Raw genomic sequence first — 72,089 nt, 5'->3', positions numbered from 1 at the left:
GTATGAATAAACAATGCATATTTGAAGTTGAAATTAAGATGTTGGCTCTTGAAAGAATGGTGAAAAAGGAAAAGTATTATTAGTAATCTAAAAAATCTCAAAAATTGATTTTTGAAGCAAGACAAATCATGTTGCAATAAAAGAAAAATATATATGCATGCGAAAAAAATGGCGAAAAAAATAGAAAAAGAGAAAAAACAGAAAAAGTCAATAGCTCTTAAAACCAAAAGGCAAGAGCAAAAAGTCAATAACCCTTTAAACCAAAAGGCAAGGGTAAAAGGATCCAAAGATCCTAAGAGTGTGCTTAAGAAATCTAGACACCTCTATCTAGGAATTCTAGCAAAGCTAAATCATAATCTAAAAGGGTTCACCCAGTTAAAGTGTCTGTGACATTTATGTATCCGGTGGTAATACTGGAAAACAAAGTGCTTAAGGTCATGGCCAAGACTCTAAAAGCTGTGTTCAAGAAGAAAAAAGAACTAAAATAGGAGAGTTAATAACATCATTTGGATTCTAAGTTCCTAAAGAGACCAACACTTCAGAGTTTCAATAGATAGTGAGATGCTAAAACTATTCAGAAGCAAAAAGCTACTAAGTCCTACTCATCTAATTGAAACTGAGCTTCACTGAAAACCTAGAGATTTATTGTATCTTACTCTTCTTTCTATCCTACTTTGTTTTTGGTTGCTTGGGAACAAGCAACAGTTTAAGTTTGGTGTTCTGATGAGCGGATATTTTATACGCTTTTTAATTGGCATCATTTTCATATGGTTTTTAGTATGTTTTGTTTAAGTTTTATTAAGTTTTCATAGGTTTTAGTGTAAAATTCATATTTTTGAAATCTACTTTGAGTTTTTGTATTTTTATGCAATTTCAAGTATTTTCTGTCTGAAATTGAGGAGTTGGAGCAAAAGTCTGATTCAAAGGCAGAGAAAACACTGTAGATGTTGTCCGGATCTGACCTCCTTACACTCAAAAGAGCTTTTCTAGAGCGACATAAGTCCAAATGGAGCGTTCTTAACGTCTATAGAAAGCTAATATCCAGAGCTTTCCTACAACATATAATAGTTCATACTTTGCTTCAAAATTCAAGGCCCAAAGCTTGCATTCAACGACAGTTATCTGTCCTGTTCTGGCATCCAACCACCACAAGGGAGTAGCCAGTGCTCCAATGCCCAAGAAGGACCCATTAGCCAGTGTTCAATGCCCAAGAGTCCTCCTAGCACGTGGATCTCAATCAAACTCAGCCCAACCACTCACCAAGTGGGCCCCAGAAGTGGATTTTAGCACTAAAAGACTGTTTTATCCTTCTTATGTAATCCTTAGTCATTAGTCTAGCATTTATTTGAGAACTTTTACACTTTTCAAGAGGATACCTCTAGCATATTTTTGAATGCCACATTTTATTTTCTATGAGTATGAGTTTTTAAACCTTCTAGGTTGAGGGGAGGAGCTCTGCTGAGTTTTATGGATTAATAAAAGTACTATTGTTCTATTTTAATCCGTGTTTGATTCTCTATTCTAAGATGTATCTTCATTCTTCATCAATATGAATGCGTTGAACTAGTACAAGGTTATCTCATTCTACATGAGTTCAGAGTGAGTCTTTCATCGAACAATGATGAACCACTAGCTTGATTATACATCTCTTAGACGGCTAATCCACGACTTCGTTGGGGACATTTCGAGACACTAATTCAGCCGAGGTACGGGGAGATTAGAGTCTCTGTGGTAAAGGCTAGAACCAAAGGCTTAGCATCCTCTGATCTGAAAGATTCGACCTTGTCTGTGGCGTTTTGAGTAGGATCATCAAGGAGAATGAACTGTAGGAGCTTCACTTTCAGTGAGACCGGAACCGCACTAACCCTGTGGTTCAAATCTGGAGGAGTATTAGCGATCTCTTAAAAAAGACGTTAATCATATACAACCTGTCATAGAAGAAATCATTCACAGTTGAAGAAGACAGTAAGACCGGAATTAATCCAGAAGAATAAAGCATCTCTAAGCCTTAACCATCTTCTTATCATTAGTTATAATCAAACATAGTAATTCCATCTTATTCCAACTTTATGCGTTTAAACAAATCCAACAACTCTTCTATCCGCCTGACTAAGATCTACAAGATAACCATAGCTTACTTCAAATCACAATACTCATGGGATCGACCCTGACTCGCTCAGGTATTACTTAGACGACCCAGTGCACTTGCTGGTTCAGTTGTACGAAGTGTGAGAATTCGTGCACCACCTCTCTTTCTTTCCTTTTACCTCTCAAAAAAAATACAGAAAGATATACATTGAAACTGAAATACAAAATCATAAAACATGAAGGAGATGATGAATAACAACATTAACACTATGAACAGAACCCAACAACAAAACTTAGGACTTTGTTCTTCATTTTGGCAGAGTGCTCCCTTTAGTGTAGGTGTAATTCTTCCAAGACTTCAAACTCAGTAGTGAGGTTTCACACACAGCTCTCTATTCAGGTTCTCTTTCCTTGTCTTCTAACCAGAATCATGCATTTTTCCTTTTGTACCTTATTTTGGGCCACAGCTTGAGTTCCTTCAGAGTCAAGTTCTTGGATTTTGAGATTTCAGAGATCATTCCTTCTCTTTCTTTAATCAACCCCAAAAATTAGAAATTTTGAAATTGATCTTATCACCGTAGCAGACACAGCAGTATCACCAATCAAATTTTTCATTGAGCTTATCAAAATCCAAACCATCTGATTTATGCTTTAGCCCATATACAGCAAGAATGTTCAGCCACCATTTTCTTTAATTTTTTCAAAATGGTATTGTAGGGAGTATGAGAAAAAGTGAAGAAATCAACTTGCATGCAAAAAAACATTATTTACCTTTAACCTCTGACTTAACTTAACATGCGTTAGATTAGTGTATTTGACAACGCTTTCTTAGTTAATATTTCTCTTTCTTTTTTCTCTGATGTATGAATCAGAAAAAGAAGCTTTCTCTCTCTATCTCTTGCATTTGTCCGAATAGAAATAATGCTTGGACTTAGCATTGGGGTTACCTTTCTCTTGAGATACATTGGACTTGGTTGGTGGATCACAATTCATTTAGCCCACTAGATTTCTTTGTTTCCTTTCTTTGGGCTTTGTTTGTGGATCAACTAATCTTCAAGAGCTTTTATTGTTATTTTGTTGTTTCAATTTGTTGGGCTGCTGTAATCTTTATTTTTAAGCATGCATCACTAATTAAATTAATCAAAACTAATTGGGTGTTTAGCCTAACTAATCAATGTTTGTCACCATCATTAGATTAATTTTGTTCTAAACTCAACATAACGTTTAACTATAACATTACATACTCGTATTATTATACTAGTATGATTAATTAAATATTCAATTTAAAAAATAACAATTTAAATTTTTAAATTAAAAATTAACAATTTAATTTTGTTAAATTAAAAAACGATAGGTGCAAAACCTCTTGATATGTCGATATAATGATATACATAGGTATAAAAAGATTTAATTCCAAAATATAAAAAAAGTTATATGGTATAATTTGTTAGAATTTAAATAGTATTTATTTAAATTTTTTTATTAATTTAATTAAATTTTATTCAAGGATATCAATTTAAATTTATTTTTAAATATTTAAATTATTGTGATTGGATTGAATCTATTTAAATTTAAAATTTATGAAAAAGAGAAAATGACAACAAAGCTTGCAGTTATTCAAATGAGCTGTTATTTTTTTAAATAATTCAAATAACTACAAGTTTCGTTACTATTTTTTTTTCATAAATTTTAAATTTAAATAGATTCAATCTAATCACAATAATTTAAATTAAACCGAATTTAAAATTAAATTTAAATTGATATCTTTAAATAAAATTTAATTAAATTGATAAATAAAATTAAATAAATACTATTTAAATCGTAACAAATTATACCATAAATATCTGTTTTTTATTTTGGAATTAAATTTTTATATATACGAATACCATTATATCGATGTATCAAGAGGTTTTGTATATATCAATTTTTAATTTAAAAAAATTTAAATTGTTATTTTTTAATTTAAAAAATTTAAATCCTTTTTTTTCAAATTGAATATTTAATTAAGGTTAAATACGATTTTTGTCCGTAAAGTATAGGTCGAAAATTTTTTTCGTCCTCAATTTTTTTTATATACAAAATTGTCTCTAAGGCTAAAACTAAGTTTTAAAATCGTCCTTTTTACTTAAATCTTAAAATTTTAAACCAAATTATCCATAACAAAGAAATTATAAAATAAAAACATAATAAGAGAATGAGAGTATTTATGGTCTTGCAAATAGGGAAGGGAAGAAGAAGAAGCTATCCACGATCCATTTCTGTCTCCGCTTTCGCCGCCAAAAATTTAAAACCAAGTTAAATCTTAAGGACGATTTTAAAATAATCAAGTTAAACCTTAGGGACCATTTTGTACGTAAAAAAAGGTGAATGCTATCCTACCCTCTCTAAAGTGCCATGTAATTTACCCTCTTTGATGTGTCATATTCTAATTGGGTGTTTATTTTAACCTAAGTTACCTTATCCACTCTTTCATCGTCGTTGCGCCTCCCAAGCATCACCGTCTCATTGGTGTTTCGTTTTCTCTTCCCAAATCATTCTTCTAGAAAATGTACTCCAACTCTCTCTCTAATTGCATTTACTCATCTCCACTCTTTCATCGTCGTCATTATGGCTCCCAAGCATCACCGTCTTATTTTTTCTTCCCAAATCATTCTAAAAGGGCCTCCTAAGCATCACCGTCTCATTGGGTGTTTCGTTTTCTCTTCCTAAATCATTCTTCTAGAAAAGGTACTACAACTCTCTCTAATTGCATTTACCCCTCCCCATTGCACCCTTTCGTAGTCGTCGTTACGCCTCCCAAACATCACCGTCTTCTTGGGTATTCTCAAATCATTCTTTCAGAAAAGGTACTCTAACTCCTCCCCACTCTTTTGTCATCGTCGTTGTCACTACAAAAAAAATGGCCTATGGTCACGGTAAAAAACCGTGACCATAGCTAGTGAAAAGGGTGACCATAGATCTATGGTCACAGTTTTGGACCTAGGGTCACGGTTTTTTACCGTGGCCTATTCCGCCATGGCCATATGTCTATGGTCACGATTTTTTTACCTATGGTCACGGTTACAATTTTCAAATTTTGACACTTTAGGCCACGGTTTTTAACCGTGACCATAGGACAATCTATGGTCACGCATAAAAACCGTGACCATAGCCATATCTATGGTCACGGTTTTGGCCGTGACGATAGCCTCTATGGTCACCCTTCCTTAAAACTGTGACCATAGCCTTATTAATGGTCATGGTTTTGGCCGTAACCATAGCTTCTATGGTCACCCCTCCTCAAAACTGTGACCATAGCCTTATCTATGGTCACGGTGTCACGGTTTTGGCCGTGACCATAAAGCCTATGGTCACTGGTGCAGAATTCATAACACACAAACTAACCGGCAAGTGCACCAGGTCATACCAAGTAATACCTCAGGTGAGTGAGAGTCGATCCTACGAGGATTGATGGATTAAGCAACAATGGTTAAGTGATTTACTTAGTTAGACAAGCAGAAAATAGTGTTTGAGTGTTCAAAAGCATTAAACAGTAATTCAGAGAATCAGAAAGCAAGTAGTAAATTGAGGTGAAATATATATAGAGAAAACAGTTAAGGCTTCAGAGTTATCTATCTTCCGGATTTACTTTTCTTACTAACTATTTTAATCATGCAAGATTTAATTCATGACAAACTATAAGTGGCTAAACCCTAATTCATTAGACCTTTTTAGCCTCTAAAATTTATCAACCACCAATTCCTTGGTCACTTAATTCCAATTAGAGGGTGAAGTTCAATTCTAGTTTATATGCCACAGAAATCCTAATTAGCCAAATATAAGAGGATTATATGTCATGTATCCCGTTAAGTCCATATAATTAGAAATTTAGGAGAATATGTTTTCAAGCTGTTGTTCAAGTAAAGAGTTTTTCCAAGTTATACAAGAACACAATTAGAACAAGGGTCATACTTCCGTTCCACCCAAATTCATAAAATAAAGAACGAAAACAATTCTTGAATTATAAATCAGTACATGAATTAAAATAGAAAGGTAATAGTATCAATCCATACAATAGACAAAGATCCTAACCATAATAGTGGAGGTTTAGTTGCTCATGGTTCAGAGAGAAAACTAGGATTCTGGTAAACTGTAAAGTGCAAAATGAGGTCTAAGAGGGGAGAAGAGATGTTCCCTTTTATATCTAATCCTAATTAATGTAAAATATATTTTCTAAAACTAAATAATATCTTTTCCTATTTTTAATTAAAATAAAAGATTTGATCAAAAAATAAATAATATCTTCGCTGCTATCATAAATTTGGACGCGGGACCATTTCTTTCCTTAATAATCCACGCCTAACTTGGGAAATCTCAAGTTAGGCGCAGCCTTGGCCAAATTGATGGAGAAGAAGTATAAACTATTATATATCGTTGGAAAGCTCTGGAAGTTAGCTTTCCAACGCCACTAGAATCATGTCAATTGGACCTCTGTAGTTTGAGTTATTTAAGTTTGAGTGTAGAGAGGTTAGGGTTGACAGCATCATTTGCCTTCTTCTCTTTTTCTGTGGAAACTCCATCAAATCCATCTGAATGCTACCTAAAATAAACAGAATTGCACATGACTCAAGGTAGCATCCATAGTGGCTAAAAGATAATTAATTCTTGATTAAACTCAACAAATTGAATGCAAATTCACTAGAAAAAGATAGAAAAGATGCTCACGCATCACAACACCAAACTTGAATTGTTGCCTGTCCTCAAGCAACCAAAATTAGTACATGACTAAGATGTGAATTTGCATGAGAGGTGAGATTTTAGTAATGCTCATGTCTCTTCTTAAAGTGGGGTTTATCTATTATAATTCTGAACAGTTTTGGCATCTCACTCTCCTTTGAATCAGAGAAATGTCACTGTCATTCGGAATTAGAATCTGGATCATATTATGAATTCTCTGCTCTTTGTACTCTAGTTTAATCCTTGAACACAACATACATCCTTTACTTCTCAATGAATCGGTGCTTTACACCTTGAGTCTAGCCGTGACTTTAAATGTTTTGTCTCAAACTTCACTTGACACAAAAACACCACAAGAACTTAACTGGGGAACTCTCTTTAAGTTCTGGGTTTTTTTTTCGGTTACTCCCAGACAATGGTGCTCAAAGCCTTTGGCATACTCTGTTAAATTCATTTGATCTCAACTTTTAGTGTTCTATCTCAAGGATTACTTGACACAATCACACCACAAGCATATGACCAGGGAAACAACTCTTTGAGCTTTTAATCATGTTTGACCTCCCTAGTCATTGATGCTCAGAGCCTTGGACCTTGCTTTTATTATTATATCTTTTTTTACTGATTCTTTTGCTTCAAGGATTAAACTCTCACTTATTGTAGAGAATCAATAATAGTTCTCTAACTTCCTGTTCCTTGTACATCAACATTCTTTGATTCAAATTTAAATATGCACTGTTCATGTCATGGATTCAAAGTCACAGAAAATACCACCACATTTGGATAAATGAGACTACTCTTAAAAATTAAACTCAATTTCTCAAGCAATACATCACTTCTTTTTTTTTATTAAAAGCAAATGACAGAATAAAATTAAATCTAAGAACTGAAAGTACTAAAGATCATGCAGGCAATCAAAGCAACAGAAAATAGAAGACAACAAAATAAGAACGAAAGAGAAATAGAATGAAAGGAACTCAACCACCTCATTTATCCTAGTGGCCATCTCATTCTTCTGGTTGTGCTCCTCCGTGAAAATGATTTACCTCCCTTTGGTGCTATTTAAAATAAACAGAAAAGCCAAAAAGCGAAGCGACAATACCAAACTTAAAAATTTGCTTGTCCTCAAGCAAAGAAAAATTGAAAATAAAGAGGGATATAAAAAGACATATAGAGTAGTAAAAACAAATAATATGATAAAAGAAAAATAAAATGATAAAAGGATAAGAGAGGTTAAAATAATTAAAATATATATATTATTTTTTTGTTTATTATTTTTTTATTATGTTATATATATATATATATATTTAATATATATGTATAGAAAATATATATTTATATTACACACACACGTTCCTCCCCCCTTATCTACCTATATATATATATATATATATATATATATATATATATATATATATATATATATATATATATATATATATATATATAGGTATATAAGGGGGAGGGTTGGGTGTTGATTTGGTGGATTTTGGCATGATATGATATGATATGGTGGATTTGAGGCCAAAAAGACGTGAGTCACGCTGAACTACTCACCTTCTTTTTTCAACTCTTTCACGCTGAACTTAGAGATAGGCAAAAAATTTTTGAAGTGTTCGGTTCTTATTCTAAAATAGCTCCATAATTAAAATACACGTAAAACGAAAGAAAAACAGTAAAAACTTAATAAAAATTAAATAAATAAGAAAACCACTACTATGAAAAATAACTAAGGATACGAAATTATCGGGTTGCCTCCCGACAAGCGCTTCTTTACCGTCACTAGCTTGACGGTCAGCTCCTCTAAGTAGGAGGATCATAGGGACTCAGCTCTTCACCCCTTACTTTGAACTTCTTTCCTGTGTCTCCATAAAGTAGCTCAATATGCTCCAGAGAGAAGATTCTGTTTACTGTATAAATCTACACTGGATTGCTAATCAACACCACTTTTATTCCTGGGGAGAAATCTTCAGTGGGATCTTTTTGTTTCTCCATCCTCTGGGTACTTTCTTCTTTTTGGGAACCTCCTCCTTGGTGGATGATGCATTCCGGCAACAAACTTAGGTTTGATGTTAGGAGGAATTTTATTGATTGTCACCAAAGGAGGTTTGAGATGCAGATTCTGCTATCCGTCATCAGGGGGTTCTTGAAGGTTTGGATCAATAAGCTCAGTCTGCATGCACCTCTCTTTTTCACCTACTGAATGTATATCTTTGAAGACATGAAAGACTAGTTTCTCATCATGCACTCTAAGCACTAATTCACCCACTTCTACATCAATCAAAGCTCTTTCAGTGGCTAGGAATAGTCTTCCTAGAATTATAGAGGCATTCTCATCCTCCCCTGATGTGTCAAGAATCACAAAATCTGCTGGGAGGAAGAACTTACCCACTTTGACCAAGACATTTTCTACTAATCCATATGCAGCCTTTATAGATTTATCTGCCATTTGTAATGTTATCTTTGTTGGTTGTACCTCTTGGATTTGCAACTGCTTCATCACAGACAAGGGCATTAGATTGATGCTTGCTCCCAGATCACATAACGCTTTCTCAAAGGTTGTGCTCCCAATGGTACATGGAATTTGAAAGCTCCCTGGATCTGGCATCTTCCTTGGCAAGTTATTCTGAATTATGGCACTACATTCCTTAGTCAGGACCACTGTCTCATCACCCTTTAAAGGCTTCTTCTTTGACAACAACTCCTTCATGAATTTGACATGGAGAGGCATTTGCTCCAAAACCTCAGCAAAAGGAATATTGATTTGCAACTTTCTGAAGACTTCCAAGAACTTTGAAAACTGCTTGTCCTTGGTCTCCTTTTGAAGTCTCTGAGGATATGGCATTTTAGGCTTGTACTCAGGAGCCTTTGGCAATGTAGGATAAGTGTCAAGAGAGTCTGGGAATGGGTTGTCTGCACGCTTTGGAGGGGCGTGCTCTACTTTTTCCTTATTCTCCTCTGGAGCTCTTTTTCAACTGGCTCCTCATTAACTTGTGCTTCCATACTTGCTACTTGTCCACTTATCAAGGTGATAGCCTTGCATTCCTCTCTTGGATTTGAAATTGTGTTATCAGGAAGGCTATTGATGAGCGGATAATTTATACGCTTTTTGGCATTGTTTTTATATAGTTTTTAGTAGGATCTAGCTACTTTTTAGTATAATTTTATTAGTTTTTATGCAAAATTCACATTTCTGCACTTTACTATGAGTTTGTGTGTTTTTTTGTGATTTCAGGTATTTTCTTGCTGAAATTAAGGGACCTGAGCAAAAATCTGATTCAGAGGCTGAAAAAGGACTGCTGATGCTGTTGGATTCTGACCTCCCTGCACTCGAAATGAAATTTTTGGAGCTACGGAAACCCAAATGGCGCTCTCTCAATTGCGTTGGAAAGTAGACATCCAGGGCTTTCCAGCAATATATAACAGTCTATACTTTACCCGTGTTTAGATGACGCAAACTGGCGTTCAACACCAGCTTTCTGCCCTATTTTGGCGTTAAACGCCAGAAACAAGTTGCAAGCCAGAGTCAAACACCAGAAACAAGTTACAAACTGGCGTTTAACTCCAAGGAAGACCTCTACACATGAAAGCTTCAATGCTCAACCCAAGCACACACCAAGTGGGTCCGGAAGTGGATTTCTGCATCATTTACTTATTCTTGTAACCTTAGTAACTAGTTTAGTATAAATAGAACTTTTTACTATTGTATTATACATATTTGATCAGTTTTATGCTATCTTAGACATTGGGGGCTGGCTTCACGGCCGTGCCTGGACCATTATCACTTATGTATTTTCAACGGTGGAGTTTCTACACACTATAGATTAAGGTGTGGAGCTCTGCTGTTCCTTGAGTATTAATGCAATTATTACTGTTTTCTATTCAATTCAAGCTTATTCTTATTCTAAGATGTTCACTCGCACTTCAACCTGATGAATGTGATGATCAGTGACACTCATCACCCTTCTCATTTATGAATGTGTGCCTGACAAACACTTCCGTTCTACCTGTGAAAGCTAGAGTGTGTATCTCTTGGATTCCTGGTCGACGATGCATGGTTGCCTCTCCTGACAACAGAGCCTTCCATTTCGTGAGATCAGAGTCTTTGTGGTATAAGCTAGAATCAGTTGGCAGCATTCTTGAGATCCGGAAAGTCTAAACCTTGTCTGTGGTATTCCGAGTAGGATCTGGGATGAGATGACTATGACGAGCTTCAAACTCATGACTGTTGGGCGTAGTGACAGACGCAAAAGGATCACTGGATCCTATTCCAACACAAGTGAGAACTGACAGATGATTAGCCTTAGTAACCCGTAGCTGGACCATTTTCACTGAGAGGATGGACGGTAGCCATTGACAATAGTGATCCCCCTACATACAGCTTGCCATAGAAAGGAGTATGAAGGATTGGAGGAAGGCAGTAGGAAAGAGATTCAAAAGGGATAAAGCATCTCCATACGCTTATCTGAAATTCCCACCAATGAATTACATAAGTATCTCTATCTTTATTTTATGTTTTATTTATATTTTAATTATTAAAACTCTATAACCATTTGAATCGCCTGACTGAGATTTACAAGATAACCATAGCTTGCTTCAAGCCGACAATCTCCGTGGGATCGACCCTTACTCACATAAGGTTTATTACTTGGACGATCCAGTGCACTTGCTGGTTAGTTGTGCGAAGTTGTGAAAAAGAGTTGAGATTACAATTGTGCATACCAAGTTGTTGGCGCCATTGAGATCACAATTTCGTGCACCAAGTTTTTGGTGCCGTTGCCGGGGATTGTTCGAGTTTGGACAACTGACGGTTCATCTTGTTGCTTAGATTAGTTAATTTTCTTCTTGTTTCAACCTTTATTTTATTTTCAAAAATCTTTCAAAATTTTTCTTCTTTTTCATTTTTCTAAAAATAATTTTCGAAAAATCCAAAAAAATTAATAAAATCATAAAATCAAAAATATTTTTGTGTTTCGTGTTTGAGTCTAGAGTCAAGTTTTAAGTTTTGTGTCAATTTCATTTTTTATTTTCCAAAAAATTTTCGAAAATTCATGCATCTGTTCTTCATGATCTTCAAGTTGTTCTTGGTAAGTCTTATTGTTTGATCTTCATATTTTCTTGTTTTGTGTCTTTTGTTGTTTATCATATGCATTTTTGCATTCATAGTATCTAAACATGAAAAATTTCTAAGTTTGGTGTCTTTGCATGTTTTTCTTTTCTTAAAAATTCTTCAAAAATAAAGTCTTGATGTTCATCATGATCTTCAAAGTGTTCTTGGTGTTCATCTTGACATTCATAGTGTTCTTGCATGTTTTCTTTGTTTTGATCTTAATTTTTCATGTTTGAGTCATTTTATGGTTTTTCTCTTTCCTCATTAAATTCAAAAAAATCAAAAAAAATATATTTCCCTTATTTCACTCATAATTTTCGAAATCTTTGGGTTGACTTAGTCAAAAAATTTTAAAATAAGTTGTTTCTTATTAGTCAAGTCAAGATTTCAATTTTAAAAATTTTATCTTTTCAAAACTTTTTCAAAAATCAAATCTTTTTTTATTTTTCTTTTATATGTTTGAGAAATTTTTAAAATTGATTTTCAAAATCTTTTTCTTATCTTTCTTTCATAATTTTCGAAATTACACTAACAATTAATGTTTTGATTCAAAAATTTTAAATTTGTTACTTTCTTGTTAAGAAAGATTCAAAGTTTAAATTTTAGAATCATATCTTTTGATTTCTTGTTAGTCAAGGCATTAACTTTAATTTTCAAAATCAAATCTTTCTAAATTTCTTTTTCAAATCTTTTTCAAAATAAATTTCAATCATATCTTTTCAATCATATCTTTTCAAACATATCTTTTTCAAATCATATCTTTTTCAAAATTTAATTTCAAAATATCTTTTTCTAACTTCTTATCTTTTCAAAATTGATTTTCAAATCTTTTTCAACTAACTAATTGACTTTTTGTTTGTTTTACTATTTCTTATCTTTTTCAAAACCACCTAACTACTTTTCTCTCTCTAATTTTCGAAAATTCCTCACCCTTTTTCAAAATTCTTTTTAATTAACTAATTATTTTAAATTTTAATTTTATTCTATTTCTTCTCTTAATTTTCGAATACTAACTAATTTTAAAATAAAAACAAAAATATTTTTCTTTTCTTTTCTTCTAATTTTCGAATTTCCCTCTCTCTCTTTCTATTTATTTATTCATTTACTAACACTTCTCTTCATCTTAAAATTCGAACCCTCTCTTCCTCTCTGTGTTTGAATTCTTCTCTTCTCCTTCTCCTATTCTTATCTTCTTCTACTCACATAAAGGAATCTTTATACTGTGACATAGAGGATTCCTCTCCTTTTCTGTTCTCTTCTTTTTCACATGAGCAGGAGTAAGGATAAAAATATTCTTGTTGAAGCTGATCTGGAACCTGAAAGGACTCTGAAGAGGAAACTAAGAGAAGCTAAAACACAACACTCTGAAGAGGACTTTACTGAAATTTTCGAAAAAGAAGTAGAGATGGCCGAACCCAATAACAATGGTGGAGGTGCAAAGAAGATGCTTGGTGACTTTACTGCACCAAATTCTAACTTCCATGGAAGAAGCATCTCAATCTCTGCCATTGGAGCAAACAATTTTGAGCTAAAGCCTCAATTAGTTTCTCTGATGCAACAGAATTGCAAGTTTCAGACTTTCATCAGAAGATCCTTTTTAGTTCTTAACTGAATTCTTGCAGATCTATGATACTGTTAAGACCAATGGAGTTGATCCCGAGGTCTATAAGCTTATGCTTTTCCCTTTTGCTGTAAGAGACAGAGTTAGAACATAGTTAGACTCTCAGCCTAGAGATAGCCTGAACTCTTGGGATAAGCTGGTCATGGCTTTCTTAGCCAAGTTTTTTCCTCCTCAAAAGCTGAGCAAGCTTAGAGTGGATGTTCAAACCTTCAGACAGAAAGAAGGTGAATCCCTCTATGAAGCTTGGGAAAGATACAAGCAACTGACCAAAAAGTGTCCTTTTGACATGCTTTCAGAATGGACCATCCTGGATATATTCTATGATGGTCTGTCTGAATTATCTAAGATATCATTGGCCTTTTCTGCAGGTAGATCTATTCACCTGAAGAAAACGCCTACAGAAGCTCAGGAACTCACTGACATGGTTGCAAATAACCAGTTCATGTACACTTCTAAAAGGAATCCTATGAGTAATGGGACGCCTCAGAAGAAGGGAGTTCTTGAAATTGATGCTCTAAATACCATATTAGCTCAGAATAAAATGTTGACTCAGCAAGTCAACATGATTTCTCAGAGTCTGAATGGATTGCAAAATGCATCCAACAGTACTAAAGAGGCATCTTCTGAAGAAGAAACCTATGATCCTGAGAACCCTGCAATGGCAGAGGTGAATTACATGGGTGAAGCCTATGGAAACGCCTATAATTCCTCATGGAGAAATCATCCAAATTTCTCATGGAAGGATCAACAAAAGCCTCAACAAGGCTTTAATAATGGTGAAAGAAATAGGTTTAGCAATAGCAAGCCTTTTCCATCATTCTCTCAGCAACAGACAGAGAATTCTGAGCAGAGCCCCTCTAGCTTAGAAAACATAGTCTCTGATCTATCTAAGGCCACTCTAAATTTCATGAATGAAACACGGTCCTCTATTAGAAATTTGGAGGCACAAGTGGGCCAGTTGAGTAAAAGAGTCACTAAAATTCTTCCTAGTACTCTCCCAAGCAATATAGAAGAGAATCTAAAAAGAGAGTGCAAGGCCATAACCTTACTTGGTGTGGCCGAACCTAGAGAGGAAGAGGAAGAGTTGAATCCCAGTAAGAAAGACCTCATGGGACGTCCTCTGGACAAAAAGGAGTTCCCAATTGAGGAACCTAAGGAATCTGAGGCTCATCTAGAGACCATAGAGATTCCATTGAACCTACTTCTGTCATTCATGAGCTCTGATGAATATTCTTCCTCTAAAGAGGATGAAAATATTACTAAAGAGCAAGTTGCTAAGTACTTTGGAGCAATTATGAAGCTGAATACCAAGTTATTTGGTAATGAGACTTGGGTGGATGAACCCCCTTTGCTCACCAATGAACTGAATGACTTGGTTAGGCAGACATTACCTCAAAAGAAACAGGATCCTGGTAAATTCTTAATTCCCTGTACCATAGGCACCATGACCTTTGAGAAGGCTCTGTGTGACCTGGGGTCAGGCATAAACTTAATGCCACTCTCTGTAATAGAGAAACTAGGAATCTTTGAGGTACAGGCTGCTATATTCTCATTAGAGATGGTAGATAAATCCATGAAAAAGGCTTATGGACAGGTAGAGGACGTGCTAGTAAAGGTCAAAGGCCTTTATATCCCTGCTGATTTCATAATACTAGACACTGGGAAGAATGAGGATGAATCTATCATCCTTGGAAGACCCTTCCTAGCCACAGCAAAAGCTGTGACTGATGTGGACAGAGGAGAGTTGATCCTTCAATTAAAAGAGGACTACCTTGTGTTTAAAACTCAAGGATCTCCCTCTGTAACCATGGAGAGGAAGCAAGAAAAGCTTTTCTCAATGCAGAGTCAAACAAAGCCCCCACAGTCAAACTTTAAGTTTGGTGTTGGGAGGCCACACCAAACTCTAAGTTTGGTGTTGAACTCCCACATTCAAACTCTAAGTTTGGTGTTGGGGCCCCAACAATGCTCTGAACATCTGTGAAGCTCCATAAGAGCTCACTATCAAGCTATTGACATTAAAGAAGCACTTATTGGGAGGCAACCCAATTTTATTTTTCTATGTTATTTTCCTTTTTTTAGGTTGATGATCATGTGGAGTCACAAAAACTACTGAAAAATTATAAAAAAATAAAAAACAGCATTAAAAATAGTACACCCTGGAGGAGAAACTTACTGGCATTTAAACGCCAGTAAGGGTAGCAGAATGGGCTTCACGGCCATGCCTGGACCATTATCACTTATGTATTTTCAACGGTGGAGTTTCTACACACCATAGATTAAGGTATGGAGCTCTGCTGTTCCTCGAGTATTAATGCAATTATTACTATTTTCTATTCAATTCAAGCTTATTCTTATTCTAAGATGTTCACTCGCACTTCAACCTAATGAATGTGATGATCCGTGACACTCATCACCATTCTCACTTATGAACGCGTTCCTGACAAACACTTCCGTTCTACCTACGAAAGCTAGAGTGTGTATCTCTTGGATTCCTGGTCCACGATACATGGTTGCCTCTCCTGACAACAGAGCCTTCCATTCCGTGAGATCAGAGTCTTTGTGGTATAAGCTAGAATCAATTGGCAGCATTCTTGAGATCCGAAAAGTCTAAACATTTTCTGTGGTATTCCGAGTAGGATCTGGGATGGGATGACAGTGACGAGCTTTAAAATCATGACTGTTGGGCGTAGTAACAGACGCAAAAGGATCACTGGATCCTATTCCAACACAAGTCAAAACTGACAGATGATTAGCCTTACGTAACCCATAGCTGGACCATTTTCACTGAGAGGATGGATGGTAGCCATTGACAACGGTGATCCCCCTACATACAGCTTGCCATAGAAAGGAGTATGAAGGATTAGAGGAAGGCAGTAGGAAAGCAGAGATTCAAAAGGGATATAGCATCTCCATACGCTTATCTGAAATTTCCACCAATGAATTACATAAGTATCTCTATCTTTATTTTATGTTTTATTTATATTTTAATTATTAAAACTCCATAACCATTTGAATCTGCCTGACTGAGATTTACAAGATGACCATAGCTTGCTTCAAGCCGACAATCTCTGTGGGATCGACCCTTACTCACGTAAGGTTTATTACTTGGACGACCCAGTGCACTTGCTGGTTAGTTGTGCGAAGTTGTGAAAAAGAGTTGAGATTACAATTGTGCGTACCAAGTTGTTGGCGCCATCGAGATCACAATTTCGTACACCAGCTATTAATGGTCCTCTGATCAATTTCATTAACTTTTGTGGCTAATTGACCCATATGAATCTCCAAGTTTTGAATTGTATTTGCAGACCTCTTAGGTATTTGCTTGCTCAGTTGGTCCATTTACACCTCCAAGTTTCTAATGGAGGCTCTGGTTTCCTGCATAAAAATTCTCATCATCTCTAAATTAGAATCTTGTTGGGACTGAGAATTTGCCTGCTGAGGTGGTTGTTGTTGATGAGACTGAAATTGGCAGTTATTATGATTGTTCTGTTGAAAACCGCCGTGAGAATTATTGTTGAAATTCTGAGATCTCTGAGGTTGGTCCCTCCACCCAAGGTTGTATGTCTTAGAGTACGGATCATTATTAGGGTTTCTAGGACCATTCCCCATGTAATTGACCTGTTCAGAAAAAGATTGAGCATAATCATAATTCTCATTTTGTATAAAATTACCTGTCATGTCATAAGGGACCTCTTGAGGTGAATTTTGGGTGTTGATAGCTGAGACTTGCATACCACCCATCTGCTGAGTAAGTAAATTTATTTGCTGAGACATAAGCTTGTTCTGGGCAAGAATAGCATTAAGAGTTTCTACTTCTATAACACCCTTCTTCTGAGGAGCCTCAGAGTTCATAAGATTCCTGTTAGATTAGTATAAATATTGGTTGCTAGCAACCAACTCAATAAGCTCAATAGTTTCCTCCGGTGTCTTCTTCATGTGCAATAAACCACCCACAGAATTATCTAAGCACATCTTGGATATTTTACCCAAGCCTTCATAAAAGATATCTAGTTGGGTCTCAAAAGATGAATTGGACCTCAAATATTTTGCATTTTGTTAATGGCATAGGAAAAAAAATTAAAAGCCCATTTACCTGAAAATATTTTTTTTGCTCAAGTTGAAAAATAAAAATGATATATTGACTAGAATTATCATTGAATATATTTTTAAAATTTAATTGTATGTAAAGTGATTTTTTTTAGAACAGTAAATAGGACCCTTTTAATACTATTATAAACTAAATTTAATTTCTCAAATAAATACCACTATAATAATAATAAAAATATATGCAGGTGTAATATTACTTATATTTGAATTATAGATTTGGTCTAATATTTTAAAAGTTATTGCTTCTTTGTAGATCGACCAAAAAACATGTTAAAAACGATATTTGAATGGACATGTAGTTTATTTTATCTATAAAATTCATCATTTGGTTATATTAATTATGATTTTTTTTAATGCAAGAACAGTTTATTATATAACACCTTTATTATTAGAATGTCATATTTTTTATTGCATTAAAACATTAGACATAGATGAAATACTAAAAAGCAAAGACGGTTCTTTTTATTAAATGAAATTTATTATTAAAGTATCTTTTATAATATTTTTAATTTTTTAGAACCAAATAATTGTACATATAAATTAAGAATAATATTTTAAAATAACAATTAAAATGTTTCTTTAAATTTGTTCAAACATTACAACTTAAAAAAAACCTGATAAAGATCAAGCTAATTTAATATTAACTCAATTTATTTTATTTTAATTAGGGGATGAATATACACAAATAATATTTCAAATCATTTTTGATAATCTTGCTTCAAACAAATTAATACTTAATTGTTAAAATAATTTGATCACATAGAATTACTAACGATAAAATATCAATTTTTTGTGACTTAAAAAAAATAAACAACAACAAGAAAGAAAAAATAAATAAGAAACTGCTTAAGAAAGACAGTCCCGTTGAATACTACTCTCAAACTCTTTCTAAGGCAACGGAAACTCCACTTGGAGAGAAAGGGTTCTCATTGCAGTCTTCGTTATGATGTCTGCTACTGTATTTGTATCTCTCAAAATCAACCGAAGATCAGCACGCCATTTCCAAGACATGATATCTCGAATTTTTAACATCAAAGGATCAATAAACCCAGAGCAACCCTGTAAATTATTGACCATAGTAAAAGCCTCCACACAGTCTGTCTCACATATAATGTCTCTTTGTCCCGAGTCCCATGCTAAAAGAAAGCCTCTCCAAATAGCAAACAACTCTCCTTGCAAAATGTTACGACTCTCAATTGTTACCAGACAGCCTCGTTGCCACCTTCCCTTCCAATCTCTGCTAACACAAGCAAAACCAACTCGAGCATCATTGCCAGGATAGCTAGCATCATAATTAATTTTAAAGGTACTCACTGAGGGGGGAATCCAAGAGCCACTAATGGTGGAGGGGATAGACAGTCGTTGCAACTCAAACATATTTTGGAGCTTCTTTTCTAAGGACAAAGCCATACCAATTACCTTGTCTGTGGTCCAATACTCATGTGGATGAAAGATCTCGTTATTCCTCGAACGCTAAATCTACTAGAGACCAGAAAAGAATCTAAAGGGGCGCTGTTTGCTATTATGTAAGAACCAACTCAGCAAATCTATTAGTTGATCGGAGATCCCTAAAGCTTTCCAAACTAGTTGGGCTTTTGGACAATCCTGAATATAATGTAAAACCGATTCTTGACCTGACAAACATCGTGGATAGCTATTCGTATGCGAAATGCCCCTCATAAAATGAAATGCAGCAGTAAGAAGAGCCTTCCGAAGACATAGCCAGGCTAAAAATTTATGCTTTTTCGAAACATGTTGACGCCAAAGCCAAAGCCAATTACCCCTATCCTCCCAACTAAACATCTTCTTACTGAGCCACAAATAACCACTATGGGCATCGTAAACCTTTGAAGTCGCACCAGTCCAACACTAACCGACCTCTGAACCAGCTTGAACATCCGGGTTGTAAGAGTTAATATTGCTTTGCAGAGAGTGATTCAGAGAAGAATAGATATTCTCAAGGTTCCACTGTCCAGATGACCAAAGGTCCAAGATCCTGAGATTCGAATCAGAAATGTGAACATAATCCATCTCCTGACATAGCCGCCACTCTCTTCTCCATTTAGAAAACCAAAAGTTCTGTTCCAAATCCCCAATGCACCAAATAAAACCTTCATTTAGGATATCCCAGGCTCGACATATACTCTTCCAAACATAAGATTCCCTTCCTCGAGACCGATTAAAACAATCATCCTTAGAAGAATGGTATTTCTGTGTCAACAGTTGAACCCATAGCTTGTCTGAATGTGAAAAAGTTTCCAAACTAACTTTCCAAGAAGAGAAATATTAGCACAAAAAGGGTCTCTAATTCCCAGACCTTCAAACTTCTTAGGAGTGACCAACACATTCCAATTAACTAGAATCAGGCCTCTACCATCAGATTGACCCTTCCATAGAAAGTTTCGCATCACGAATTCTATCTTTTTAGTTACCCCTTTAGGGAAGAGAGATACTTGCATGCGGTAAGTAGGAATCGCAGTCACTACTGAGTTGAGCAAACAGAGTCTTCCTGCCTTAAAGATTGATCTGAAAAAAGCGTACGATAGAGTGGATTGGGGATTTCTAAAATAAACCCTTGTGAGTTTTGGCTTTCCTCCTCCGACAGTCAATCTGATTATGCGTTGTGTCACTGCTTTCTCACTGTCTATCCTTTAGAATGGGGATAGATTAAATAGCTTCACTCCGAGTAGGGGTCTTAGGCAAGGAGATCCTATATAACCGTATCTGTTTGTATTGTGTATGGAGAGATTGTCCTGTTCTATTAATCAGCAAGTTGATAAGGGCTTGTGGAAGCCGGTTGTGGTTTCTAAAGGGGGTCCAAGAATTTCTCATTTGATGTTTGCCGATGATTTGCTTCTTTTCTGTAAAGCCGAAAAACAGCAAGTTCAAACTATAATGGTAGCTTTGGAAAATTTCTGCAGAGCCTCTCGGATGAAGGTTAATGTGGAGAAATCTAAAGCGCTATGCTCCAGGAATGTTTCAGCGACAAGAAAAGAGATTTTCACCAGAGTGTCCTCCATCAGATTCGTCCAGAACTTGGACAAATATTTAGGGGTGAACCTTAATCACTCTAGGGTGACACGCGCAACTTTCAATGATGTTTTAGACAAGATTCGGGGAACGATAAAATATCAATTTAGAAAAATTAGATGACATATCATGTAACAATCAAATAATAAATTAGAATAATTGAGATTTTTTAATTAAATTTTAAAAAATAATTATTTTTCAGAAACACTATATTCCACCTTTTTAATTTGTATCTTACATTGAATATTATCTTAATAAATATAATAATAATAATATCAAAACAATAATTATTACTATATTACAAATAATTATTTCAAATTATTATATGCAAAATAACATAAAATAATCTTTTATATCTTAAATTCGTCAACATATCCATACAAAGAGAGAAACTAAATTAATAAGTCTTGGGTCGAACTCATTTTTATAAAGAAGTTATATCTATTCTTTGAATTAAGATTTTTTTATATAAACTTGATCAACATCTATAGTTAAATATCAAACAAAAATCAAACGAAATAATTCCAAACAAATATATATATATATAAAGTTAATTTAATTTATTTTAGAGATAAATTAATTAATTAATTTTATTTTTAAAAAAATTCACATAGAAAAGTAACAAAACATGAAATTGGGTTGCAAGATATATCGAAAATATCTCATCTTTCTAAATTTTCTTTCGACTATATATCTTCAATATAAAAGGATTGGATTATAACTAAGGTTTGATTTGGTAAAATTTTTTGAAAAGGTATTTTAAAAGCACAAGCATCTCATTGTGCATCTGACAAATTAGAAAGCTCATGTACTTATACTTACAACTTTTAAAAGTTATGAGTGCTTTTGAAACCATCTAAGAAAATTTTTTAAAGTTAGTTTATTCTTATTATCAAAATTAAAAAGTTTAATATAATCTCGTGCATTAATTAATATATGAATTTAATCCTCGAGTAAGGACGATGACGAAGACGCCATAGGAAATGGCTCCGAGACGGGTGAATTGGGTGACGAAGTCCGCGAAAATGACGTCGGCGGGACTACAACCACTCATTAAATTCCTAAATTACCAAAGTCAATGCGATATCATTCTTATAAAGTCACATGTATTCTTGTTATAACAATACTAATCGAAGATAAATATTAAAACACTAAATGAGTCATATTTTGTGTTTTTTTCCATAACAATGATTAATGAATATCACATATTATAACTTGTGAAATTATACTATAAAATATTTAACAAAAAAATATTAAAAAATTATATATTAATTTGTAATATTTTGTTTTTAAAAATCTATCCATAATTTATGATTAATAACTATGAAATTACATATATATTATTTATCTTTTATATATTTTATTTTATAAAAACTTATTTTTTTTTCATATCAACGATGTTAGTGGCTATAAAGAGACTGTTACGATTAAATAAAATTATAAAAAAATTAAAAATAAAATTAGTTGATATTTTATGATAATTCATTTAGTTTTTAATTTAAGTTTAAATTAGATTATATATTCATTTTTTTTGTTTTTTATCCTAATAATTATTTGTAATAGATCATATATTTAAACATGTTTTAAAAGAAATTGTTTCATTTTAAACAATTAAAAGATAACCATGAAATTGAGACTAAGACGAAATAAAATATAATAAACATAAGAGAGTAAAGGTAAAATAAACCAAAATAAAATTAAAAAAAAAGTAATTAAAAGAAGTAGAAGAAGACAGAAAAGACTATGTGTATAATGGATAAAAATACACTATTTTAATAATTCATATGAAATACAAATATTTTTTTAACACAGATTTCATTATAGCCTCTTTAATTTCTTAAGCTTAATATTCCTAATTTAAAATAAAATATATTGTTACCTGTTACGGATCCGGCCCACGGATCCCGGACCCGAACCCGGCTCCTCGGACCAACCCGTCTCCCCCTTCCGAAAGGCCCAAAACCGGCCCTAAGGAGCTCCTAACCAACTTTCAAACTCAAACATCTCCCTTATTTTAAACCAAATAAGATAAGATAAGACAGGTCCCCATCTCCTATAAATAAAAGGACCCAAGTCCCCTCCAGGTATTCATTCATCCCTCACACTCCCTACCTCTTGGATCCATTCTGACTTGAGCGTCGGAGTGTCTTTGCAGGTATCTCCCCTCCGCTCCGCTTAGACTGTCCGACATCCATCTCGACCCGCAGGTTTCCGATTCCCCTCCTGAACCGTATCAGAGACGTTCTGTACATTGGCGCCGTCTGTGGGGACCTGCGACAGCCGAACCAGATGGAGGGCATCCTGGAGGAAAACCCATCAAGCCAAGACGACTCCCGACCACGTCATCCGGCCTCAGAACAACAGGAGGTCACGAACCAAGCTAGGATAGCAAGCACCATCCACCGTACGAACGAACACATGGCCGCAGACCCACAACACCCCGAGAAAGCAAGGGACAAAGCGGCACAGATCATCCAGGATCTCTGCCTCCGAGTCCAGGAACTTGAAGGCAAACTGACCGACAGAGGAAAATACGCCAACGAGCACGGAAGCCAAGCAACTTCCAGGCCACGATCCCACCGCGGAAGGTCGCCAACCTGGCAACACGATAGGAGAGATGGCCACAGTACCTCACGTAACCATCGACATGAGAAATCGCCAGAACGGCGACACAACAAGAAACACCACCGCAGCGCGTCCCACGATCTAAGTCGTCAACACGACTCGGACGAAGACCCGAGACGACGAAACACCAAACGCACAAGAAACGACCACATTATAATGGGAGCCACGCCCTTCACAGAAAGAATCTTAAGAGCAAAACTCCCCAAAGGTTTCGACAAACCCACCGACATGAAGTATGACGGAACTAAGGACCCTCAAGAACACCTAACGGCCTTCGAGGCCAGAATGAACTTAGAAGGAGCATCCGACGCGGTCCGATGCAGAGCCTTCCCGGTAACCCTTGCCGGACCGGTGATCAAATGGTTCAACGCCCTCCCAAACGGATCCATAGCCAGCTTCCACGACATCACACGAAACTTCATGGCCCAATTCACAACCCGAATCACCAAAGCCAAAAACCCCATCAGCTTGCTAGGGGTCACACAGAAACAAGAAGAATCTACAAGGAAATACCTCGACCGCTTCAACGACGAATGCCTGACGGTCGACGGACTCACGGACTCCGTTGCAAGCCTCTACCTAACTAACGGGCTCATGAATGAAGATTTTCGCAAACACCTCACTACCAAACCAGTGTGGACCATGCACAAAATTCAGAACGTCGCCAAGGACTACATCAATGACGAGGAAGTCAGCCAGGTCGTCGCTGCCAACAAACAGCAGCACGCCACTACCCAACACGGCAACCCGCCTCCACGTCACAATCCACCACCCAAAGAGAACCAATGAGACCACCTCAGGCCGGCCAACCGGCCACCAAGAATAGGAAAATTCTCTAATCACACGCCCCTAACAGCACCAATTACCGAGATATACCACCAAATAGCAGATCGAGGCGTCATCCCCAGAGCCCGTCCACTCAAGGAAAGGACAGGAGGCAATAAAACCCTCTACTGTGACTACCACCGAGGCTACGGCCACAAAACACAAGATTGTTTTGACCTTAAAGACGCTCTCGAACAAGCCATACGAGACGGCAAACTCCCAGAATTCGTCAAAATCATCAGAGAACCAAGGCGCGCCGACAGAGACAAGTCGCCAGAAAGAGAAGGGCGCAACCCGAGAACTCAAAAGCTACCCCCCAGGGAAAGCCCCGAAGAAGACCCGACCATCATAGTAAACGTTATCACAGGCAAGGACGTACCAAGCAAATCAAAACTAACAATGAAAAAAGACCTCAAGATAATGGCCGTCAGACACCACGACCCAGTCGCCACAGCCGACAGCACGATAACTTTCCTACCGGAGGACTGCCAACACGGCACCTCGGCCGAAGATGCCCCCTTCGTCATCTCAGCCCGAATCGGAACAGGACTAGTAAGAAGAATACTGGTAGACACCGGCGCAGACTCCAACATCCTCTTCCGAGGAGCTTTCGACAAACTCGGACTCCGCAACGACAACCTCCAAACACACCGCCATGGCGTCACGGGCCTCGGAGACAACTTTCTCAAACCAGATGGCTCGATTACCCTCCCCATCACCATAGGAACAAGCAATCAGAGAAAGACGATCCTATCCGAATTCGTAGTCCTAAAAGACTCCACAGCCTATAACGTCATTCTCGGGAGGAAAACGATCAACGACTTCTCGGCAGTCATCTTTACCAAATACCTCCTCATGAAGTTCAGAACCGACGACGGCACCGTCGGAACCATTCACGGAGACCGAGAAGTCGCGGCCGAATGCGACAACAATAGCCTAGCCCTAAGGAAAAAATCCCGGGACACGGCCGGAATATTCCTTGCCGACCTAGACGCACGACTAGACGGCCAACCTAGACCGGAACCAGAAGGAGACATGGAAAAGCTACAAATAGGGCCAACCAAAGAAGAATACACTTTCATCAACAGAAACCTCCCGTACGACCTCAAAGAAGAACTCTCCCAACTCTTGAAACAGAACAGAGACCTGTTCGCATTTACACCAACCGATATGCCGGGAATAAACCCCGACCTAATGTCTCACCATCTGGCCATGGACCCCCAAGCTAAGCCAGTAGCACAAAGAAGACGGAAAATGTCACCAGACCGAGCCGCCGAGGTCAGAAATCAAGTTAAAGCCCTGCTCGAAGCCAACTTCATCCGGGAACTCCCCTACACGACCTGGCTAGCCAACGTCGTACTAGTAACGAAATCTAACGAAAAATGGCGAATGTGCGTCGACTACACAGACCTCAACAAAGCCTGCCCGAAGGACGCCTTCCCCCTACCAAACATCGACGGGCTAGTGGACGCAGCATCCGGCCATCGATACCTCAGCTTCATGGACGCATATTCCGGGTACAACCAGATCCCGATGCACCGACCGGACGAAGAAAAAACAGCATTTATCACCCCGGACGGAACCTACTGCTACACAGTAATGCCTTTCGGCTTAAAAAACGCCGGAGCCACCTACCAGCGACTTGTTAACAAGATATTTCGCAACCTGTCCGGAAACAAAATAGAAGTCTACATAGACGATAGGCTCGCCAAGACTGAATCCGGTGAGCAACTAACCGACGACCTCAAGGTAATAATGAACACCCTACGAAAACACCAAATGCGGCTCAACCCGGCAAAATGCGCCTTTGGAATGGAAGCAGGAAAGTTCCTCAGCTTCATGATTACGCAACGCGGAGTTGAGGCAAACCCAGTGAAATGTCGTGCCGTCCTCGAGATGACAAGTCCCAAAAACCTTAAAGACATCCAAAAACTTACCGGCCGACTGACCACGCTATCCCGGTTTCTCGGGGCATCGGCCCAAAAGGCAATCCCTTTCTTCAAACTAATGAAAAAAGGAACCCTTTTTAAATGGGAGACAGAGTGCGAAGAAGCGTTCCAACACTTCAAGAGGGTTCTAGCGGAACCACCGATCCTCGCCAAACCCCAAACAGGGGAAACACTTTACCTGTACCTCTCCATAACAGAAGAAGCAATAGCAGCATCACTCGTCCGGGAAAACGAGAAAAAGGAGCAAAAACCCATATACTTCATAAGCAAAGTCCTATAGGATACAGAAGCTCTCTATTCACGCTTAGAAAAGCTAGCTTTCGCGCTCCTCTCGGCTTCCCGTCGGCTGCGACAATACTTCCAAGCTCACCCCATAACAGTTCGAACCGGCCAAGCGGTCAAACAAGTATTACAGAAACCCGACCTAGCAGGAAGAATGCTAGCATGGTCCATCGAGTTATCCCAATTCCAGATCAGGTTCGAACCCCGAAACGCCATCAAAGCGCAGGCCTTGACCGATTTCATCGCTGAAATGACTCCGATTAAACTCACCCCCGAACCATGGAAATTACACGTCGACGGCTCATCAAACTCCACTCACGGAGGCGCCGGAATTATACTCAAAAACCAAAACGGGATCACAATTGAACAATCAATACGATACGAATTTCCAGTATCAAATAACCAAGCAGAATACGAGGCCCTCTTAGCAGGCCTAACCCTAGCCCGGGAAGTCGAAGCAAAGGTACTTGAGGTAAATACCGATTCCCAGGTAGTCAGTTCCCAAATCAACGGAAGCTACCAGACACGTGATCCCCTACTCCAACAATACCTCAACAAGGTAAACGAATTGAAGGAAGGATTCGAAAACATTACCATACAACACATCCCCAGGGAACGAAACGCCAGGGCAGACCTACTTTCCAAACTAGCCAGTACAAAATCAGGACACGGTAACAAATCGCTAATTCAGGAGGTCGTTAGGTCGCCTTCCGTATCAACGATAATCAACGCACATCTAGCATCCTCAAACCAGGAGTCCTGGACATACCCTATCCTACAGTACCTCCTCGACGGAACCCTACCGCCAGACCCAAAAGAGGGAAGGCGAATAAAAAGGGAAGCCGCCAACTACTCCATCATAGCAGGACAACTATACAAACGCGGATTCTCGCAACCCCTACTCAAATGTATCGAACCCGGGGACACGGAGTACATACTCCGCGAGATCCACGAGGGCTGCTGCGGTCACCACATCGGAGGAAAGACGCTAGCCCAAAAGATCATCAGGGCTGGCTACTTCTGGCCCACAATCATTCGAGATTCCATACAATTGACAAAAAGCTGCGACAAATGCCAAAGACACGCCAATATCCACCAAGCCGCCCCACACAAACTCAACACCATATCGGCAGAACGGCTGTTCGGCAGTTGGGGAATCGACCTCGTCGGACCCTTCCCCGCAGCGCCCGGCCAACTCAGATATCTCGTTGTCGCCATAGACTACTACACCAAATGGATCGAGGCCGAACCTCTGGCCTCCATAACGGCGACCCAGTGTCGAAAATTCGTCTGGCGACAGATCATCACCCGATTCAGAATCCCCGAGGTCATCATCTCAGACAACGGAACTCAGTTTACCACAAAAAATTCAGAGAATTCCTAGAAGGATTACGCATATCCCATCGCTTCAGCTCGGTAGAACACCCCAAACAAACGGACAGGTGGAATCCGCGAACAAAATAATCGTTAAAGGACTCAAGAAACGGCTCGACGAAGCCAAAGGACTATGGGCAGATGAGTTAGGGTCAGTTCTATGGTCGTACCGAACAACACCCCAAACGAGTACGGGGGAAACGCCTTTCCAATTAACATACGGCGTAGAAGCAGTCATCCCAGTGGAAATCGGGGACCCCAGCCCCAGGAAAACAGTCAGAAGCAACGATGAGGAAGCCGAACGAGATCTTATTGACGAAGAGAGAAGCATAGCTCACATCAAAGAGTTAGCACTCAAACAACGAATCAGCCTAAGATACAATCACGGTGTTATCCGACGGGAGTTTGTGACCGATGACCTCGTCCTACGACGAAACGATATCGGTCCTTCGACCCCAGGAGAAGGGAAACTCGCCCCCAACTGGGAAGGACCATACAGAATCAAGGCCGTAATCGAAAAAGGAGCATATAAACTCGAACGACTCAACGGCAGCGAAGTCCCAAGAACTTGGAACGCGGCCAACTTGCGAAGATACTACACTTAAACCAAAATTAAATAGGTCACCCTTTGTTTTTCTTTCATTTTTTATTTTTACTTTCGTTTTTTTCTCGGGTACTCTTTCCCCTCGTTAACGAAGGGTTTTAACGAGGCCCAACCGTTCAAATAAAATTTTCATTACAAGTTACTTCCACTTCATTTCCATTACAAGTTATTTCCACTTCTCAACACGTCCCATATACGGAACAAAGATACGGCCACCACTGGAGGACTGATCACCCCCCAGGCCGAACACGCGGATATCCATAAAAACCGACCAAACGACGGTTGAGGAAAACGAGAAACAAACGGAATAACTCAAAATACACGAGAAGGCCCGAACGGCCAAAAACACCACAAGACGGATCATACAAAAAGGCCCAAACGGCCGAAAATACCATTAAAACAAAGTTACGGCCCTTAGCCACTCGAAATATTCAGAAACAAGCAAAGTTCAAAAAACTAATTACAGAGAGCTACTCAAGGTCGACAATCCGACCATCACGAACAACCTTAAATGCTCCCATCACGGACACATCCACGCCAGGAGCCAGCACCAGAACCTGCGCCTTCATCGTCTCCTCGGTAGCAGCGATAGCACCCTTGGCATCAGCCAACAGCCCCGTTTTCTCCTTTTTCAAAGCTTCAACCACGGCCTTCAGAGCTTCCGACTCGGCGAGAAGGACGGCAGCTTGAGAGCCCGCATCCGAAGCGCGCGTCCGCTCCTCTGCCAATTGAGAAAGAAGCGAAGTCTCAACACCGGCAAGTCGGAGAATCTCCGCCCCGGCATCCTCTGAAGACTTCACCGCCTTCTCCTTCGCAACATTGGCGGCCTCAAGCTCCTCCTTCAGCTTAGTCACCTCAGCCTGAGCCTGCCGAAGCTTCTTTTCTAACAAACCCACTTGAGCCATCACGGGCTCGGCCTTCCGAACAACCACGGCAGAGCGAAGAAGGGCACGGTAAACCGACTTGGCCTAGAACGAGACGTCACAGCCATCAAAAAATGACTCCGTTCCAGGCATCAAGTGCTGATCAATAAAACCTGTGGCATCGAAGCGTCGGTCCATCACACTAGGTACCAAACCCTCCTCCTCAAAGGTCTCACTGCCCGGCTCCTCAGGCCTACTCCTCTTCCGAGAAGCCTCAGCAGCCGTTACCACGACAACCTCAGGCGAACTCGCAGGACCGGGAGGAACCTGAGCACCAGTAGGCGCCCCCGAAGAAACCACCCCCTGAGAAGCAGCCTGAGAATCCACAGCCGGATTCGAAACAGGAGTAGATGGAGACGACGACCCCTCCTCCCGGACCAGCGCTGCTTTCAGGCTCGCCAAAGAAATCAGCCCGCCAGCCATCTCAACTGAAAGAAAACAGGAGAAGAGTTAAAAAAAAAGCAAACACACCAATATATGTCCGACAAGCCTCAGGATCCCCCATAACGTCTCGAGGATTCAACGGACGCTCGCCAAACAAATGCCACAAAACGCTGGCAATGTCCTTATCCTCCCGAGACAAATCATCATAGGAAATTTTAGTCAAAACCGACGGGCCGGCACCAAAATTCCAATACGTCGGAAACCGGCGCTCACCCTCCAATGTAAGCCAAAACGGATGGTGCCCCTGAACGGGACGCACCTTAAAATACTCCCATTTAAATCCATGAAAAGAATCTTCAAACAACCCAAAAATCCGGCGATGAGATTGAGCACGAAAAGACATATATCCTTTCTTGTGCTTCCCCTCCTTAGTCGGAAGAGTGCACAAGACAAGAAAGAGAAAAACAGGAACTGAAGCCGGAAGATCGAGATACCGGCACACCAGCTCAAAACATCGCACGGCTGCCCAGCTATTCGGGTGAAGCTGAGACGGCGCTACGGAACACCGACTAAGTAAACCCTGGACAAACGACGAAAACGGGAACCGCACGCCAAGCCGAGTAAACATGGACTCATAAACCCACATCCAGTCCGGCACGGTGGGCGAATGGAGGTTCAAATAACAGACGCGCTCATTGGCATCAGGGAGCACGAGCTCATATCGCCCCTCCTCATCACCACCACCGCAAATTGCCCCCTGGTCGCGGAGCCGCTGGAGATCACCCTCCGTCATCCGCAACGGAACACCCCATACATCGCTGGTCACCCAACCATAGCGATTGGGAACGCCCCTGGAAGGGGCTACTGAGGCTCCCACACCCTCATTTCTCCGACACTGCATACCTAAAACAGGGAGGAGCACCACCATTAGCCTACCAACTCTACGCAGTAACAAGACAAAAACCTAGCACCACTACCAACCCAACGCGATGACCCACCACTACAATCAAGATAAAAATGGCGGTGCTCAGCCCCTCCCCCAAAACTCAACAAATGAAACACCAAGCACAATAAACAAGCAATAAAAAAGGAAAAATAGGCAGAACAACGCATGGCAAAAACAGAACAAGCATGCACAAAGTAAAGAAGAAAAAGGCAAAGCATGCCAACCTGGTAATTTAGAAGGAAGCTTGAGGAAGAACTAGGAAGACAGAAGAAACAGAGCGGCACCAGAAAGTAAAAACCACGGAGAAAAGAGGAGTTCCCTTTCAGAAATGAAGAGTTTTTTCCTTTAGAAAAAAGAAACGGACGAGGGAAATGGAACAAAAGCAGGTACGGTTTCAAAAGAAAGCAAAAAGACACAACTAACCCTAGGCACAATGAAGACTCACAGGGGCAAGAAAGAGAAAAAACCCTCTCGCAATAAATGCCCCCTTGGAAAAACAAACTAATAAATCACGCCTCGAAGAACGCAACGGGCGCAGCAGACACGGAAAGGTCATGTCAAGACCAAAAATGGTCAGACAAATCTTTCACCAAACAAAACCGAGAGGCCGACTTCGTCACCGAACGGACACTCGAGAAAGACTGGAGACGCACTGAAAAACGCCTCACCTCCTAGCGACAAACCGACCTTGCTCGCTCTCCCGCTGGGGGGCAACTGTTACGGATCCGGCCCACGGATCCCGGACCCGAGACCGGACCCGAACCCGGCTCCTCGGACCAACCCGTCTCCCCCTTCCGAAAGGCCCAAAACCGGCCCTAAGGAGCTCCTAACCAACTTTCAAACTCAAACATCTCCCTTATCTTAAACCAAATAAGATAAGATAAGACAGGTCCCCATCTCCTATAAATAAAAGGACCCAAGTCCCCTTCAGGTATTCATTCATCCCTCACACTCCCTACCTCTTGGATCCATTCTGACTTGAGCGTCGGAGTGTCTTTGCAGGTATCTCCCCTCCGCTCCGCTTGGACTGTCCGACATCCATCTCGACCCGCAGGTTCCCGATTCCCCTCCTGAACCGTATCAGAGACGTTCTGTACATTACCAATTTATTTCAAATATTTATATTCATTCTTAAAATTTTATTAGAAAAACACACATTATCCAAATACATGCGTAATACAACATATATTTTTTCAAAAATTTTGAATCAATTATTTTCTTCTGTAAACATGCACAACAATATAATAGTAATAACTAATGTTGGTTTCGGCCATATAAAAAACTCTACACATAGATACAACAGTTTATTTTTTTTGTCGATACACTATACTTTATCCACTTCTCCCTAAACCCACTATCAAGTTTTACAAGCACAATCCATATACAGAATTGTATACATATAAAGGAGCCCACTCCCAATGACAAAAAAGAAAAAATAAAGAACAGAGCCCATTACTTTCCTAGACACATTACGGGATTTGCACGGTAGCTCTTTCGCTCCCTAGCCGTGGCTCCATCAAGCAAGCCCGACAAGCTGCAGAGATCTCAAACAAGCCTGTCCCCTGTAAGGAGCGCCGTGCCACTTGTCACTCAATTCTTGAATCTGTATCATTAACATCTGTACCATATAATTGGTCGAAATCTACTTAATATACTAAAATTGGATTTTCCCCCAACTACTAAATATGACGTGTCGATCTCTTATACTTCCGTTTTTCCTAAACGAATAATTTTTTTTCTATTCTAAATTATTTTATTGTAATTATATTATAATTAATACTAAATGAATAATATATATATATATATATATATAAAATTATACTAATTTAGCAACATATCTTCGTTATAATTATATCAAATCAATATTTAATGCACTATTAAACTACTTATCAATTATCAATTAAAAATACTTTTAATAATTTTAATGATAATAATAATATCAATAATAGTAATAATAATAATAATAATAATAATAATAATAATAATAATAATAAATCTTTGTTATCCGATTCACGTATATCAAATAATTTTTCTAAATTATTTTATAAAAAATATCTTTAATATAATTATTTTGTATTTAATATTTAATGAATAATATATAATTATACTAATTTAAAAACATACTTTTATTATAATTGTATCAAATCAAAATTTAATGCACCATTAAACTATTTATCAATTCTCAATTAAAAATACTTTTATTCATCTTAATGATAATAATAATATCAATAATAGTAATACTAATAATAAAAAATTTTGTTACCCGTGATACGATGAAATTAATATATAATTATACTAATTTAGGAACATATATTCATCATAATTGTATCAAATCAATATTTAATGCATTATTAAAAAATTACCTTAATAATAGATAATTTACATATTTATTTTTGTTTTACTAAAGTCTATATATAGTATTTTCCTGTGGTACATGAATCTAAATTTGAGAGTCAATTCATAATTTTATATTTAGTGTTTTTTTATTTTTTTTACTACTTCATAGAATAAGAATGTATTCTTCGTTTTTTTATTGAAGTTGATCCTTTTAAGGTACAATTTCTAATTTTTTATAATATTTTTCATATACTCATTCTATTATATTATCTTTTTGATAATTTTTTATTTGTTGTTACTCTAAGTTATTCTTATCGTCTAATGTTCCAGTTCGATTGTCTTTTGTCACAATCATTTACAATGCATCACATCCATGAAATACCTCATCGAGTTGTCTTCACTGATTCGAATTCCAACTACATGGATGTAAGCGTTCAAAGAAGAGACAATAGTCTCTACTTTACCGAAGGATGGTTGGATCTACTCACCTATTATGACCAACCCAATGGAATGTGGTTAAAGTTAGATTTCTTAGGAGGAGCTCGATTTTTGATTGAGGAATTGCATCCACGGAACTTTATAAGGCAAGTTCAAGTTCCATCCCCTCCATACTTTTTACGTCTGCCCAAAAATCTTTGAAGTGGAGAACATAATGAAATTGAATTCTCTCAGTTTCAGTTTAGTTTTGCTAAATTCGTGACAAATTCAAATATGCAATTTCAACGATTGGTAATATATTTAAATTTTTTTAGTTTAAGCTGTTCATTATTATAATAATTTTTTAACATATTTTGATTTTTTTCAGAAATTACCAGCTGTCTTTTGCATGCATGCAATACCATTGAGGGGAATAAGAGTTAGTTTGATTTCTCAGTGTGGCAATTCTATACTTTGCCGCATTGCATGGATAGCGGATGATGAAACTTATCTAACAAGAGGATGGTCTGATTTTGCATGAATTCTAAATATTGAAACTTACGATGTTATTTCAGTTGGTTGTCGTTACAAGAATGATTCTATACTATACGTGACTAAGGACTAGAATAGGTTCAATATTGTTTAGGTAATTTGGTTTTACTATTAGTATTTGATTAAATTATAATTATAGAATTTTAAATTATTGCCTCAATTTATATATTACGATTATTTTTTGTGGATGTGCTATTTTTGAATAATTTAATAAAATGAAATAGTATCAGATATTATTAAGTTTATTTTTATCCTTTATTTTTTTATTTGTATTTTCATTATATTTGACAAAAAATGAACCTACACATATATTAAATCGTTGACCTAAAGACAATTTATTTGCCAATAAAAACAAATTTTATTTATAATTGGAATAAAATTTATTTGCCAATAATCGGTGGATAAAATTAAAATTACACCCGTGTCATATAATTATAATTGATTAATTGGTATAAAATGAAATTATACCCTACCATGAGTAATAATCTAAATAATTATATCTTAACAAAATATAATTTGAAATCATTTATAAACAATTATCTTAACAAAAATAATTATTTAATAATTGATTTAAAAATCAATGTAAAAAATAATTATTAATAATAGTATTATTAACTGGGTAAATAATATAATTTCAAATTATTACTTGATATATAAATAATATATGGAAATCTATTGAGTAAATCAATAATTTTGCACCTTAATAATTTGACAATTATTACTCAATTAACCAGTTAATTGAATTAGTAATAACAAATTCCAATTTCAAATTTTGTTTATTAAGTAGTTATTAAAAACTGGATAATAACTATTTACACGGGAAAATCATTGATAAATTCAATTAACCATATAGAAGATAATATACTAACAGTTTTAGTATATTATTTATGGCAAGCGAAATTATTTCCTCAGATTTTCTATTAAAATTGAAATTAGTAATAGTTTAAAAAAAGGTTTATTAATAAAATTACTAATAGTCACATTTCTATACACAGGATATATGTTTTCTATATATTATTTAAAAAATATAATAAAACATGAATAATGAATGAGTATGTTATTTCTTCGACTAGCTAATTAATGCAAAATCGAGTACCATTTTTTATTCGATTGAGGTCATATTTTGTTTGGTGAAAGCTTCAATCACCTTAATTAAATCCTGTCTTTGTGCCTTAACTTATACAGGTAGTAATATGTTACATATTATTTGGTATATCTAAGTAGTTATTTCCCATAGCGGAGATGTAAAAAATCATATTAAGGTTTATTGCCAAATAATTAGTGGATGAAAAATAATAGATTATATCATTTTGGAAAAGTATTTTCATTATAATTATATCAAATTAATATTTAATTATAATAAAATATTTTAATTATAATTATATCATAGAATTATAATAATTACGATATTTATGTTATATATTTTAATCATTTATATACATAAATAAAATAGAAATCAATCAAATTAAATTATCACGGTAAATAATATGTTATATATTATTACGGAAAATAATTCGTAGATAAAATTGAAATTAATTGATTAATTGGTATAAAATAAAATTATACCCGTATCATGTGTAATAATCTAAATAATTATATCTTAACAAAATATAATTTAAAATAATTTATAAACAATTATCTTAACAAAAATAATTACTTAATAATTGATTTAAAAATCAATGCAAAAAATAATTTTTAATAATAGTATTATTATCTGGGTAAATAATATAATTTCAAATTATTACTTGAAATATAAATAATATATGAAAATCTATTGACTAAATCAATGATTTTGCACCTTAATAATTTGACAATTATTACTCAATTAACCAGTTAATTGAATTAGTAATAACAATTTTTAATTTCAAATTTTGTATATTAAGTCATTATTAAAAATTGGGTAATAACGATTTACACGGAAAAATCATTGATAAATTCAGTTAACCATAAAGAAGATAATATACCAACAGTTTTAGTATATTATTTATGGCAATGAAAATTATTTTCTCAAATTAAATTTTATATAATTATAGTAAATTTATAATTAAAGCAATATAAAATTGTTTCATATATAGCAATAATATTATACATATTTATATATCTCTTTTTTTATCTCTTTTTTTAAAATATTGGCATATAATTAATGTAGAAAATATATAATATTAAACTGTTTTGTTATGCATATATATGAATTTATATAATAACCTGTATAATTTATACGTATGGCATAATACATATGTCAAAAAAAGATTTCATAATTTTTGAAAACCACTGTTTTGTTATATAAAATTGAAATTGAAATTAAAATTAAATAATTTCTATTTATATAATTTTTTTCTATTAGTATCCAGTATCTCCATTAAAAATTCATATCGTTGTAATTAGTGTGTGTATATATATATATATATATACACACAATTTTATTCTCTTGACAAACATTTTATAATTACGGTAATCATATAATTTTATATACAAACATTGATATAGTGTTATTTCATGTATATATTTTGCAGGTATTAAAGGATAGCATTGAATTGTTATTCAGTATGTTTAAATTATTTATTGTTTATTACAAAACTTTCTGCATTAGGATTCTCTATTAATTTTGTTCTTCATTTTGAGCTGATTTTGATATTTTCTTACTTCACAGTAAACCAACGTATAAAACTTTGTTGATAGATTTAAGTATTACTAGATTATTTATGGTCATATTGAGTATATATGCCTGATTTATTGAAAAAAGTAGATTAAATAACTATTTTATAGTTAATACAATTAACACTATATTAAGAAAAGAAAAACAACGCATACAAGTTATTTTTTTATTAATTAAATTATTATAATTAAAATGAAATTTAACATAACAACTTAAAATTATAATTTCAATCTTATCACGTGTATGGCACGGGTGATTAAACTTGTTATATATAGAGAAAACAGTTAAGGTTTCAGAGTTATCTATCTTCTGGATTGACTTTTCTTACTAACTATTTTAATCATGCAAGATTTAATTCATGGCAAACTATAAGTGGCTAAATCCTAATTCCTTAGACCTTTTTAGCCTCCTATAAAATTCATCAACCGCCAATTCCTTGGTTACTTAATTCCAATTAGAGGGTGAAGTTCAATTATAGTTTATATGCCACAGAAATTCTAATTACCCAAATATAAGAGGATTATATGTTACGTATCTCGTTAAGTCCAGATAATTAGAAATTTAGGAGAATATGTTTTCAAACTGTTGTTCAAGTAAAGAGCTTTTCCAAATTATACAAGAACTCAATTAGAACAAATGTCATACTTCTGTTCCACCCAAATTCATAAAATAAAGAACGAAAATAATTCTTGAATTATAAATCAGTACATGAATTAAAATAGAAAAGTAATAGTATCAATCCATACAATAGACAGAGCTCCTAACCATAACAGTGGAGGTTTAGTTGCTCATAGTTCAAAGAGAAAACTAGGATTCCGATAAACTGTAAAGTGCGGAATGAGGTCTAAGAAAGGAGAAGAGATGTTTCCTTTTATATCTAATCCTAATTAATGTAAAATATATTTTCTAAAACTAAATAATATCTTTTCCTATTTTTAATTAAAATAAAAGATTTGATCAAAAAATAAATAATATCTTCGCTGCCATCATAAATTTGGACGCGGGACCACTTCTTTCCTTAATAATCCATGCCTAACTTAAAAAATCTCAAGTTAGGCACAGCCTTACCGAATTGATGGAGAAGAAGTATGAACTATTATATATTGTTGGAAAGCTCTGGAAGTTAGCTTTCCAACGCCACTAGAATCACATCAATTGAACCCTTGTAGCTTGATTTATTCAGGTTTGAGTGCAGAGAGGTCAAGGTTGACAGCATCATTAGCCTTCTTCTCTTTTTCTGCGGAAACTCCATCAAATTCATCCGAATGCTACCTAAAATAAACAGAATTGCATACGACTCAAAGTAGCATTCATAGTGGCTAAAAGTTAATTAATTCTTGATTAAACTCAACAAATTAAATGTAAATTCACTAGGAAAAGATAGAAAAGATGCTCACGCATCAGTCACTCCTCCTCAAAACCGTGACCATAGCCTTATCTATGATCACAGTTTTGGCTGTAACCATAGCCTCTATGGTCACCCCTCCTCAAAACCGTGACCATAGCCTTATCTATGGTCATGGTTTTGGCCGTAACCATAGAGCCTATGGTCACCCCTCCTCAAAATCGTGACCATAGCCATATCTATGGTCACAGTTTTTTACCGTGACCATAGCCTATTTTGTTTTATGAGATTTAATTTTATTTTTTAAAGTATAATCACATCCCAAAATGATGATAATCACAATAAATCTAAAAATAAAAAACGATAATCAACAATTAAGATAAGTTGTGATTAAAGTAACCAATTAACATATCAATAAAATCAATAAAATTATACATAAATTAAGTTATAAGTAATAACATTTTTAGATCTATACTACTATATAGTATAAGTAATTCAGCTCCATGTGCATTGGGCTAGTCTTAGTCTAATATTATACAATGGGTGCGTGAGTGTGTTGATTGATGGTGTTAAGGTTGTCTACACATGCACGTGGGAGACCTTGATTGTCTGTAAATGCTTTTACCAAACTTCCTCATTGTAACTTTCTCACCTTCGTGGATCATCTTCTTTACTCTTTCTTCAAAACTGTTCCATCCTATAGTACCATTATGCCACAAGATTGCTGCCAACCTCTTCTTGTTAATTAGGCCTCAAAGTGGGAGCATGATCCCCACCATAGTAGCTTCTGAATGCAGACACCATTGCTAAGAGTTGGTACCAGAGTTTGTCATGGAAAATACATCAGTAGTTGCACATGCAATAAAGTTCAAAGTAGCAAGCTGCATTAACATCAAACCTTCATTGTTAAGTATTAGTAATCATGCTTCAACTGAATTTGAAAAATTATTAACATGAATATTTATTACATGAGAAGAAAAATTCTTAAAAGGTTCAAGTTCATTGGGAGCAACCGAGCAAGGAAATCTTCCTTTGTAATAGCATTGACATGAATTATTTATTGCAGAAGTATTTAACTCACTTGGGGTACATCTCCATTCTTCCTTTCAAAACTAAATCTCAGTGATATGTTCAGCAACAATTCAACATACGACAACAAATTCATCTCTAATCATAATTTGCAACAACAAATTCAACTATGATAGTTTTCAAATTCCTAGTTTATCAAATTCAACAAATTCAACTATATTTTTATCAAAATTTTTGAAAATGCTATTGGTCTTACTTTAAATAATTACCTCTTTTAAAATCTCTAAACTCAAAACAAATTCTAAATATAAAACTAGTCACATTAACCATCTCTTAGCCACATAATTAATTCTTAATCAAAATAGCAACTCGTAATCACTTTAATACATTCATAAACTAATAGTACAAGTAAAATATTCAATTCAACATACAAGCAAGTCACAATAAGACAAACAACACAATCACAAGAAAATAAAATAAGCAAACTTTTCAGAGTAATTCAGAACCACATCCAGCTTCAATCATAATTCAGAGTAATCACAACAACTAACTTTTCTCAAATATATTTCATTCATTAATTAACTAATCATATTTCAATTTAATGACAATTAAGCAACCTTACACTCCCACTTTTGTATCTAAGCTTGGAACTTTTCCGATATCACAATTCTAACTTCCATTTTATTAAACATAGTTATTAGAATTAGTAGTAAAATTCCAAGAATTCGGAATCAACAAAGCACAAAATTACACATACATATTCATAATAGTTCATCAACTTCCAATAGCATTTCAAGTATACCCTCATCATCATCAAATCACATAACCAACAGAAATCATCATTCTCAAACACAGCTACAAATCAATCTCATCACAATTTCATCACATTCAACCATATTCACAATCACCAACAATATCAATTTCATCAATTTTCATCAATTAACCAAACAAGACATTTATAAATTATTTGCAGTTACTCACTAAACTTCATTGGCATTCATAAATTAAAACAGTTAATTTTGAAATAAATTCCCTACCTCAAATAACCGGAACTCGAAGAATTCCTTAATCGCGACAAATTTCTTTTTCCTTTCTCACAGCAGCAGTAGCCTTGAACAAAACCAGCAGCAGCCATAACAGTCCCAAAACCAATACGAGTTACAACAGCAATTTTGAAGCAAAGTGACAGAACTAAAATAAGAATATATGACTAGGATTAAAATAAGAACATGGAAAAGGAACAAGTTTGAAGTAGAACAAGAATGAGTGTTACAGTTATAAAATGGAGGAATCGGAACCAAAACAAGAAGGCTGATGCTGTCTTCTGACTCTGATGGCGGTGCACGACTCACCAGCGACCGTGGCAGCAACATCAAGGACAGTGCCTCTTCTAGCTCGCACGGCTCTGTCTCCCTCTCTCCCTCGTGTCGTTCTCTTCTCCACGGTGGAATCCAACAGGGACGGCGGCGACACCAACTGCGACGGGTTGGCTGTGATGGAACCCTTGGCGGCAAGACGCGATGGCTTTCAACGCATGACTTCTCTCCTCTCAGACGCGTCACAGCGGCGACAACTCATCGGCGGCAGCGGCTTCCTTTGGCGAGCACAAATCAACGATGATGGAGGCTCCTCTCCCTCTCGGCGCTGCTCTGTCTCAACGTCTCTCTCTCTCCTCTTTGCGAACAGTGGCGCAACGACATGGAGGATGTCGGCGAGCTGGGAGAAACGATGGCGCGGTGGCGGCGCGACGGTGGTGGCGAGGTGGCTGGACAGCGGCGGCAGCGTGGGTCTTCCTCTCTTTCGATCACAGCTCTCCTTCTCTGCTACTGTGTTAGGTTTGAAAGGGATTAAAGGGAAAGAGGATGCGGCTGACTGTGGTGAGGAGGGATCATTAGGGTTAGGTTCCTCAATTTTGGGAATTAGATTTCTGATTCAATTTGAAAATTAAAGTTAAAAATTAGGGACTTTATATAAAGGAATAAAAATAGATATGTATAGATATTTTAATAAAATTGGAGGTTGGAGTAATTTTAAAATCAAATATATTTTATCAAAAATATTTAAGAATATTATTTATTAATATATTATTAAATTTAATTAATTATTTTTAATTTAAATTATAAAATAAACATATTAATTACATTTTATAAAATATTATTTATTCTCAAAATATTAATTATTCAAATTAAATGATATAACTTTTCTTTATTTTTCTATTACCGGAACTTTAATTTCAACAAATATAATAAATTTAACTATTCAAAAACTTGGGATGTTATCCCAACTCACGGCAAAGAAAGCACTGATGGCCGAAACAAAAAGACGAGCTTGCGACGGTGATAGAGCGTGACAAAGGACGACGAGCTGCGACGGCGACGACAAGGATGACAATGGCAAGGCGGGATGGATGGCGGCAGCAGCGCGGCTTCTCCCTCTCTCATTTAATTAAAAGTATTTTTTTTTAATTTTTTTATTTATAAAATTAAATTTAAAATTTTAATATTTAAATTAAATTATAAAATATTTGAATTAGTTTTCAATTATTAAAATTTTTAAATTTTAATCAATTTAAATTCAAATTATCAAAACTGAATTTAGCTACAAAAATATTCTTGAATAGTAATCAGGTTTAAGGTTAGGGTTAGAACTAAGGTCACCCTTTCATAAAATCGTGACCGTAGACCCTTTTTAGGTCACCCTTCAAAACCGTGACCATAGACCCTCTTTAGTCACTCCCTAAAACCGTGACCATAGACCCTTTTAAGTCACCCTTTTTTGAAAAACTGTGACCATAACCCCTTTTTGGTCACTGTAAAAAATCGTGACCATAGACCCCTTTAGGTCACATACCCCTAAAACTATGACGATAAAACCTTTTAGGCCACTCCCCAAAACCGTGACCATAAACCCCTTTAGGCCACCTCCTAAAACCGTGACCATAGACCCATTTAGGCCACCCCCCAAAACCGTGACCATAGACCCCTTTAGGTCACCTCCCAAAATCGTGACCATAGATCCTTTTAGGTCACCCTTTTTTGAAAAATTGTGACCATAGCCCCTTTTTAGTCACTGTAAAAAACCGTGACCATAGACCCCTTTAGGTCACCCCTAAAACCGTAATCATAGACCCCTTTAGGCCACCCCAAAACCGTGACCATAGACCCTTTTAGGTCACCCTTTTTTGAAAAACCGTGACCATAGCCCCTTTTTTGGTCACTGTAAAAAACCGTGACCATATACCCCTTTAGGTCACCTCCAAAACCATGACCATAGACCCTTTTAGGCTACCCTAAAAACCGTAACCATTGACCCCTTTAGACCACCCCCAAAACTGTGACCATAGACCCTTTTAGGTTACCTTTTTTTGAAAAACCGTGACCATAGACCCTTTTTGGTCACTGTAAAAAACCGTGACCATAGACTCCTTTAGATCACCATTCAAAATCGTGACCATAGACCCTTTTAGGCCACCCTTTTATAAAAAATCGTGACCATGGGTACTTTATGGTCACCCTTTCTAAAAAAACTGTGACCATAGCTTTTTTTTTGTCACCCTAAAAAACCGTGACTACAGAAGGTCTATGGTCACAGTTTTTTACCGTGGCCAAAAAAACCGTGATCATAGACCCAAAATGTTGTAGTGTGTGCTTCCTAAGTATCATCATCTTATTGGGTGTTTCATTTTCTCCTTCTGTTAGGCCGTTACCGTCTTCTAAAAATATTATTAACTCAAATGAGATTAAAGTAATTCAGGTTAAAATAAACATCTAATTAAAATATGATACATCAGAAAGGGTAACTTACATGTTACTTTAGAGAAGATAGGATACTATTCACTGTAAAATATGTTATTGATAAAAATAATTTTTGACATATACTTTAGAGACCAAAATCATACTTAAGCCTTTAGTTAATTATATACGAGTTGAATAATACGAATACGTAATATTATAGTTAAATGTTATAATAATACTCCGAATACGTATCATAATGCTTGTACCAGTTTGCTTATGAAGACAACACTTTATTAGAACATAGAAGTTGTGCCATATTTCAAGTACAATTTTTGTTGAATCATATATGTGTTTATTGTGTCTTGGTCACAATATTCGAAATATGTAAAATTGCATATATTAATAAATAATTGTGTGCGTTATGAATTTTGGTAAATAATATGTTTAATTAATTTAAATGAAAAAAAATCCTGAACAAAAAATAAGATAGATAATTACAACTTCAAGAAAAATAAGCTGAAGGTTTATTTGCCGCAATACAATTCCTAATAAACACATCCGAATCACAAATAGCCTATGTTGCTTTCAAATTTTGTTTCAACTTTGAAGCTTAACATGCTCCACCACCACCGCCGCATCCACCCCCACCTCCTCCACCACCACCCCTAGCTCCAGTAGCACCAGCATTGACCCCAATAATCCCACCCGCTACAATACCACCATGAATATGACGATGATGGTTATTGCGATGGATAAAACCACCACCATCAGATCCTGAACTTGCTCCTACTGCTCGGCACAATAGACTCAACATTAAAACAGAGGCGAATATTGAGACAGCTACGATGATGAATATTACAAATGGTTCCATCTTCTCAAATAATACTATTTGCCCAGTTGCACGTTAATTTAAAACATTCTTTCATCTTAGTTGCTTTTATAGTCGCAATATGTTTTACCTCGTCAACATAGGGTCGTTTTCTTGTGTGTTTAAGGAACAAACTCGTTGAAATGTATGTATATGTTATCGTGTTTTGTTTATTTGTGCAACACAAGTTGCTAATATTGTGGGGCATCGGTTTTGTTGAAAATGTGCAAGAATGACCATGTCTCGTTTGAAAATTTTATATACTTCTCGAATATCATATTATCCATTTCAATAAGTATTACTTTGAAACTTTAAAAACATTTAAATTTCTTTGTATTGCATGATTCATAAAATGTTGTATTCAACAATCCTGAATCATATAGTACTATGTAAATTGTAAAGTGCCAATGTTTTACTTCGTGCATGTGTTTGATTTCTAACATCGGTTCCGTTTACATATTTGAATGTTTTCAATTATTTGTCACATTTATAACATTTAATTAGCATTATTTTTCTAAATTTATTATAATATTTCTACGATGATGCAATTTTAAGAAGAAAATAAGAGTACTATTAACACTATATTAATTAAAGTTTTTTTATACAGAGTTAGTATAATTCAGTCTATTATTTAGTAGTTATACAAATTTCTACTATTATCAAGATGGTTTTCTTTATTTTCTTGGGTGCGTTTTTTTTAGTTTTGGAACAGATATAATGAAACATGGGTACTAAGGTCCTAAAAATTGGTTTGGGCTGGCTGGTTGAACTGGTCAAACTGTGAATAGTTATTAAATACGGTTCGAGCAAAAGTTAAAATCGTCAAATTAAAAAAACCGACATTAGACTTTCAAATAGTCAGAAATCGATCGGTCAAACCAAACCATAATTCAGCTGGTTTTCGAATTGTGTCAAAAACGGCTGCATTTTGGTTGTTGAATCCTATTACCTTAACTCTCTAAGTTCCTTAACCTATTACCCTAGCACTCACCTGGACGGCTGGACCTCGAGTTTTCAGCGCAACTTCTGTCCAACCAATGTTAGCCAACTATGTTCGCGCATTGATTAATTGTTGGGTGCTAAATTTTGCTATTGAAGCGTTGATTAATTGTTGAATAATTGATTAATAATTAAATAATTGGATAATTGTTAAATAATTTTGACTGTTGTCTATTGAGATTATTGGGTTGGAGTGGGTTGTTGTGATATTGTAATTGGATTATATTATTATTGGATTATTAGTAATTTTTAGGTATAGATAAGAGTATCAACCAAGAAACACGTAGGGAGAATAATTCAACTTTAAATCCTATTGCTTCAAATCTCCGGCAAGTTATGGCGAATTTTGATGATTGATGATAAAATTAAATGTTGGTATTTTATATTTAATTGGTTGTATTTGTTATTTGACTTTTAAATTTGTATTTGAATGAGATCATAATATTGTAGTTTATGTAATACTTTTAATTTAGATGATATTTTAAAAGTTATATTAAACTATAATTTATTTTAGTGTATTTATTTACATTTTATTTATTATTTTATTATAAAATAATTTTTTAATTAATTTATAGTCGAATTAATTAAACCAATAAATCAATAGTTAGCGCAGTTTGATGACCGGTTCAATTTCCAGAACCTTGGGAGGATTATAGTTTCAAGCTAAGGTTGATCATGAACTTTATTTGGTCAAAGTTTTGATAATTCAGCGTTGGTTTTGTTGTTTTATAGCAAGACTGAAAGTTTCCAATTTCATTTCGAGTACGATTTCTAAGAGTCGCTAATCAAAATATGAAACTCTATGTTAATTACGTAATTTTATTAATTTTCTCATTTTTTCTTTTTCAATTACTCATATTGAGGGAGTCAAAAATTGTAATTGAAATGTGTTCATATTTCATGTTACTTCGTCTCTACTCTCTATTGAAGACTAAATTTTTAATCTACTATAAACCACTCATTTAACCAGCTGCTAGATTTTACACTTTAGTGATCTAGAGCCAAATTTAATTTATGCTTTATAGATTATGATATTGTCTTAAAAAAATTCATTCTTCTATATATTAAATGAAATAAAACAAAGACCGTACAAAAATAAAATAAATAGACACTTTCATATTTGAAACCTTTTAAAAAAGTCGAATTTTCCCTCAATTAATAATTAGAAAGATATTAAAAGTTTCTATTACGTAAATAAATAAGTTTTTTATAATTATTGGGCTCTATCTAAACTCTGAACTATTCTAAATAATTAAGCTCTTTCAAGTACCTGCAACTGCAAGCGTTTCTTTCCCTTCGTATATTCAACTATATGTTGGTATCTACGTATTAATTTAGAAATTTGATCAATTTCGATTTTCGACTAACGATTACTTCGTAATAACACCCGAAGAAAATAATAAAGGAATATATAGTGATCTATTTTGGGTTTAAGATTTTATTAAACCAAATATTTGAAGACATATTTAATAATTATTAATAAAAACTTTTGTTTTAGATTGTACAAAGACCCTATGTGCATTTACAATGAGTCTAATTTTTACTATTAACTCCTTGATTAATAAAAGTCAAATTTAAATTAAAAAATTATTTTGCAACTTCTTGCAACGAAAATTCTCTTTCAAGAATTAGAATCATATATATTTATGTATATATAAATAAAGGAACAAAATGTATCTGTTTTACATTTGCTATTGTCAATGTGTCATATAGTATAACGTTGTTTCTTATTTTAAATTTGAATCTTGTTTTATTTTAAATTGAATCAAATCATATCTTAATTTAAAATAGATGCAGTTAGGATTTTATTAGAATTTAAAATTTAAATTTTAAAATTTATAGTAAAATAACTAATTATTCTTAATTTTTATTTAACATTTTCAATTATCATATTATTATTATATTCTTATTACTAGTAAAAAATATAATAATATTATTGTTCATACCCTTACCCGATAAATAAAAGCCAAGCGCAAGAAGACCAAAAAGAGATAGATTTCACTATAAACCAAACCTCTTTAAGAAAGTCGGGCAATGACATGGAGGTTCAGCTCTGCTCTACCTAACGAGTAACTGTCTCCTTTAATCTCTCCTACTATTTCTACCTCATCTAAAAGGTAGATCCCAACAAACTCCCAAGATAAAGGGAACGTTTATCTATCAGAAAAGATAGAACTACTCCAACAAAGATGGTTATCTACTCTATTATAAATACACTGACTCACCTCAGGTATATTCACGTTCTACTCTACTAAAAACCTCACTAAAACCCTTGTTAACTTAAGCATCGGAGTCTCTTGCAGGTACCACCCCCCACTTCTTCACGAGGAACTCGGATAGGCCGCACCTCGGCACCAACAAGTCGGTCGCTGCCATTAAAGGAGTCTGGACCTCACGTTCAAGCCCAAATCAGCTTTCAGGTAACCCTCGGGACATTGGCGCCATTGACGGGGACCTGGAAGTCATCCCACATTCATGGAAGACAACCAACCGGAGGAAGGTCACACTGCATCAGAGTCTGACCAAGAAGCTTCGCCGGAGGATCACGCCACTGTGCTCCCTCCTACGCCACAACATACGCAAGGACCCCACGGAGAAGGGCCTTCAGGAAACCCACATCCAAGGAGGATCCATTTTGAAGTATACCATCCCAACGACGAGGATCATCCCCAAGCAACAGAGATATTAAACATGGTCCATGGACAGCAAAATCGCTTGAGATAGCTCGAACACGAGGCCGAGCGATAACGAGAGGCCAAACGGGAATTGAGAAGAGAAGTAAGGCGACGTAGGGAGCTAGAAGAAAAACTCCAGAAGATAGAGGCCAATCTTCGAAGTCGGGCTACTAGGTCGGACAGGGAAGAAAGTCCCTTGGGAGCGCAAGATCCGTTCACAGAAGAGATCACGAAGGCCAAAGTTCCTAGGAACTTCAAATCGCCCGACATGGATCTCTATGACGGAATGTCCAACCTAAGCCATCATCTCAGCAACTTCAGAAGGCGAATGTACTTGGCCGACACCTCTAACGCCACTTGTTGCAAGCCTTCCCAACTACTTTAACCAATGCCACAATGAAATGGTTTGATGGTCTACCCCCAGATCGGTCACTAGTTTTAATGACCTGGCCAGAAAATTTTTGACCAAATTTTTCATCCAAAAAAATAAAACGAAGCACGCCCCGAGCCTGCTAGGAGTAAAGCAGGAGGTCGGAGAAACCCTTCGAGACTATATGGAAAGGTTCAACAAAGCTTGCTTGGAAATTCAAAGTCTACCAACCGAAGCCATAATTATGGGTCTGGTCAATGGCCTTAGAGAAGGGCCATTCTCTCAATCAATCTCCAAGAGATACCCGACTTCTTTCAACGAAATTCAACAGAGGTCAGAAAAGTACATCAACATAGAGGAAAACTCCCGACTTAGGGAATCACCTTCGTGATCTAACTTGTCCAACTATAAAACTTGGGACAAAGAAAGGGAACCCTAGAAGAAAGAGGAGTAAAATACAGAAAAACCTCAAAAATATCACAACTACACCTATCTAAGAGTTTTCTTTGTCGATGTTTACAGAGAAATATATCATACAGAAAAGCTTCCACCTCATCGTCTGATTAAACACAAGAAAATCAAAAGTCGGACCGAATATTGTGAGTACCACAAGCTGTATGGGCATTCCACTAACGAATGTTACGACCTAAAGAATGTCATAAAAAAGTTGGCCAGAGAAGGCCGACTTGACAGATACTAGCAGACAGGTCAGACGACCCGAGGAAGAGAAGAAGGGATAAAGAAGGAGGACAATCAGAACGCCCTCCTCACACCCCAGAGCAACATATCCATGTGATTAATGGAGGGTTCGCGAGAGAAGGAATGTCAAAATCCTCATGGAAAAGACACCTCATGGAAGTATACTAGGTCGGGGAACATAGCCAACCGACCAACCTACCCACCATCTCCTTCAAAAAAGAGGACGTACAATGCCTACTGCCTGGGCATGACGACCCAGTGGTAATAACAATGATCTTGGCCAATGCAAACCTTTACCGCACCCTGATAGATCAAGGAAGCTCATTTAAGATCTTGTTTAAACCCGCTTTCGACAAGCTCGGTGACGAGCGGACTTTTGACGGTTTAGAATTTTACAAACAAGTTCTCGTTGAAAGTATAGCTTCTAGACCGACAAGGAATCATTTCGTACAAAAGTTTGGTTGTCATAAGTAACAAACCCTTAATAAAATTGATAACCGAAGTATTTAAACCTCGGGTCATCTCTCAAGGAATTGCAGGGAAGTGTGTTTATAATTGGTTATGAAAAAGTGTATTTTTGGGGTTTTGATTAAGGAACAAGAAAAATAAATTGCAAGGGATTAAATTAATAACTAAGAAAAACTCTTGGCAAGGTATGAGAACTGGAAGTCCTATCCTAGTTATCCTTATCAATTGTGATGAGAATTGTCCGTTACTCCCACTTAGTCAACCTCTAACTATGATGGTAAGTCAAGTGGATAAATCAATATGAATCCTCAAGTCCTAGTCAACTCCCAAAGAAAGACTAGAGTTAGTGGGATTCAAGTCGATTAGCAACCTTCAATTAACAATCAACAAAGGAGTTTGATAAATCAAGAGTCACCAATTACTCAACCAAGGCCAAAAGGATAAAAATCTAAATTAAAATCCTCCCAAGCATTTTATCAAACACTTGGAAGGCACAACATAAAAACATAGAAAACTAGCAAGGGAAATAGATCTAACTACCAATTGCAAGCATCAATAACACAAATCAATAAAGGCAAGAATAACCATAGGAAAAGTAATTGCATTAATATGGGAATTGAATCTAACATCAAAAGTTCACAAACTAAAGTAATAACAATGAGTAGTCAATAAGAGTAGAAGAGAAATCCTAAATCCTAAAACCTAGAGAGAGGAGAGAGACTCTCCCTCTAAAATCTACATCTAAAATCTAAAATTATGTGTATGATAAGTATGATTGAATGAATGATGGATCCTCCCATTCTGCAGTCTCTATTCTATGTTTTTCGGGCTTGGAACTGGGCCAAAAGGAGCCCATAAATCTCTCCCAGTGCTTTCTGCAAATTTCTGCACGTTGCACATGTCACGCGTACGCATAGGTTACACATACGCGTCGTTTGGAGAAATTCCTTGTCACGCGTGTGCGTCAGTCACGCGTACGTGTTGCTGCCAGCTTCTCAAATCTTCATTTTCTCGTGTTTCTTCCACTTTTGCATGATTTCTTTCCATCCTCTGAGCCATCCCTGCCCTATAAAGCCTGAAAACACTTAACACACAGATCACGGCATCGAATGGTAACAAAGGATAATCAAAATTAACAGTTTAAAGGCCTAGGAAACATGTTTTCAACTATATCACAGAATTAGGAGGGAATTGTAAAATCATGCAAATTATATGAATAAGTGAGCAAAGAATTGACAAAAGCCACTCAAATCAGCACAAGATAAACCATAAAATAGTGGTTTATCAATCTCCCCACACTTAAACATTAGCATGTCCTTATGCTAAATGGTGGCGCGAAATTGTGAACAATACTTTTTCACAACTCTCATAATCCCCGGTCATGAACCCCAAAAACTTGGTAGCTCAATACCATGGCATTACACAACTTCGCACAACTAACCAGCAAGTGCACTGGGTCGTCCAAGTAATAAACCTTACGCGAGTAAGGGTCGATCCCACGGAGATTGTTAGTATGAAGCAAGCTATGGTCATCTTGTAAATCTTAGTCAGGCAAACTCAAATGGATATGGTGATGAACGCATAAAAACATAAAGATAAAGATAGAGGTACTTATGTAATTCATTGGTAGGAACTTCAGATAAGCGCATGAAGATGCCTTCCCTTCCGTCTCTCTGCTTTCCTACTGTCTTCATCCAATCCTTCTTACTCCTTTCCATGGCAAGCTCATGTAGGGTTTCACCGTTGTCAATGGCTACCTCCCATCCTCTCAGTGATTACGTTGCCTATGCTCTGTCACAGCATGGATAATCATCTGTCGGTTCTCGGTCAGGCCGGAATAGAATCCAGCGATTCTTTTGCGTCTGTCACTAACGCCCCGCCTGCTAGGGGTTTGAAGCACGTCACAGTCATTCAATCATTGAATCCTACTCAGAATACCACAGACAAGGTTAGACCTTCCGGATTCTCTTGAATGCCGCCATCAGTTCTAGCCTATACCACGAAGACTCTGATCTCACGGAATGGTTGGCTCGGTTGTCAGGCGAGCACTCGGTTGTCAGGCGATCAACCATGCATCGTGCAATCAGGAATCCAAGAGATATTCACCCAATCGAAGGTAGAACAGAGGTGGTTGTCAGTCACATGTTCATAGGTGAGAATGATGATGAGTGTCACGGATCATCACATTCATCAAGTTGAAGAACAAGTGATATCTTAGAACAAGAACAAGCGGAATTGAATGGAAGAACAATAGTAATTGCATTAATACTCGAGGTACAGCAGAGCTCCACACCTTAATCTATGGTGTGTAGAAACTCCACCGTTGAAAATACATAAGAACAAGGTCTAGGCATGGCCGTGAGGCCAGCCTCCCAATGATCTAAGAACTAGACGTTCAAAGATGATCTAGAGATCTAAAGTGATCAAAAGATCCCCAGATGAAAATACAATAGTAAAAGGTCCTACTTATAGAAAACTAGTAGCCTAGGGTGTACAGAGATGAGTAAAAGACATAAAAATCCACTTCCGGGCCCACTTGGTGTGTGCTTGGGCTGAGCAATGAAGCATTTTCGTGTAGAGACTCTTCTTGGAGTTAAACGCCAGCTTTAGTGCCAGTTTGGGCGTTTAACTCCCATTTTGGTGCCAGTTCCGGCGTTTAACGCTGGAATTCCTAAGGGTGACTTTGAACGCCGGTTTGGACCATCAAATCTTGGGCAAAGTATGGACTATCATATATTGCTGGAAAGCCCAGGATGTCTACTTTCCAACGCCGTTGAGAGCGCGCCAATTGGGCTTCTGTAGCTCCAGAAAATCCACTTTGAGTGCAGGGAGGTCAGAATCCAACAGCATCTGCAGTCCTTTTTAGTCTCTGAATCAGATTTTTGCTCAGGTCCCTCAATTTCAGCCAGAAAATACCTGAAATCACAGAAAAACACACAAAATCATAGTAAAATCCAGAAAAGTGAATTTTAACTGAAAACTAATAAAAATATACTAAAAACTAACTAGATCATACCAAAAACATACTAAAAACAATGCCAAAAAGCGTATAAATTATCCGCTCATCACAACACCAAACTTAAATTGTTGCTTGTCCTCAAGCAACTGAAAATCAAATAAGATAAAAAGAAGAGAATATGCAATGAATTCCAAAAACATCTATGAAGATCAGTATTAATTAGATGAGCGGGGCTTTTAGCTTTTTGCCTCTGAATAGTTTTGGCATCTCACTCTATCCTTTGAAATTCAGAATGATTGGCTTCTTTAGGAACTTAGAATCCAGATAGTGTTATTGATTCTCCTAGTAGAGTATGATGATTCTTGAACATAGCTACTTATTGAGTCTTGGCTGTGGCCCAAAGCACTCTGTCTTCCAGTATTACCACCGGATACATACATGTCACAGACACATAATTGGGTGAACCTTTTCAGATTGCGACTCAGCTTTGCTAGAGTCCCCAATCAGAGGTGTCCAGGGTTCTTAAGCACACTCTTATTGCCTTGGATCACAACTTTATTTCTTTCTTTTCTTTTTTTTTCGTTTTCTCTTTTTTTCAATAGAAATGCTTTTTCTTGCTTCAAGAATCATTGTAATGATTTTTCACATCCTCAGTAACATGTCTCCTTTTTCATCATTCTTTCAAGAGCCAACATTCATGAACCACAAATTCAAGATACATATGCACTGTTTAAGCATACATTCAGAAAACAAAAATATTGCCATCACATCACAATAATTAAACTGTTATAAAATTCAAAATTCATGCAATTCTTTCCTTTTCAATTTAAGCACGTTTTTATTCAAGAAAGGTGATGGATTCATAGGAAATTTATAACTTTAAGGCATAGACACTAAGACACTAATGATCACAAGACACAAACATGGACAAACATAAGCATAAAATTCGAAAAACAGAAGAATAAAGAACAAGGAAATCAAAGAACGGGTCCACCTTAGTGATGGCGGCTCTTTCTTCCTCTTGAAGATCCTATGGAGTGCTTGAGCTCCTCAATGTCTCTTCCTTGTCTTTGTTGCTCCTCTCTCATGATTCTTTGATCTTCTCTGATCTCATGGAGGATGATGGAGTGTTCTTGATGCTCCACCCTTAGTTGTCCCATGTTGGAACTCAATTCTCCTAGGGAGGTGTTTAGTTGCTCCCAATAGTTTTGTGGAGGAAAGTGCATCCCTTGAGGGATCTCAGGGATTTCATGATGAGTAAGGTCTCTTGTGTGCTCCATCCTCTTCTTAGTGATGGGCTTGTCCTCATCAATGGGGATGTCTCCCTCTATGTCAACTCCAACTGAATAACAAAGGTGACAAATGAGATGAGGGAAGGCTAACCTTGCTAAGGTAGAGGACTTGTCCGCCACCTTATAGAGTTCTTGGGCTATAACCTCATGAACTTCTATTTCTTCTCCAATCATGATGCTATGGATCATGATAGCCCGGTCTATGGTAACTTCGGACCGGTTGCTAGTGGGAATGATTGAGCGTTGGATGAGCTCCAACTATCCTCTAGCCACGGGTTTGAGGTCATGCCTTCTCAATTGAACCGGCTTTCCTCTTGAATCTCTCTTCCATTGGGCGCCCTCTTCACATATGACTGTGAGGACTTGGTCCAACCTTTGATCAAAGTTGACCCTTCTAGTGTAAGGATGTTCATCTCCTTGCATCATAGGCAAGTTGAACGCCACCCTCACACTTTCCGGACTAAAATCCAAGTATTTCCCCCGAACCATAGTAAGATAATTCTTTGGATTCGGGTTCACACTTTGGTCATGGTTCTTGGTGATCCATGCATTGGCATAGAACTCTTGAACCATCAAGATTCCGACTTGTTGAATGGGGTTGGTAAGAACTTCCCAACCTCTTCTTCGGATCTCATGTCGGATCTCCGGATATTCACTCTTTTTAAGTGAAAAAGGGACCTCGGGGATCACCTTCTTCAAGGCCACAACTTCATAGAAGTGGTCTTGATGCACCCTTGAGATGAATCTTTCTATCTCCCATGACTCGGAGGTGGAAGCTTTTTCCTTCCCTTTCCTCTTTCTAGAGGTTTCTCCGGCCTTGGATGCCATAAATGGTTATGGAAAAACAAAAAGCAATGCTTTTACCACACCAAACTTAAAATGTTTGCTCGTCCTCGAGCAAAAGAAGAAAGAAGAGAGTAGAAGAAGAAGAAATGAGGGGAAAGGGAATGGCTTTAATTTTCGGCCAAGAAGGGGAGAAGTGGTGTGTATGTTGTGTGAAAATGAAGGAGTGAAGGAGGGTTTATATAGGAGAGGGGGAGGGGAGGGTTCGGCCATTTGAGGGTGGGTTTGGGAGGGAAAGTGGTTTGAATTTGAATGGTGAGGTAGGTGGGGTTTTATGAAAGATGGATGTGAGTGGTAAAGAGAAAGATGGGATTTGATAGGTGAAGGGTTTTTGGGAAGAGGTGTTGAGGTGATTGGTGAATGGGTGAAGAAGAGAGAGAGAGTGGTAGGGTAGGTGGGGATCCTGTGGGGTCCACAGATCCTGAGGTGTCAAGGAAAAGTCATCCCTGCACCAAATGGCAAACAAAATCACGTTTTTAGCCATTTCTGGCGTTAAACGCCGGGCTGGTGCCCATTTCTGGCGTTTAACGCCAGCTTCTTGCCCCTTTCTGGCGTTTAACGCCAGTCTGGTGCCCCTTTCTGGCGTTAAACGCCCAGAATGGTGCCAGACTGGGCGTTAAACGCCCAACAGCTAACTTCACTGGCGTTTAAACGCCAGTGGGTGCGTCCTCCAGGGTGTGCTGTTTTTCTTCCTGTTTTTCATTCTGTTTTTGCTTTTTTCATTGATTTTGTGACTTCTCATGATCATCAACCTACAAAAAAGAGAAAATAACAAAATAAAATAGATAAAATATAACATTGGGTTGCCTCCCAACAAGTGCTTCTTTAATGTCAGTAGCTTGACAGAGGACTCTCATGGAGCCTCACAGATACTCAGAGCCATGTTGGAACCTCCCAACACCAAACTTAGAGTTTGAATGTGGGGGTTCAACACCAAACTTAGAGTTTGGTTGTGGCCTCCCAACACCAAACTTAGAGTTTGACTGTGGGGGCTCTGTTTGGCTCTGTTTTGAGAGAAGCTCTTCATGCTTCCTCTCCATGATGACAGAGGGATATCCTTGGGCCTTAAACACCAAGGATTCTTCATTCACTTGAATGATCAACTCTCCTCTATTAACATCAATCACAGCCCTTGCTGTGGCTAGGAAGGGTCTGCCAAGGATGATGGATTCATCCATGCACTTCCCAGTCTCTAGGACTATGAAATCAGTAGGGATGTAATGGTCTTCAACTTTAACCAGAACATCCTCTACAAGTCCATGGGCTTGTTTTCTTGAATTGTCTACCATCTCTAGTGAGATTTTTGTAGCTTGCATCTCAGAGATCCCTAACTTCTCCATTACAGAGAGAAGCATGAGGTTTACACTTGACCCTAAGTCACACAAGGCCTTCTTGAAGGTCATGGTGCCTATGGTTTGAAAACTTCCCAGGATCCTGTCTCTTTTGAGGCAGTTTCTGCCTAGACAAGTCATCCAGTTCCTTGGTGAGCAAAGGAGGTTCATCCTCCCAAGTCTCATTTCCAAATAACTTGTCATTCAGCTTCATGATTGCTCCAAGGTATTTAGCAACTTGCTCCTCAGTGACATACTCATCCTCTTCAGAGGAAGAATACTCATCAGAGCTCATGAATGGCAGAAGTAAGTCCAATGGAATCTCTATGGTCTCAGTTTGAGCCTCAGATTCCCATGGTTCCTCATTGGAGAACTCATTGGAGGCCAGTGGACGCCCACTGAGGCCTTCCTCAGTGGCGTTCACTGTCTCTTCTTCCTCCCAAAATTTGGCCATGTTGATGGCCTTGCACTCTCCTTTTGGGTTTTCTTCTGTATTGCTTGGAAGAGTACTAGGAGGGAGTTCAGTAATTTTCTTGCTCAGCTGTCCCACTTGTCCTTCCAAGTTTCTAATGGAAGACCTAGTTTCAGTCATGAAACTTTGAGTGGTTTTGATTAGATCAGAGACCATGGTTGCTAAGTCAGAGTTATTCTGCTTAGAACTCTCTGTCTGTTGCTGAGAAGATGATGGAAAAGGCTTGCTATTGCTGAACCTGTTTCTTCCACCATTATTGTTATTGAAACCTTGTTGAGGTCTCTGTTGATCCTTCCATGAAAGATTTGGATGATTCCTCCATGAAGGATTATAGGTGTTTCCATAGGGTTCTCCCATGTAATTCACCTCTTCCATTGAAGGATTCTCAGGATCATAAGCTTCTTCCTCAGATGAAGCTTCCTTAGTACTGCTTGGTGCATTTTGCATTCCAGACAGACTTTGAGAAATCATATTGACTTGTTGGGTCAATATTTTATTCTGAGCCAAAATGGCATTCAGAGTGTCAATCTCAAGAACTCCTTTCTTCTGACTAGTCCCATTGTTCACAGGATTTCTTTCAGAAGTGTACATGAATTGGTTATTTGCAACCATTTCAATCAGTTCTTGAGCTTCAGTAGGCGTCTTCTTCAGATGAAGAGATCCTCCAGAAGAGCTATCCAAAGACATCTTGGATAGTTCAGAGAGACCATCATAGAAAATACCTATGATGCTCCATTCAGAAAGCATATCAGAAAGCAAAGAGGGATTCTCCTTCCTTCTGTCTGAAGGTTTGGACTTCCACTCTAAGCTTACTCAATTTTTGAGGTGGAAAGAACTTTGCCAAGAAGGCATTGACTAGCTTTTCCCAAGAGTCCAGGCTTTCTTTAGGTTGAGAGTCCAACCATGTTCTAGCTCTGTCTCTTACAGCAAAAGGGAATAGCATAAGTCTGTAGACCTCAGGGTCAACCCCATTAGTCTTGACTGTGTCACAGATTTGCAAGAACTCAGCTAAAAACTGATGAGGATCTTCCAATAGAAGTCCATGGAACTTGCAATTCTGTTGCATTAGAGAAACTAGTTGAGGCTTAAGCTCAAAGTTGTTTGCTCTAATGGCAGGGATAGAGATGCTTCTCCCATAGAAATCGGGAGTAGGTGCAGTGAAGTCACCCAGCACCTTCCTTGCATTGTTGGCATTGTTGTTGTCTTCGGCTGCCATGAGTTCTTCCTCTTTGAAGAATTCGGTCAGGTCCTCTAAAGAGAGTTGTGCTTTGGCTTCTCTTAGCTTTCTCTTCAAGGTCCTTTTAGGTTCAGGATCAGCTTCAACAAGAATGCCTTTGTCTTTGCTCCTGCTCATATGAAAGAGAAGAGAACAAGAAAATGTGGAATCCTCTATGTCACAGTATAGAGATTCCTTGAAGTGTCAGAGGAAAAGAAGAGTAGAAGACAGAAGTAGAAAATTCGAACTTATCAAAGGAGATGGAGTTCGAATTTTGCATCAAGGGATAATGTTAGTCCATAAATAGAAGGATGTGAGAAGAAGGGAAGTGATTTTCGAAAATTAAGTAAAAAAAATTTGAAAACATTTTTGAAAAACATTACTTAATTTTCGAAAATGAAAGTGGGAAAGAAATAAAATGATTTTTGAAAAAGATTTTGAAATTAGAAATCAAGAAGATTTGATTGAAAATTATTTTGAAAAAGATGTGGTTAAGAAGATATGATTGGTTTTAAAAAGATGTGATTGAGAAGATATGATTTGAAAAACATTTTAAAAAGATTTGATTTTGAAAATTAAAAACTTGGCTAACAAGAAAAGATATGATTCAAACATTAAACCTTTCTCAACAGAAAAGGCAACATACTTGAAATGTTGAATCAAATCATTAATTGATAGTAAGTATCTTTGAAAAAGGAAAGAAATTGATTTTGAAAATATATGATTGAAAAGATATAATTTGAAAAAGATTTGATTTTGAAAAACTTTGAAAACCTAAAAAAAATTGCATAAAAAAAACAGAATCTTCCCCCTTGTGCCATCCTGGCGTTAAACGCCCAGAATGGTGCACATTCTGGCGTTTAACGCCCAAAACTATACCCTTTTGGGCGTTAAACGCCCAACCAGGTACCCTGGCTGGCGTTTAAACGCCAGTCTGTCCTTCTTCACTGGGCGTTTTGAACGCCCAGCTTTTTCTGTATAATTCCTCTGCCGTATGTTCTGAATCTTCAATTCTCTGTATCATTGACTTGAGAAGACACAAATTAAAATTATTTTTGGATTTTTAATAATAAGAACAAATCAAAATGCAACAAGAATTAAATAACAATGCATGCAAGACACCAAACTTAGCAGTTTGTATACTACTGACACTATGAAAATGCATATGAGACACACAAAACACTCAAGTCAATTGAATTCAAAGATTAAAGCACGAAAATTATCAAGAATTACTTGAAAATCCTTAATACACATGAATGAATGCATGCAATTGACACTAAACTTAAGATGAGACACTAGACTCAAACAAGCAAATTTTTTTGGTTTTTATGATTTTTTTGATTTTTTTTTGTGTTTTTCGAAAATTAAAAGGAAAAAGAAATCAAAATTCTTAATGAGAATTCTAGGAATCAGTGCAATGCTAGTCTAAGACTCCGGTCCAGGAATTAGACATGGCTTCACAGCCAGCCAAGCTTTCAAAGAAAGCTTCGGTCCAAAACACTAGACATGGCCAAAGGCCAGCCAAGCCTTAGCAGATCACTGCTCCAAAAGCAAGATTGATAAAAATCAACAAGCTTTTGTGATGATAAGTTGAAACCTCGGTCCAATGAGATTAGACATGGCTTCTCAGCCAGCCAGATTTCAACAGATCATCATGAAACTCTAGAATTCATCTTCAAGAATTTCGAAAAAAAATACCTAATCTAAGCAACAAGATGAACCGTCAGTTGTCCAAACTGAACAATCCCCGGCAACGGTGCCAAAAACTTGGTGGCACGAAATTGTGAACAATACTTTTTCACAACTCTCATAATCCCCGGTCATGAACCCCAAAAACTTGGTAGCTCAATACCATGGCATTACACAACTTCGCACAACTAACCAGCAAGTGCACTGGGTCGTCCAAGTAATAAACCTTACGCGAGTAAGGGTCGATCCCACGGAGATTGTTAGTATGAAGCAAGCTATGGTCATCTTGTAAATCTTAGTCAGGCAAACTCAAATGGATATGGTGATGAACGCATAAAAACATAAAGATAAAGATAGAGGTACTTATGTAATTCATTGGTAGGAACTTCAGATAAGCGCATGAAGATGCCTTCCCTTCCGTCTCTCTGCTTTCCTACTGTCTTCATCCAATCCTTCTTACTCCTTTCCATGGCAAGCTCATGTAGGGTTTCACCGTTGTCAATGGCTACCTCCCATCCTCTCAGTGATTACGTTGCCTATGCTCTGTCACAGCATGGATAATCATCTGTCGGTTCTCGGCCAGGCCGGAATAGAATCCAGCGATTCTTTTGCGTCTGTCACTAACGCCCCGCCTGCTAGGAGTTTGAAGCACGTCATAGTCATTCAATCATTGAATCCTACTCAGAATACCACAGACAAGGTTAGACCTTCCGGATTCTCTTGAATGCCGCCATCAGTTCTAGCCTATACCACGAAGACTCTGATCTCACGGAATGGTTGGCTCGGTTGTCAGGCGAGCACTCGGTTGTCAGGCGATCAACCATGCATCGTGCAATCAGGAATCCAAGAGATATTCACCCAATCGAAGGTAGAACAGAGGTGGTTGTCAGTCACATGTTCATAGGTGAGAATGATGATGAGTGTCACGGATCATCACATTCATCAAGTTGAAGAACAAGTGATATCTTAGAACAAGAACAAGCGGAATTGAATGGAAGAATAATAGTAATTGCATTAATACTCGAGGTACAGCAGAGCTCCACACCTTAATCTATGGTGTGTAGAAACTCCACCGTTGAAAATACATAAGAACAAGGTCTAGGCATGGCCGTGAGGCCAGCCTCCCAATGATCTAAGAACTAGACGTTCAAAGATGATCTAGAGATCTAAAGTGATCAAAAGATCCCCAGATGAAAATACAATAGTAAAAGGTCCTACTTATAGAAAACTAGTAGCCTAGGGTGTACAGAGATGAGTAAAAGACATAAAAATCCACTTCTGGGCCCACTTGGTGTGTGCTCGGGCTGAGCAATGAAGCATTTTCGTGTAGAGACTCTTCTTGGAGTTAAACGCCAGCTTTAGTGCCAGTTTGGGCGTTTAACTCCCATTTTGGTGCCAGTTCCGGCGTTTAACGCTGGAATTCCTGAGGGTGACTTTGAACGCCAGTTTGGGCCATCAAATCTTGGGCAAAGTATGGACTCTCATATATTGCTGGAAAGCCCAGGATGTCTACTTTCCAACGCCATTGAGAGCGCACCAATTGGGCTTCTGTAGCTCCAGAAAATCCACTTTGAGTGCAGGGAGGTCAGAATCCAACAGCATCTGCAGTCCTTTTTAGTCTCTAAATCAGATTTTTGCTCAGGTCCCTCAATTTCAGCCAGAAAATACCTGAAATCACAGAAAAACACACAAACTCATAGTAAAGTCCAGAAAAGTGAATTTTAACTAAAAACTAATAAAAATATACTAAAAACTAACTAGATCATACCAAAAACATACTAAAAACAATGCCAAAAAGCGTATAAATTATTCGCGCACCAAGTTTTTGGCGCCGTTGCCGGGGATTGTTCGAGTTTTCGGCAAGCTTTTGGTCCGGTAACATCAGTGCCAAATTTCTGATCCGGCAACAACACCAAGTTTTTGGCGCCGTTGCCGGGGATTGTTGAGTTTGGACAACTGACGGTTCATCTTGTTGCTTAGATTAGGTATTTTTTTTCAAAATTCTTAAGAATGAATTCTAGTGTTTCATGATGATCTGTTGAAGTCTGGCTGGCTGTGAAGCCATGTCTAATTCTATTGGACCGAGGTTTCAACTTATCATCCCAAGAGCTTGTTGATTTCTATCAATCTTGCTGTTGGAGCAGTGATCTGCTAAGGCTTGGCTGGCCATTGGCCATGTCTAGTGTTTTGGACCGAAGCTTTCTTTGAAAGCTTGGCTGGCTGTGAAGCCATGTCTAATTCCTGGACCGGAGTCTTAGACTAAACATTGCATGATTCCTGGAATTCTCATTAAGAATTTTGATACATTTATTTTCTTCTTCCACTTAATTTTCGAAAAATCCAAAAAAATTTTAACAAAATCATAAAAATCAAAAATATTTTATGTTTCTTGTTTGAGTCTAGTGTCTCATCTTAAGTTTGGTGTCAATTGCATGCATTCATTCATGTGTCTTAAGGATCTTCAAGTAATTCTTGATGATTTCTTACTCTGATCTTTGAATTCTCTTGACTTGAGTATTTATGTGTCTCATATGCATTCTCATTAGTGCCAATAGTATACAAACTGCTAAGTTTGGTGTCTTGCATGCATTGTTATTTAGTTGCATTTTGATTATTCTTTATTATTAAAAATCCAAAAATATTTTTAATTTGTGTCTTTTCAAGTCAATAATACAGAGGATTGAAGATTCAGAACATACAGCAGAGGAATTATACAGAAAAAGCTGGGCGTTCAAAACGCCCAGTAAGGAAGGCAAACTAGCGTTTAAACGCCAGCCAGGGTGCCTGGCTGGGCGTTTAACGCCCAAAAGGGTAGTGATTTGGGCGTTAAACGCCAGAATGTGCACCATTCTGGGCGTTTAACGCCAGGATGGCACAAGAGGGAAGATTTTGTTTTCAAATCAAATTTTTTTTTTCAAGTTTTCAAAGTTTTTCAAAATCAAATCTTTTTCAAATCATATCTTTTCAATCAAATCTTTTTCAAAATCAATTTCTTTCCATTTTCAAAGATACTTGCTATCAATTAATGATTTGATTCAACATTTCAAGTATGTTGCCTTTTCTGTTGAGAAAGGTTTAATGTTTGAATCATATCTTTTCTTGTTAGCCAAGTTATTAATTTTTAAAATCAAATCTTTTTTAAAAAAAAATGTTTTTCAAATCATATCTTCTCAATCACATCTTTTTAAAACCAATCATATCTTCTCAATCACATCTTTTTCAAAATAGTTTTCAATCAAATCTTTTTAATTTCTAATTTCAAAATCTTTTTCAAAAGTCATTTTTTTACTTAGTTTTCGAAAATTAAAGACTATTTTTCAAAATGTTTTTAAAGTCTTTTACTTAATTTTCGAAAACTTATTTCCCTCTTCTCATATCCTTCTATTTATGGACTAACACTATTCCTCAATGAACAATTCGAACTCCATCTCTCTTGATAAGTTCGAATTCTTCTACTTCTGCCTTCTATTTTTCTTTTCCTCTGACATCTCAAGGAATCTCTATACTGTGACATATAGGATTCCATATTTTCTTGTTCTCTTTTCTTTCATATGAGCAGGAGCAAAGACAAAAGCATTCTTGTTGAGGCTGATCCTGAACTTGAAAGGACCTTGAAGCGAAAGCTAAGAGAAGCTAAGGCACAATTCTCTGTAGAGGACCTAACAGAAATCTTCAAAGAAGAAGAACACATGGCAGCCGAAAACAACAACAATGCCAACAATGCAAGGAAGGTGCGGGGTGACTTTACTGCACCTACTCCCGACTTCTATGGGAGAAGCATCTCTATCCCTGCCATTGGAGCAAATAACTTTGAGCTTAAGCCTCAATTAGTTTCTCTAATGCAACAGAATTGCAAGTTCCATGGACTTCCATTGGAAGATCCTCATCAGTTCTTAGCTGAATTCTTGCAAATCTGTGACACTGTCAAGACTAATGGGGTTGACCCTGAGGTCTACAGACTTATGCTATTCCCTTTTGCTGTAAGAGACAGAGCTAGGACATGGTTGGACTCACAACCTAAAGAAAGCCTGGACTCTTGGGAAAAGCTAGTCAATGCCTTCTTGGCAAAGTTCTTTCCACCTCAAAAATTGAGTAAGCTTAGAGTGGAAGTCCAAACCTTCAGACAGAAGGAAGGAGAATCCCTCTATGAAGCCTGGGAAAGATACAAACAATTAATCAGAAAGTGTCCTTCTGATATGCTTTCTGAATGGAGCATCATAGGTATTTTCTATGATGGTCTCTCTGAACTATCCACGATGTCTTTGGATAGCTCTGCTGGAGGATCTCTTCATTTGAAGAAGACGCCTACAGAAGCTCAAGAGCTGATTGAAATGGTTGCAAATAACCAATTCATGTACACTTCCGAAAGGAATCCTGTGAACAATGGGACTAGTCAGAAGAAAGGAGTTCTTGAGATTGACACTCTGAATGCCATATTGGCTCAGAACAAAATATTGACTCAACAAGTCAATATGATTTCTCAAAGTCTGTCTGGAATGCAAAATTCACCAAGCAGTACTAAGGAAGCTTCATCTGAGGAAGAAGCTTATGATCCTGAGAACCCTTCAATGGAAGAGGTGAATTACATGGGAGAACCCTATGGAAACACCTATAATCCTTCATGGAGAAATCATCCAAATTTCTCATGGAAGGATCAACAGAGACCTCAACAAGGTTTCAACAATAATAATGGTGGAAGAAACAGGTTTAGCAATAGCAAGCCTTTTCCATCATCTTCTCAGCAACAGACAGAAAGTTCTAAGCAGAATACCTCTGACTTAGCAACCATGGTCTCTGATCTAATCAAAACCACTCAAAGTTTCATGACTGAAACAAGGTCCTCCATTAGAAACTTGGAAGGACAAGTGGGTCAGCTGAGCAAGAGAATTACTGAACTCCCTCCTAGTGCTCTCCCAAGCAATACAGAAGAAAATCCAAAAGGAGAGTGCAAGGCCATCAACATGGCCGAATTTGGAGAGGAAGGAGAGGCAGTGAACGCCACTGAGGAAGACCTCAATGGACGTCCACTGGCCTCCAATGAGTTCCCCAATGAGGAACCATGGGAATCTGAGGCTCAAAATGAGACCATAGAGATTCCATTGGACTTACTTCTGCCATTCTTGAGCTCTGATGAGTATTCTTCCTCTGAAGAGGATGAGTATGTCACTGAAGAGCAAGTTGCTAAATACCTTGGAGCAATCATGAAGCTAAATGACAAGTTATTTGGAAATGAGACTTGGGAGGATGAACTCCCTTTGCTCACCAAAGAACTGAATGACTTGTCTAGGCAGAAATTACCTCAAAAGAGACAAGATCCTGGGAAGTTTTCAACACCTTGTACCATAGGCACCATGACCTTCAAGAAGGCCTTGTGTGACCTAGGGTCAAGTGTAAACCTCATGCCTCTCTCTGTAATGGAGAAGCTAGGGATCTTTGAGGTGCAAGCTGCAAAAATCTCAATAGAGATGGCAGACTGGTGCACGAAATTGCAATCACACTTTTGCAACTCCGCACAACTAACCAGCAAGTGCACTGGGTCGTCCAAGTAATACCTTGCGTGAGCAAGGGTCGATCCCACGGAGATTGTCGGCTTGAAGCAAGCTATGGTTATCTTGTAAACCTTAGTCAGGATATCAGAAATTATCAGGATTGATTGTGAAAAACAAAAGAACATGAAATGATTACTTGTTTTGCAGTAATGGAGAATAGGTTGAGGTTTTGGAGATGCTCCATCTTCTGAATCTCTGCTTTCCTACTGTCTTCTTCATCAAACACACAAGGCTCCTTCCATGGCAAGCTGTATGTAGGGTTTCACCATTGTCAGTGGCTACCTCCCATCCTCTCAGTGAAAATGTTCCTATGCTCTGTCACAGCATGGCTAATCATCTGTCGGTTCTCAGTCAGGCCGGAATAGAATCCAGCGATTCTTTTGCGCCTGTCACTAACGCCCCGCCTGCTAGGAGTTTGAAGCACGTCACAGTCATTCAATCATTCAATCCTACTCAGAATACCACAGACAAGGTTTAGACCTTCCGGATTCTCTTGAATGCCGCCATCAATTCTAGCTTATACCACGAAGATTCCGATTAAAGAATCCAAGAGATAACTACTTAATCTAAGGTAGAACGGAGGTGGTTGTCAGGCACGCGTTCATAGTTGAGAATGATGATGATTGTCACGGATCATCACATTCATCCGGGTTAAGAACAAGTATTATCTTGGAATGGAAGCAAGCATGATTGAATGAGAAACAGTAGTAATTGCATTAATCCATCAAGACACAGCAGAGCTCCTCACCCCCAACCATGGGGTTTAGAGACTCATGCCATGGAAGGTACACAAAGAAAACGTGTAAAGTGTCATGAGGTACAGATACAATGTCAAAAGATCCTATTAATAGTAAACTAGTAGCCTAGGGTGTACAGAGATGAGTAAATGACTTAAAAATCCACTTCCGGGCCCACTTGGTATGTGCTTGGGTTGAGCAATGAAGCATTTTCGTGTAGAGACCTTTTCTGGAGTTAAACGCCAGCTTTCATGCCAGTTTGGGCGTTTAACTCCAAGTTTTATGCCAGTTCCAGCGTTAAACGCTGGAATTTCTGAGGCTGATTTGCCACGCCGGTTTGGGCCCTCAAATCTTGGGTAAAGTATGGACTATCATATATTGCTGGAAAGCCCAGGATGTCTACTTTCCAACGCCGTTGAGAGCGCGCCAATTGGGCTTCTGTAGCTCCAGAAAATCCACTTCGAGTGCAGGGAGGTCAGAATCCAACAGCATCTGCAGTTCTTTTTGGTTTCGGAATCAGATTTTTGCTCAGGACCCTCAATTTCAGCCAGAAAATACCTGAAATCACAGAAAAACACACAAACTCATAGTAAAGTCCAGAAAAGTGAATTTTAGCTAAAAACTAATAAAAATATACTAAAAACTAACTAGATTATACCAAAAACATACTAAAAACAATGCCAAAAAGCGTATAAATTATCCGCTCATCGCAACACCAAACTTAAATTGTTGCTTGTCCCCAAGCAACTGAAAATCAAAATAGGATAAAAAGAAGAGAATATACTATAGACTCCAAAATATCAAGGAAACATAGCTCCAATTAGATGAGCGGGACTAGTAGCTTTTTGCCTCCGAACAGTTTTGGCACCTCACTCTATCCCTTGAAGTTCAGAATGATTGGCATCTATAAGAACTCAGAACTCAGATAGTGTTATTGATTCTCTTAGTTGAGTATAATGATTCTTGAACATAGCTAGTGTATGAGTCTTGGCTGTGGCCCAAAGCACTCTGTCTTCCAGTATTACCACCGGATACATACATGCCACAGACACATAATTGGGTGAACCTTTTCAGATTGTGACTCAGCTTTGCTAAAGTCCCCAATTAGAGGTGTCCAGGGTTCTTAAGCACACTCTTGTTGCCTTGGATCACAACTTTATTTCTTTCTTTTTCTTTTTCTTTTCTCTTCTTTTTTTTCGAATTTTTTTTTGTGTCCACTGCTTTTTCTTGCTTCAAGAATCAATCTAATGATTTTTTAGATCCTCAATAACAGTTCTCTTTTTCCTCATTCTTTCAAGAGCCAACAATTTTAACATTCTCAAAACAACAAATTCAAAAGACATATGCACTGTTCAAGCATTCATTCAGAAAACAAAAAGTATTGTCACCACATCAAGCTAATTCAACTAGTTTCAAGGATAAATTTCGAAATCCTGTACTTCTTGTTCTTTTGTGATTAAAGCATTTTTCATTTAAGAGAGGTGATGGATTCATAGGATATTCATAGCTTTAAGGCAGAAAATTTCAATTTTATTAATTATGAATTAAGAACAAGACTCAAAGATAGATATAGGATGAGACTAAAAAAATAAAAATAGAAAACAAAACAAAAGAACAAAAACGCAAAAAATAGGCTCCTAATGATAGAGGTTTTCACAGAGTTAGGACTCAACAACCTTGATTTTGAGAAGTGGATGCTCCCTCAACTTGAGAGGAGAGCTTTTGGCGTTTCAACTCTTGGAGTTCAAGCCCCTGCTTCTCTTGTTCCTTCAGCAATTTGCAGAGCATGCAGTTCTGATTCTGCTGTTCTTCCTTCAGTTGCTCTATAGTCTCTTGCAACTTGGTGATAGATGCTTCTAGGCTGGTCCAGTAGTCAATTCTTGGGAATTCAGGGAGGAATTCCTGCGCCCTCCTCTTGATAGAGTTGTCTTGCATTTGTCCTTCCATTGACTTCTTGGTGATTGGGTGTTCAATGGGTATGAACTCATCTACTCCCATCTTCACCCCAGCCTCTTTACAGGGCAAGGAGATCAAGCTTGGGTAAGCCAATTTGGCTTCAGTGGAATTCTTATTTGCAATTGTGTAGATCTCACAAGCAATCACATGATGAACCTCCACTTCTTTTCCAAGCATGATGCAATGAATCATCACTGCTCTCTTGATGGTGACCTCAGAACGGTTGCTAGTGGGCAATATGGAACGCCCAATAAAGTCTAGCCAACCTCTTGCAATTGGTTTGAGGTCTCCCCTCTTGAGTTGGTTTGGGACACCCTTTGAATTGGTTATCCACTTAGTTCCAGGGAGGCATATGTCCTCTAGAACTTGATCCAACCCTTTATCTGCTCTCACCATCCTCCTATTAAAGGATTCAGGATCATCTTGCAGTTGAGGTAGTTTGAAGATTTCTCTTATTTTGTCCAGATGGAAGTACATAACTTTCCCTCTGACCATGGTTTTGTAGGTATGGTAAGCAGTTCCAGTCATTCTCTGCTTATCTGTTAGCCACAGATTTGAGTAGAATTCCTGAACCATGTTCCTTCCAACCTTTATTTCAGGATTGGTCAGAACTTCCCATCCTCAGTTTCAAATTTGCTCTTGGATCCCCGGATATTCATCTTCTTTCAGATTAAATTTAACTTCCGGGATCAATGACCTCAGACCCATTATTTTGTGATAATGGTCTTCATGTTCTTTGGTTAAGAACTTCTCTTGATTCCAAAGATTCTTTGGATTATTCTCTTTCTTTCCTCTTGAATTGGTTTGTTTTCCCTTAGGAGCCATGATCTTGATGAATCTTGGCTTAGTGATCACGGAAAAGCACACCAAACTTAGAGGTTTGCTTGTCCTCAAGCAAAAGAAAGGAAAGAAGAGAGAGAGAGGAAGAGGAAATTCAAATGGTGTGGTGGGAAGAGGGAGCCAAACGTGTATTTATAAGGTGGGGAGGGGACTTTTCGAAAAAAAAAAAGAAAATTGAAAAGAGATTTGAGAAGATATGGAAAGAAATTGAGAGAAAGGTGAGTTTTTTGAACAAAATTTGGGAATGATTTGAAAGATTTGAAGAATGATTTTAGATATTTGAAAATTTGAAAGTGAATGATGAGAGATTGAAATGTATTTTTGTAGAAAAATATGGGTGAGAAAAGGAAAGTTTGAAAAAATCTGATTTGAAAACAAAATTGTGGTCCCCCCACCTTACTGGCGTTAAACGCCCAGAATGGCACTCATTCTGGCGTTTAACGCCCATTGGATGCCCCTTTTGGGCGTTTAACGCCCAGCCAGGGATCACTGGGCGTTTTTCTGAACGCCCAGGATGCTGCACACCTGGCGTTAAACGCCCAGAATGGTGCCCATTCTGGCGTTTAACGCCCAAAATGGCACCATTCCTGGCGTTAAACGCTCAGAATGGTACCCATTCTGGCGTTTAACGCCCAAAATGCCCCTTACTGGCGTTTTTTCGCCAGTAAGCTCTTTTTCTCTGCTTTTTGAGATGAATCCTTCTGTAACTCTGTGAATCCCTTCATTTTTGATACTTGCCTCTGTAAAAACAAAACATATAACCTCCTAATGACTGGGTTGCCTCCCAGCAAGCGCTTCTTTACTGTCTTTAGCTGGACCTTCACTGAGAATCATTCAAGTCTCAGTTTTGAGCATTCCTGCTCAAAATTGCCTTCAAGATAATGCTTGATTCTCTGTCCATTAACAATGAACTTTTTGTCAGAATCAATATCCTGAAGCTCAACATATCCATATGGTGATACTCCTGTAATCACATACGGACCCCTCCACCGGGATTTAAGTTTTTCTGGAAACAGTCTGAGCCTAGAGTTGAAGAGCAGGACTTTTTGTCCTGGCTCAAAGACTCTGGTTGACAACTTCTTGTCATGCCATTTCTTTGCCTTTTCCTTATAAATTTTTGCATTTTCAAAGGCATTGAGTCTGAACTCCTCTAGCTCATTTAGCTGGAGCAGTCTTTTTCACCAACTAACTGTGCATCCATGTTTAGGAATCTGGTTGCCCAGTAGGCTTTATGTTCCAGTTCCACAGGCAGATGACAGGCCTTCCCATACACCAGTTGGTATGGAGAGGTTCCTATAGGAGTCTTCAATGCTGTTCTGTATGCCCACAGAGCATCATCCAAGCTCTTTGCCCAATCCTTTCTTCGGGCCATTACAGTCCGTTCCAGGATTCTTTTTAGTTCTCTGTTAGAGACCTCAGCTTGCCCATTTGTCTGTGGATGATACGGAGTCGCCACCTTGTGGCTAATTCCATATCTAACCATAGCAGAGTATAGCTGTCTATTGCAGAAATGAGTGCCTCCGTCACTGATTAGTACTCTAGGAACACCAAATCTGCTGAAGATGTGTTTCTGGAGGAATTTCAGCACGGTCTTGGTATCATTAGTGGGTGTAGCAATTGCTTCTACCCACTTAGATACATAGTCCACTGCTACCAGAATGTAAGTGTTTGAGTATGATGGTGGGAATGGCCCCATGAAGTCAATGCCCCATACATCAAACAACTCTATCTCTAATATCCCTTGTTGAGGCATGGCATATCCGTGAGGCAAGTTACCAGCTCTTTGGCAACTGTCACAGTTACGCACAAACTCTCGGGAATCTTTATAGAGAGTAGGCCAGTAGAAGCCACATTGGAGGACTTTAGTGGCTGTTCGCTCACTTCCAAAATGTCCTCCATATTGTGATCCATGGCAATGCCATAGGATCCTTTGTGCTTCTTCTCTGGGTACACATCTGCGGATCACTCCATCAGCACATCTCTTAAAGAGATATGGTTCATCCCAGAGGTAGTACTTGGCATCTGAAATTAATTTCTTTCTTTGCACGCTACTGTACTCCTTGGGTATGAACCTCACAGCTTTATAATTTGCAATATCTGCAAACCATGGAGCTTCCTGAATGGCAAAGAGTTGCTCATCTGGGAAAGTCTCAGAGATCTCAGTAGAAGGGAGGGACGCCCCAGCTACTGGTTCTATTCGGGACAGATGATCAGCTACTTGGTTCTCTGTCCCTTTTCTGTCTCTTATTTCTATATCAAACTCTTGCAGAAGCAACACCCATCTTATAAGCCTGGGTTTTGAATCCTGCTTTGTGAGTAAGTATTTAAGAGCAGCATGGTCAGTGTACACAACCACTTTGGATCCCACTAGATAGGATCTAAACTTGTCAATGGCATAGACCATTGCAAGTAACTCTTTTTCTGTGGTTGTGTAATTCTTCTGTGCGTCATTTAGAACACGGCTGGCATAATAAATGACGTGCAGAAGCTTGTTATGTCTCTGTCCCAACACTGCACCAATGGCATGGTCACTGGCATCACACATTAGTTCAAATGGCAATGTCCAATTTGGTGCAGAGATGACTGGTGCTGTGACCAGCTTAGCTTTCAGGGTCTCAAATGCCTGCAGACACTCTTTGTCAAACACAAATGGTGTGTCAGCAGCTAGCAGGTTACTCAAAGGTTTTGCAATTTTCGAAAAATCCTTTATGAACCTTCTGTAGAATCCTGCATGCCCCAGAAAGCTTCTGATTGCCTTCACATTGGCAGGTGGTGGTAATTTTTCAATTACCTCTACCTTTGCCTTATCCACCTCTATTCCCCTGCTTGAAATTTTGTGTCCAAGGACAATTCCTTCAGTCACCATGAAGTGACATTTCTCCTAGTTTAAAACCAGGTTAGTCTCTTGGCATCTTTTCAGGACAAGTGCTAGGTGATTAAGACAGGAGCTAAATGAGTCTCCATATACTGAAAAGTCATCCATGAAGACTTCCAGAAATTTCTCTACCATATCTGAGAAGATAGAGAGCATGCACCTCTGAAAGGTTGCAGGTGCATTGCACAGACCAAAAGGCATTCTCCTGTAGGCAAACACGCCAGAGGGGCAAGTGAATGCTGTTTTCTCTTGGTCCTGAGGATCTACTGCAATTTGGTTGTAGCCTGAATAGCCATCCAAAAAGCAGTAATAGTCATGACCAGCTAGTCTTTCTAGCATTTGGTCTATGAATGGTAAAGGAAAATGATCTTTTCTGGTGGCTGTATTGAGCCTTCTGTAGTCAATACACATACGCCACCCTGTGACTGTTCTTGTAGGAACCAGTTCATTTTTTTCATTATGAACCACTATCATGCCTCCCTTTTTGGGGACAACTTGGACAGGGCTCACCCAGGGGCTATCAGAAATAGGATAAATAATCCCAGCCTCTAGTAATTTAGTGACCTCTTTCTGCACCACCTCCTTCATGGCTGGATTTAGCCTCCTTTGTGGTTGGACCACTGGTTTGGCATTATCCTCCAACAGGATCTTGTGCATGCATCTAGCTGGGCTAATGCCCTTAAGATCACTTATGGACCACCCAAGAGCTGTCTTGTGTGTCCTTAGCACTTGAATCAGTGCTTCCTCTTCCTGTGGATTTAAAGCAGAGCTTATAATCACTGGAAAAGTTTCACCCCCTCCCAGAAATGCATACTTCAGGGATGGTGGTAGTGGTTTGAGTTCAGGTTTGGGAGGCTTATCCTCCTCCTGAGGAATTTTCGAAAATTCCTTTGTTTCTTCTGGTTCTTCTTGATCAGGTTGAGCATCTTTGAAGATGTCTTCAAGCTCTGATTCTAGGCTTTCAGTCATATTGATCTCTTCTACCAGAGAGTCAATAATGTCAGCGCCCATGCAGTCATTTGGTGTGTCTGGATGCTGCATAGCTTTTACAGCATTCAACTTGAACTCATCCTCATTGACTCTCAAGGTTACTTCCCCTTTTTGTACATCAATGAGAGTTCGTCCAGTTGCTAGGAAAGGTCTTCCTAGAATGAGAGTTGCACTCTTGTGCTCCTCCATTTCCAGAACCACAAAGTCAGTTGGAAAGGCAAATGGCCCAACCTTGACAATCATGTCCTCAATTATGCCTGATGGGTGTTTAATGGAGCCATCAGCAAGTTGGAGGCATATCCGGGTTGGTTTGACTTCTCCAGTCAACCCAAGCCTTCTGATAGTGGATGCAGGTATTAGATTGATGCTTGCTCCAAGATCACATAGGGCTGTCTTGGTGCAAGAACCTTCTAATGTGCATGGTATCATAAAGCTTCCTGGATCTTGAAGCTTTTCTGGTAAGCTCTTTAATATGACTGCACTGCATTCTTCAGTGAGAAACACTTTTTCAGTTTCTCTCCAATCCTTCTTATGACTTAAGATTTCTTTCATGAACTTAGCATAAGAAGGTATTTGCTCAAGTGCCTCTGCAAACGGAATCTTTATTTCA

At 37.6% G+C, this 72,089-nt stretch overlaps 1 protein-coding gene and 2 non-coding genes across 5 annotated transcripts; all 3 read right to left on the bottom strand.

Annotated features, from left to right (window-relative positions):
- Nucleotides 1-13,716: 13,716 nt before the first annotated feature.
- LOC112799510 (small nucleolar RNA R71) lies at nucleotides 13,717-13,824 on the bottom strand. The gene has a single exon (XR_003201086.1). It is a non-coding gene; the product is annotated as a small nucleolar RNA R71 (small nucleolar RNA).
- Nucleotides 13,825-38,272: 24,448 nt separating this feature from the next.
- LOC112796905 (uncharacterized) lies at nucleotides 38,273-40,871 on the bottom strand. Of its 3 annotated transcripts, none has more exons than XR_003199459.2 (3): nucleotides 40,191-40,871; nucleotides 39,955-40,027; nucleotides 38,273-38,769 (listed from the first exon to the last, which is right to left on the bottom strand). XR_003199459.2 is itself a non-coding variant. In XM_025839581.3 (3 exons), exons 1-3 carry the CDS (start codon nucleotides 40,288-40,290, stop codon nucleotides 38,732-38,734), a joined length of 309 nt encoding a protein of 102 aa, XP_025695366.1. In that variant the 5' UTR covers nucleotides 40,291-40,867; the 3' UTR covers nucleotides 38,273-38,731. The 3 variants fall into 3 exon arrangements, 1 of the variants encoding a protein (XP_025695366.1); XR_011881199.1 differs by having other exon boundaries at nucleotides 39,955-40,108; nucleotides 40,191-40,862; XM_025839581.3 differs by having other exon boundaries at nucleotides 38,273-38,786; nucleotides 39,955-40,108; nucleotides 40,191-40,867.
- A 21,755-nt stretch (nucleotides 40,872-62,626) lies between these two features.
- On the bottom strand, nucleotides 62,627-62,734 carry LOC112799482 (small nucleolar RNA R71). Its single transcript, XR_003201061.1, has one exon. It is a non-coding gene; the product is annotated as a small nucleolar RNA R71 (small nucleolar RNA).
- Nucleotides 62,735-72,089: the final 9,355 nt, after the last annotated feature.

The sequence above is a fragment of the Arachis hypogaea genome, chromosome 4 (assembly GCF_003086295.3).
Source record: "Arachis hypogaea cultivar Tifrunner chromosome 4, arahy.Tifrunner.gnm2.J5K5, whole genome shotgun sequence".
Classification (NCBI taxonomy): domain Eukaryota; kingdom Viridiplantae; phylum Streptophyta; class Magnoliopsida; order Fabales; family Fabaceae; genus Arachis; species Arachis hypogaea.
This window is presented reverse-complemented; position numbering and strand designations above follow the sequence as displayed.

What these genes read in the sequence shown, in the direction of transcription:
- LOC112796905 (XM_025839581.3), bottom strand. Translation starts at nt 40,290, where the DNA reads ATGTTGCTGCCACGGTCGCTGGTGAGTCGTGCACCGCCATCAGAGTCA. An exon ending in GATTCCTCCATTTTATAACT is followed by an intron (nt 40,109 to 40,190) that starts GTAACACTCATT and finishes TTCTTATTTTAG; the next exon opens with TTCTGTCACTTTGCTTCAAA. An exon ending in TCGAGTTCCGGTTATTTGAG is followed by an intron (nt 38,787 to 39,954) that starts GTAGGGAATTTA and finishes TTAACAATGAAG; the next exon opens with GTTTGATGTTAATGCAGCTT.